The 68,431-nt window shown below is 38.6% G+C and overlaps 2 protein-coding genes across 3 annotated transcripts; one reads left to right on the forward strand and one right to left on the reverse strand.

Annotated features, from left to right (window-relative positions):
* The first annotated feature begins 27,609 nt into the window (after positions 1-27,609).
* LOC127098676 (alpha-L-fucosidase 1) lies at positions 27,610-30,208 on the forward strand. The gene is made up of 3 exons (XM_051037334.1): positions 27,610-28,277; positions 28,438-28,677; positions 29,367-30,208. Exons 1-3 carry the CDS (start codon positions 27,730-27,732, stop codon positions 30,055-30,057), a joined length of 1,479 nt encoding a protein of 492 aa, XP_050893291.1. The 5' UTR covers positions 27,610-27,729; the 3' UTR covers positions 30,058-30,208.
* A 179-nt stretch (positions 30,209-30,387) lies between these two features.
* On the reverse strand, positions 30,388-35,189 carry LOC127098675 (DEAD-box ATP-dependent RNA helicase 7). Of its 2 annotated transcripts, none has more exons than XM_051037333.1 (14): positions 34,650-35,189; positions 33,475-33,609; positions 33,246-33,386; positions 33,011-33,122; positions 32,847-32,917; positions 32,604-32,758; positions 32,391-32,502; positions 32,167-32,268; positions 32,020-32,080; positions 31,672-31,840; positions 31,504-31,600; positions 31,315-31,409; positions 31,073-31,206; positions 30,388-30,973 (listed from the first exon to the last, which is right to left on the reverse strand). In XM_051037333.1, the coding sequence occupies exons 1-14, from the start codon at positions 34,941-34,943 to the stop codon at positions 30,762-30,764; spliced, it is 1,890 nt and encodes a 629-aa protein (XP_050893290.1). In that variant the 5' UTR covers positions 34,944-35,189; the 3' UTR covers positions 30,388-30,761. The 2 variants fall into 2 exon arrangements, with proteins under 2 accessions (XP_050893290.1, XP_050893289.1); XM_051037332.1 differs by having other exon boundaries at positions 34,655-34,897.
* Between the last annotated feature and the right edge of the window lie 33,242 nt (positions 35,190-68,431).

Genomic DNA, 68,431 nt, shown 5'->3' on the forward strand with positions numbered 1-68,431 from the left:
GCTAACTGGTAATCTTGGAAAGTGAAGCATCTGAGCTCTGGATCGTAAAACTGGAGTAGTGTCTGCAGAGGCACTGGATCCACTACCATCTTCAACAGTGTCAGAATATCTCCATGCCGGCCAACAAACCCCTTCTGGTTACCACTGGTCATAAGGTTGCTCAACTCAATCAGAGACGTCAAAGGTTCACGGTGAAAGCTGTAGGAACAAGTCTTCCGCTTCAACTCTGGGACTGTTGCCATTTCTATCAGCGAACAAGCTCTGGAATGTACCTGAGAAATGATATGCATGCAGGGATTAGTTCTTTTCTTTTCTTCTTTTTTTTCCCCTTTTTTTTTGATTTTTTTTTTTTATATATTTTTCTCAATGCGTTTCTTTTGAAAAATAAATATGCTATGATGCACATGATGCAGACACGGCTGGCTGATTGTGCAATCTCTGATCACTAGGTCGAAGCTTCAGTCAAAACCAAAACATAAATCCAACTTAAGGTCAACCGAGAACTGTTGTCTGAACTAGAGTCACCAACAGAACCAAGTCACCAACAGAACCAAGTCACCAACGGTACCTGTAATGAATAACCCTTCCCCACTCACGGGTGTAGTCTAGGCCAGGGTAAAGCTTGAGAGAAACGCAGCATAAATAACCTTTCGCAGAATACTGTCATATACACACCCGAAGTATGTAACGACAGCATCCCACCAGGGTCTGAACTGCTCGTGATATCAATGTTCCGCTAAGTGGCGCCATACCACCCGCTTCCCATGAATCACTCTATTCCTAAGTATCCTAGATTGCACTCATGGTCTGGGTATTGGACCTTTTACCTCAACTGACTCTTCCCCCCCACACAGAGAGAAACAAACAACCAGCCAGGTGAACAGATGAATAAATGCAAACATTAATGCAAACATAAATGCAAACAATAGACAATGAATGCAAACAGTAAATAATGAATGCAATAAAGACAAAAACAGCACAAAGCAACCAAAACCCTAACCTAGAGAGCGCTAGGAGAGACTCGCTTAGGGAAGATGGACCAGCATAGGTCAACTTCTCTATATCCCCAGCAGAGTCGCCAGCTGTCGCATCGCGCGAAAAACCGGCGGGAAAAGAAGAACAACAGAGCCGCCACCGTGCGTTATTTATCCCAAAAGAGGGGAAGGAAACGCTCAGAGTAAACCTGGGAAAGAACATGGTCTCGCGACCAAAGGGAAAGGGTTCGGGAGTCGGTTATGCGAAGGGAAGGTATTAGCACCCCTACGCATCCGTAGTACTCTACGGGATCCACGCACACTAGAAAGGAAAATGGTTGCTAAAACACTGCTCAAACACACACACACACTGGCTGAAAGAAACGAAAGAGACTGACTGAAACTGGACTCGGCAGGATGTCGCATCCTGGGCCTACTTAGTCTATCAGGCATAGACATCAGAGTCAAAGTAGTTCGGACTGGGGAAACAACACATGCTCGCTAGGATGTCGCATCCTATGCATACGTATCTTCTCGGACGAGAGAAGAATCAGAGCATTCGTAGCTCGGCTGACACGCACACAAACAAAACAAGACACAGGCAAACGTGGAGCCCGACTGCCAATCACTGGACTTATGTCAGCATCCGAACCTAAAACACACGCACACTGGAACCCAAATGTCAATCGATGGACTTACATCAGCTTCCAAGCACACAACAACACAATAAGTTAATGGGGAGTCAGGGACTCCGCCTATAACTGTCAAATACACACAAACAGACAGACAACAAATGCTAAGGAGTCACGGACTCGAGCCTAGCAAAGGTCAGACAACACACACAAAAGAAAGAAAAGGCGCCCGGAGAGATCAGCTCAATCTCCTGCCTACATACTCCATCTGGTATGGAGATCAGGGCGATGTAGTTCCCCTACGCCGGGATAAAGGACTAGCCTAACCAGATAACAGAGGGAGACACAACTAGGGAGACTACGACTCGAGCCTAGATGTTATCATGCAAATCAACCCTAAGTTAAGGTTTCTAGCTAAATGGCACAAGGGCCAACCTATCCTAAGCATGGCTCACACAGGAAGCAAGCCACACACACTTAACTTGCACAGGAAGCAAGCCAAGCAAAACCTAACTTGCACAGGAAGCAAGTATAAACTAATCCTAACTTGCACAGGAAGCAAGTCAAACTATCCTAACTTGCACAGGAAGCAAGTCAAACTATCCTAACTTGCACAGGAAGCAAGTCAAACTATCCTAACTTGCACAGGAAGCAAGTCAAACAATCCTACAAGCACAGATAGCACACGCTATACACAAACAAGTGGCTCAAACAAGGGTTAGGTTTTAGTCAAGGGGTCATATCAACCTCAACAAACAAACCTCTGGAACTGGGTGAATGTGCTCTTAACCTTGCCATTGAGAGACTAAGGTGAAGCAGATGAAAGGATGAAGTGAGGATGAGACCTCACAGCTCTTATCCCTGGCCTGGGAGAGCTCAAGACAAGAATGTGTGGGTTCAGAAAGTGGGAACCCTTCTACACATTTAAGACTGACTCAACTGTACAGTTGTACAAGATCTTGGGTTTGTATCTGCAATGCATCAACACAGTGGTGTGAGCAAAGCAGATGACACACTGAATAGTGGGGGATAGATTGCATATCCCTACCTTCCACCAATTGCCTCTTCACTTAGGAGGACTTTGACTCTATGCAAGGACAAAGGTAAACAATCACAAACATTGCCTCTTAAGGAGGACTTCAGACAGTTGCCTGGCCAAGTAACAGGCCAGGTCTTCCAGACTACATGAAGTAAAAGAGACATACCTCAATGCAAATTGCTTATACAAGCAAAGCAAAGCAAAAAGTTCACAAGGAACTAAGCAACTAAAGCACCTGAAACAGTCAAGCAGATGTTAGTATGCAACTTCAAACAAAACAAACAGAAACCAACAGTCAATTGGAGGCACATGGATGTGCAAGGCACAAGGCTTATGGCATGTGAGCCAAGCCACCTACAAAACAAACAAGGTTAGACAATGATATTTGAGCAAGCTCAATCAAAAAGAATTGGTCACAATGGCCATTTGTTGGTCAACCTGAAATCACAAGCTCAAAGGTGAGTATCAGGACCACTAGGACAAGCCTAGGGTCAAAAATGAATGAGAAAGTCCAAACAGCAAGGGGTAAGTATCCAAAATCATGTTCAAACAATTAGGAAACAAAACCAATTGGGTTCACACTCATATCAATCACTATCATCATTTCATGAACCATTTAGGTCAAAGCATGGCATTCAGAAGCTCATAGAAGTCAACAGCAAGACTTGCATCAAAAGCAATCTAAACATTTTCCAAAAATCATCAAATAAATCATGACCAATCCTAACGCATAGCATGGTATGCATGTCAAATTTCATCTTATTTGGACAAGTGGAAGGCAGTCAATGAAAATCAGAAAGTCAAAGCAATTTTGAACATACTCAAAGAAGTCAACAAGCATGGGTCAACTTCAAGAAATCATATCAAATTGAAAACAGATGATAAATGAATGAGATTAACACCAATGCCAAGTTTGAGATGTCTAGTTATCACATATCAAATTTCATGTCCATCTAATAAAGTATGAGAATTTCACAAATGAAACGGGAACATGTGTCACACAAAGTCAACATTTGACTAGGCAGGGAAGAAAAATCTCAAACAAATGGAAAATTGTTCAAATAAATCCAAGAAAATTCACAAGTCAACTAGACATACAAGAGTAAGTTCATGCAAAATTTGGGGTCATTTGGATGTAAGGAAGCATGTGAACAAAATTAGGGAAAATGCATGATCATGGTATGGCACCAAATGTAACACATGACTTCAAAAAATCATAACCAGCAAACCACAAATGGGAAATCCACAAACTTTATACCAAAATGAAGGTGAACATGTCTAGTTTAAGCACAAAAAATTTGAGAGCCATTGGATACATTCTCATCATTTCACAATTGATTTGGCAAGGTATACAAAATTTGGTCACATGTCACAAACCCTAGAGCCATTTAATATCCACCCAAGCAAAAAATTAATAAAATTCCTGATAAAATAGAGGACATGCTTGTGAACATGATGAAAAAAGTTTCATAATTTTTGGATGAATAATGAATCAAATATGAATTATGGAAGTGGAGGAACAATTGGATGAAAACATGAACAAAAGCAATGGTCAACAAGGGTCAGCATGGCAATTTTGTAATTATGTATACCACTTAATAAAACACAGCGTTTTGGCAAGGGAAATGGAATAATGTGATTGGTTCTGGGGCGCGGGTACAGTAACAAGGCATGGAGGTTCAAAATTTCTGGGCAAAATCTCCCTAGGGTTTGAATGAACAGTGCTTCATCCCTAATTTGAGCTTTCACAATTTTCTCCAGAATTTAAAATTGGCCATACCAATGTGTTCATCAATCATCATACAATAACATTCAAGCATTGATTTTCAATAATTCGAGCTAGGCAAAGAGCAATGAATGAGACAAGCTTGGATCATCAATGTTCATTTCAAGACATCTTCATAATAACTCAAACATTTCCAAAACTAAGGCCATCATTAAACTCAGCAATGAAAGACCTATTCAAAACATGTGTCAATTTAAAAAAGGGTGGAAGTTGAAAAACTCACCAATTTGGAAGAGCAGTTATGTTGCTGATGCTTTTGATGGAATTGAAGTGAAATAAATGAAGTTCCACTTATGCCTTGATGAGGGAGGGAGATGCTTTGGCTTGTGTAGATTGAAATGAACTCACACTTGGATTGCCATGAGAGATGCTTCTTTAAAACAATGCAAGAACCAATGCTTCCAAGTGTGAAAAATGTGATTGCAATGGTTCACAATGTTGCCTTGATGAGGCTAATGTGTTTGTGCTATGTGGTTGATGACTATCTCAAGCCAGGCCAGGTCAGGTTTTTGTTCTGCTTGAGTTTCCCTTTTGACAGGTTGGAAGAATGCAAGTGGTTTTCTTGCTGCAGGGTGTTTCAGCACAAAATGCAAAGCTCAGGTTTTTTTCTCTTGTAAAATGCCAAATGAGGTCTTTTGATGTGCAGTCAGGCAAGGTTCCCTTGCTGTTGGATGCTTGGCTGCAGTAATCCTCATGTGACAGTACAAATTGCCATGGAGGTATGGCGAAAACAGTTGCCAAGTGAAAAATGAATGAATCCTCTCTGGTTTTTTTGCTGCAATATGACAAAAGCAATGAAGGTTACTGCTGGTTCACAATGCTGAGTGGAATGTGAAAAGTTGGTATTGTTGGCTAGTTCATGTTATGCTGGTCGTGGCAAGGCAATTGTGATTCAAAAGATGACAGCAGGTGAGGTTTTGGGTTGTATCCAAGTCAAGCCATGCTGTTGGGTACTGCTCTATGGTATGGCAGGTTTGGTTGCTTTGCCTTGGGACAGGAGAAATGAGATGCAAGATGAGGGTGAGTGCAGTTGGGATGACTTAGGCCTCTTGGTTGGTCTGTTGGTTGTTCATCATGGTGAGAGGATTGTGAAGGCGAGGCAAGTTAAGTTCAAGTGTTTTTTTTTGTTTTGGACAGAAGGAGTGATATGCCAAAGCAGCAAGGTGAGTTGGAGTTAGCAGTTTTTTTTGACAGGGGTTTGTGGTCTTGTTAGAGGAATGGCCAAGGGTGTTTGTGGTCTTGTTGTGTTGGATGCTACTTGCTAGGGGAATGGCCAAAGCAGTTAGCAGTTTTTTAGAGGAATGGCCAAGGTTTTCTATCTCTTGCTGCAGTATTATGTTGTGACAGGTTTATGGTTGTGTTAGGCCCTTTGCCTTTTTTGCTTTGGTGCTGTTTTGTGATGCTGCAGGGTTTTGTGTTTTTGAGTTTTACAGCCGATTGGGAAAATGCCAAGCAAGGTGTGTTTGTATGGATGAGTGAAAAAATGTGTTTGTGATCTGCTGCAAGTAATGACTGCTCATGTCAGAAAATGAGGCCTTTTTTCTGCTGCTTGTGGTGCTGTTAGTGAGGTTTTGTCATGATAGAAAAAGTGAGGAAAAGGCATGCTGCTTTATGTTGCCTGTGGTTTAGAAATGAAATTGCAATTTTTCCCAAAATGTCAAATGAGAGAGACTATACTCTTGCTGTTGGATCACTGCTAGCAGTGTTCTCCATGACAGAAAAATGTGTTGGATCGCATCTACTGTTTTTTTCTATATTGCAAATGGCCAAAAAATGGTTTTTTGAGTATGAGTCCATTTGGTTTTTGTGTGATGGCTGTTTTACATGACAGAAAACAGGATGGTGGACTGCTGCTAGGTTGTTGGTGTTTTTAATCAGAATGCCTTTTTCTATTTGCTTTGGCCAGATGGTTTTGCCCTGCTGCCTTGCTGCTACTGTCCTCAAAAGGACAGAAAATACCTCACTAAAAAGACTGTTGTTGAATCCTGCTTTTGGTGGCAAGGCAATGTCCTTCAGTTATGGTTTTTCATGCTGCTATTGCTGTTCTCCATGACAGAAAAATCCTGAATTCTGCTGCATTAAATATGGCATGGTATGGTTATTCTTAATTGCACAGCAGGGTGAGGTTTTTAGAGAGTGAGTGGTATGCAATTGGTTATGTGGCTGTGTTATGTGTGTGTCCAAAACAGAGAATGATGGCCCAAAAATTCTGCTATGTGAGAGTAGTACAAGGCAAGGTTGCAAGAGGTATGGTTCATGAATTGGACATGTCCTTTTGCCAAAATTCAAGTGAGCAAGCATGGCTATGTGTACTTGTTGGTGTATGGCTGCACAATGAGGCTCACCATGACAGAAAAAATGGTCAAGAATGCTGCATAATGATGCTGGTACAAAGCATGGTTGTGGAAAGCAAGGACAAGCATGGTGCATTTGTACCTTTCTTACAATTCAAGTAACCAAGTATAGATTCACATGTGCTGCATAATTTAACTTTGCAAACACACTTAAAATGATATTTATGAGCTGTCCCAATTGGCCAAATGCTGAAAAAATGTTTGAGTCAAAAAGTCAACTCTTGGTCAAACTTACATTTAAATGAAAAAGGTCAAAATATGCCATTTTGATTGGTGAAGTTTTGGCTCATGAAATTTATATTTTTGGAAAGAGGATGAAAAATGTGGTTTGTAGGAAAAAACCCCACCAAATTTGGCCAAACGGTTTGGGAGATATGGCCTTCTGAAGTTCAAGATTTTCTGAAATCGATTCGATCATAACTTGCCAACCACACATGGGAATTGAGAGTTCTATGACTTTTTGGAAATGGGAGAACAAGATCTTCAACTTTCATGTTGGGCAAAAATTCATTTGAGGCTTGTATCACAATGTAAGTTTGAGGATCAAAACTTTCCATTTATGGTAAGTTTCAGTTACAGGCCCAGTTTCTACTTTTGGAAATTTTTGATCTGGCTTCAAATTCTTCCATGATGGTGTTTGGCATGATGTATGATGACTATTTGAACATGAATGAACTCCCACAAACCAATTCCAATCATCAAATCTCTGATTAAATGGACAGTTGACCAACAGTTGACTATTAGGGTTTTTGTCTGATTATGCATTGGCTGATGAATTCCAAACCCTAATTCCTTGAGAATTTGACTTCAAATGATGTCCCAAGTTGTATGAACTCTTGATTATTGACCATGGTGCCCAAATTCCACAAGAATGACCACCATCCACTGCTTTGACTGACAGTTGACTTTTCTAGGGTTTTTGACTGTCTGTGTATGAACTGCTGACCTCTGAGCCCTCAACCCTTGACCAAAATACTTCAAATAGATCCCCAAGTCATGTGAACTTGTTGGACAAACCCCAAGGCCTTGACTTAATGAAAAAACAACTTTGCCTGATTGGTTGACTGACCAGGAGATTAGTTTGACCTAATTCTTTGATTGCTTGCACTTGAGGCAACTGGGAACAATGCAAATGCTATGCAATGGATCATGATATGCTATGACCTAATATGAAAATGTATGTATAATGGTAGGTGCAAATTTGAGGTGCTACAACCGATATCAAAGAAAGCAAGGCCATTTACCGATGGCGACTTCAAAATAAATTTGATATTTACCGATATCAAAGAAAGCGTGGCCATTTACCGATGGCGGCTTCAAAACAGATTTGATATTTACCGATATCAAAGAAAGCGGGGGCCATTTACCGATGGCGGCTTCAAAACCAATTTGATATTTACCGATATCAAAGAAAGCGAGGCCATTTACCGATGGCGGCTTCAAAATAAAAATGATATTTACCGATATCAAAGAAAGCGAGGTCATTTACTGATGGCGGCTTCAAAACAGATTTGATATTGACCGATATCAAAGAAAGCAAGGCCATTTACCGATGGCGGCTTCACTGGGGAAGGAACTCGATGTTTACCGACATCGAACAAAGATGTTTAAAAGTGAAACAAGACCAGACATTTACCGATGACTGGGAAGGAACTCGATGTTTACCGACATCAAACAATGATGTGTATAAGTGAAACAAGACCAGACATTTACCAATGACTGGGAAGGAACTCGATGTTTACCGACATCGAACAATGATGTTTATAAATGAAACAAGACCAGACATTTACCGATGACTGGGAAGGAACTCGATGTTTACCGACATCGAACAGAGATGCTTACAAACACCAAGCAAAGAATACATTTATGAACGAAACCATTTACCGATGGCGAAAATGAAATACTCGATATTTACGGATAGCGAATCTGATGGGGAATCTTAAACGACAAGACCATTTACCGATGGTTAACAAGTGGCTGATGTTTACCGACATCGAACAATGATGTTTATAAATGAAACAAGACCAGACATTTACCGATGACTGGGAAGGAACTCGATGTTTACCGACATCGAACAAAGATGCTTACAGACACCAAGGAAAGAATACATTTATGAACGAAACCATTTACCGATGGAGAAAATGAAATACTCGATATTTACGGATAGCGAATCTGCTGGGGAATCTTAAACCTCAAGACCATTTACCGATGGTTAACAAGTGGCTGATGTTTACCGACATCGAACAATGATGTTTACCGACACCAAAAAAAGGAAAGGACACACACGGGTGTTGACAGAACGATGTTTTTGTAGACACCATGAGAGACATGCCATTTACTGATGGCCCACGATTGGAATTCGACGTTTATCGACATTGAAAGATGATGTTCGCCGACATCAAAGAAAAGCACAGACATTTACGGGGATCAACACGACACTTACCGGTATCGCAAGGATGATATTTACATATGTCAAAATAAGGCGGACACTTACTGGTGACTAAATCGGAAGAGAATCAAGCTTTCCTTTCACGGACTGGTGAGAAAATAAATCTCACTGGGGTTATCGATTCTGAACGTTGCCAAGAGCAACTGCTGCAAATGTGCTACGCTGATGTTGAAAAATGATTTGTCTCTTCCGGAGATATGATCCAATCTGGTTTAATACATGTATGCATATGTTTGAGTTTTCCATGGTGTAATGCTCCATACTGAATGGAAATGCTACACGATTTGAGAATGCGAATGCAAATGATGATTACTACATGCAAGATGCAAATGGAGGAAAACTCCTGCTGGGAAAGCAAATGATCACTTTACTGAGCACACAATTTCTGATTCGATCTTCCAACTCTATGGGGACATACAACAATTCTGCTGAGGATACTTACTTATCTGACATTCTCTGAACGGTAGAGAAACCAACTCGACTGGGGAGTCACTTGTTGGGAAAACACCAACCTCTCGACCATGCTGGGGAAACAAATTCTGAACTCGACTTAGACGACCCAACTTCTTACACGACTGGACAGCATTGAGACAACAGGGTCTTCTTTCAAACAAACTTTGGCTCATCTGCTCTAGCCATTAATCAAAGATAGTAACCTGCAAAACGGCAGGACATACATGCCCCAGGGGATCGTATGGACAAAATATACTCAAGTGTACTTGACTTTCAAAATGATTTTCAGATGTTTTATCTTTCCGCACGTCATTGTCTAGCCTTCATGTTTTTTAGATGCAATGTTTATTAAAAATTCAGACGTTTTTTAAAAACAAAACAGTAGAATAAAAAAACAAGAGAGCAATTTGACTGAATAACGACTTTTATTGATTGAGAATGACCTACAAAGGCAAATACATCAGGAAGCAATTCCTAGGAAGAGGTAATTGCGCCAAAAGAGAAAATAAACTATCCTATTGGCAATGTGAACACGACATTCCACTATTTTCCAATTCTGTTATGACTCATAGATCTTCAATTTCCCCAAATTCTTTGCTTTCTGAGAAGAGTGATTGGACCAATCATATCCTTCAAGATGGTAGACACTGAAACGCGATGAAGTACAGATAACTCAAACTGTAGTCTTCGCTTTAATCCCTCTTTTGCTTGGACCGCCTTTTCAGGTTTTCAATCCACCGGGATACCCATTTTTGCCTAAGCCGCCTTTGCAGGTTTTCGACTTACCGAGTGTACATATTATTTTTTATTCTTTATCCCTAACTTTTGCTCAAACCTTTTTCTTTTCTTTTTCTCTTGGTTCGCCGAGATGCCCTTTTTTGCCTGGACTTTTTTTTTTGTTTTTTTGTTTTTTTTGTCCAGCGGGTCAGTTTATGCGAAGTATTTTTTTGACTACATCTGAGTTCATAGGAGACGGAAAATCTTCACCATCCATAGTTGTAAGCATCAAGGCTCCCCCAGAAAAGACCTTTTTAACAACATATGGACCTTCATAATTCGGAGTCCACTTGCCCTTGTTATCTGTACCGGGAGGAAGGATCCTTTTCAAAACTAAGTCACCTATCTGATAGCTTCGAGGACGCACTTTCTGATCAAAGGCCTTCTTCATCCTTCTCTGATATAGGTGTCCATGGCACACAGCTGCTAATTGCTTTTCCTCAATTAGATTTAACTCATCAAACCTGGCTCGAACCCACTCAGCCTCATCAAGTTTTACATCCATCATCACCCTCAAAGAAGGGATTTCAACTTCTACTGGCAAGACTGCCTCCATGCCATACACAAGTGAAAACGGAGTTGCCCCGGTTGACGTACGCACTGAGGTACGATACCCATGCAAAGCGAAAGGCAACATCTCATGCCAATCCTTGTACGTCACAACCATCTTTTGCGCAATCTTCTTAATGTTCTTGTTTGCCGCCTCTACAACACCATTCATCTTTGGTCTATAAGGAGAAGAATTGTGGTGTTCGATCTTAAAGTCTTTGCAAAGCTCTTTCATCATCTTGTTATTGAGATTCGAACCATTATCAGTAATGATTCTCTCAGGAACCCCATAACGACAGATAATTTCTTTCTTAATGAATCGAGCAACCACTTGTCTGGTAACATTGGCATAGGAAGCTGCTTCCACCCACTTGGTAAAGTAATCAATCGCGACTAGGATGAAGCGATGTCCATTAGAAGCAGTAGGTTCGATCTTTCCAATCATATCGATGCCCCACATCGCGAATGGCCAAGGGGAATTCATAATATTCAGAGGGTTTGGTGGCACATGCACTTTATCTGCATAGATCTGACATTTGTGGCACTTCCGAGCGTATTTGCAACAATCAGATTCCATGGTTATCCAGTAATAATCGGCTCTTAACAACTTCTTGGCCATTGCGTGACCACCAGCATGGGTACCGAAAGATCCCTCATGTACTTCTTGCATTAACAGGTCTGCTTCGTGTCTAGCCACGCATCTGAGCAGAACCATGTCAAAGTTCCTCTTGTACAACACATCATCCTTGGTTAAGTAAAAACTTTCAGCTAGCCTTCTTAGTGTCTTCTTGTCATTCTTTGACGCTCCTTCAGGATACTCTTGGCTTTTGAGGAAATTCTTAATATCATAAAACCACGACTTCTCATCAATAACAGACTCTGCTGCAAACACATACGCAGGCCTCTCGAGTCGATTCACAGCAACGTGTGGCACATGATTCTGCCAATGAACTTTAATCATGGAAGACAATGTGGCTAAGGCATCAGCCATTTGATTTTCATCTCGGGACACATGATACAACTTTACTGTCTTGAAGAAAGTCAGGATCCTTCTGGTGTAATCTCTATAAGGAATCAAATGCGGTTGATGAGTATTCCAGTCTCCATTGAGTTGGTTAATCACTAGAGCAGAATCTCCATAAATGTCTATAGTTTTGATCCTTAGATCTATGGCTTCCTCAATCCCCATGATAGAGGCCTCGTACTCAGCTTCGTTGTTGGTTACTTCAAAAGTCAATCTGGCAGAAAAAGGTATGTGCGCACCTTTAGGATTAATGAGTACTGCCCCAACACCATTTCCATTCACATTTACCGCCCCATCAAACATCAGTGTTCACTTGTCATCGGGATCCGGTCCTTCCTCGACAAGAGGCTCTTCACAATCTTTCATATTTAAGTACACGATATCTTCATCGGGGAATTTAAACATCATCGGCTGATAGTCATCAATTGGTTGCTCGGCAAGGTAATCAGACAGAATACTACCCTTAATGGCCTTTTGCGACGTGTACTGGATATCATACTTTGTCAAAATCATCTGCCAAAGAGCCACTCGTCCGGTGAGAGTCGACTTTTCAAAGATGTACTTTACTGGGTCCATCTTAGAAATCAACAAGGTAGTATGGTTCAACATATACTGTCTTAGTCGGTGAGCAGCCCATGCCAAAGCGCAGCAAGTTTTCTCGAGCAGCGAATATCTTGTTTCACAGTCGGTAAACCTTTTGCTAAGGTAGTATATTGCATGCTTTTTTCGACCAGACTCGTCATGCTGTCCCAATACACACCCCATCAAATTCTCTGTTACTGAAAGGTACATTATCAGAGGCCTCCCAGAAACTGGAGGTATAAGAATTGGAGGTTTCTGCAAATATTCTTTTATCTTATCAAAAGCTTTTTGACAATCATCATTCCACCTGATTGCTTGATCTTTTCTTAGCAATTTAAATATTGGTTCGCACGTAGCTGTTAGGTGAGATATGAACCGCGCGATGTAGTTCAGCCTCCCTAAAAACCCACGAACCTGCTTTTCCGTTCTTGGTTCAGGCATTTCTTGAATAGCTTTTACTTTCGCTGGATCAACCTCAATCCCTTTCTCACTGACAATGAAACCTAACAGCTTTCCAGATCTCACTCCAAATGTACACTTGTTTGGATTCAGCCTCAGTTTGAACCTTCTCAATCTTTCAAACAACTTTTGCAAGTTTACCAAGTGTTCCTCTTCTGTCTGAGACTTTTCAATCATATCATCCACGTACACTTCAATTTCTTTGTGCATCATGTCATGAAAGAGAGTCGTCATAGCTCTTTGGTAGGTAGCACCGACGTTCTTCAACCCAAATGGCATTACCTTATAATAAAACGTGCCCTAAGGTGTAATGAATGTCATCTTCTCCATGTCTTCTGGCGCCATCTTGATCTGATTATAGCCAGAAAATCCATCCATGAAAGAGAAAACCGAGGACTGAGCAGTGTTATCGACCAATACATCAATGTGAGGTAACGGGAAGTCATCCTTCGGACTGGCTCTGTTTAAATCTCGGTAATCGACACACATCCTGACTTTACCATCCTTCTTCGGCACGGGTACGATGTTGGCCACCCAAGGGGGATAATTAGTAACTGCTAGAAAACCTGCATCCAACTATTTCTGAACCTCCTCTTTGATCTTGACAGCCATATCAGGACTAGTTCTGCGAAGCTTCTGCTTTACCGAAGGACAATCTTCTCTGAGAGGTAGCCTGTGCACCACAATATCTGTATCCAAACCAGGCATATCTTGATACGACCATACGAATACATCCACATATTCTTGCAGCATTTCAATCAGTCCTCTCTTGACCTTTTCCTCTAAAGCAGCCCCTATCTTGATCTCTTTCTTTGCGTCCTCAGTACCAAGGTTAATGACTTCCAACTCTTCCTGATGAGGTTGAATGACCCTTTCCTCCTGTTTCAATAGTCTGGCCAATTCTTTAGGGAGTTCACAATCTTCTTCACTCTCCTCTTCGGCTTGGTAAATGGGATTATCGAAGTCATACTGAGCCATAACAAAACTATTTTTAATGGAATCCGCAAGATCAATTCTGCACGAACGGTGTTTCATGCTTTATTTTAGAAAGGAGTTCAAGGAAGTCACAAAAAAAGAAAAACATTGCCATTTTTATTGTTTTGAAAATGAAAGTAAAAAAACAGAAAGGCAGTGAGCACAAATTTGATTGCAAAATGTCCTTTATTGATGATAATCATTGAAAATTCAAAACATGATGTGACCCTACAATGAACCACTACGCCTTGGTCAGAGCGTAGGGTTTTCATGCAAAATGCAAAACAAAATAAAATTACTCGGTCTGAAGAGTAACTTGGACTATTTCTTCAGCAGTCCAATTGTTGATCTTCTCCCCTGGAGCACACGGGTGCACCCAACTATCCATATCACAATCACTGCCACCATCTTCATTGTCTGTTGCAAAGACATCCCCGTGATTCATCAATCCAGCACTAGTGAAAGTACACGGCCCTTTCTGATTCTGGACACCCTCTTCAAGAACACCTGTAATGATGCAAGAATGATATGTGTATGATGTGTATGCTATGTTTTATCATGGATAAACCTGAAAAATGATATGCATATGCGGGTTAACTTTTTTTTCTTTTTTTATGCATTATTTTTTTTTGAAAATAAACATGCTATGATGCAAAATGATGTGATACAATGCAGTGACATAGAAATCAGGATTGCTGTATTTGCTTGAACATCTGTCAGGTTGCACTGTCTGAAGAGAAAACCACTGAAGAACATATAAGAGATCAAAGTTCTGCTCCAACAAGAATACCATAAAAACCGGGTTGGTTGGAGGTTAAGGTTTCCTGAATTTAGCCCGCCCCTCACTGGTAGGTTCTAAGAACATAAGTTCATCAGCTTCCTTCAATCGAGAATAATACATTTACCACTGAAGGTTTGGCATTATTACGGGATAAAAGAACTCCACTGACTCCCCTCAACAGAACGTTCTAAAGCAAGTTCCCAGCCTCGGGGTCCTCGGATTGAGCAGCGAGAATGCGCCCACCAGAGCTAACATAAACGCGTCTCGGAGGAGAGGCCTTGGCTAAGTCCTCGGGAAATGGTCACCATAGTCGAGGATTTCTAGAGGAACATCTGTCGTTATGGAACACCCATAGGATAAAATATATCCAAAAGAAACCTCGTCTGGGTGTGGGTCTTCATGAACGACTTAACGTAGCAACATGCCACGCAAGCCTCATGACTATCCACTCTAAGACCTGTGTGTCCGCTCAAGCCTGCGTAGTGGGCTTATCTCTCATAGAACATCCCACCCCAACAAACAAACAAACCAACAGAACCCACAGATACAGCATACATATGTACATGAATGCAATAAGGTAAAGCAGGTAAATAAATAACTGTACAAAAGAAATAAACACCCAATCAACAAGAAACTTACAAAAGCTAGGAGGGACTCACTTAGGGAAACCGGGTCCCCAACAGGGTCGCCAGCTGTCGCAACCTAAAAAAAGAATACGAAAAAAACAACCGGCGAAAGAAAAAAAACAGAAGAGTCGCCACCGTGCGTTATTTATCCCAAAGGAGGGAAAGGAAACGCTCGAAGTAAACCTGGGAAAAGGAAAGGAAAAGACAAGGTCTCGCAACCAAATCTTGGGTTCGGGAGTCGATTATGCGAAGGGAAGGTATTAGCACCCCTACGCATCCGTATTACTCTACGGGATCCACTCTTGTTGTTCTTGTCTAAAGGGGGTGGGTTTATCTAATGTACTATTTACTAAAAAAGGGATCAAAAGAAAATGGCTCGCACGGATGTCGCATCCACTACATACGTATCTCGTCTGAATATGAGAATCAGAGTTTTCGTAGCTCGGCTGCCTATGGGTTAAAGAGAAGTGTGCTCGATAAGACGTCGCGTCTCATGCCTACGTATCTCATCGGAAATGAGAATCAGAGCAAAGCGTAGTTCGGCTGACCTATTTGTTTGTTTTGTGTTTTTTACATGAACGACGTTACTACGCAATCTACCGAATGCTCGACCTTTGGAGACTTACTCACCTGTAGTAGGAGTTAACGTGTTCTTAGGAAAAGAAAAATCAATAAGTTTGTTTGTGTTTTTTAGGAATGCCCATGCAAAAAGGAAGTCCTAGACGAAGGAACTGTGCTACCTTAATTGACATGCAAACGAGAGACTATACGAAGCCTAGCAATCCTATGGGAGAGACGATCACGCCACACAAAACATGTATCAGAAAATAAACACACCAACAAGGGGGCTCAAACATACATGGGTAGGGCTTTAGTCAAGAGGGGTCATATCAACCTCGACAAACAAGCCATGGAAGGGTAATCAAACGGGCTCTTAACCACTGACACTGAACGTCAGGATGAGCATATCAAAAAGGTGATGAGGATAAGACCTCATAGCTCTTAACCCTGGACAGGGTGAGCTCATGACAAAAAGTGGGGATTCTGAAAGATGGAACCCTCTCCACCGACTGACCAGACAAAAGATCTTGGGCTTTTGTTCTGAAGCATCGACACGTAGTGCGAGCATAAAGAACGACACACTGACTAACGGGGGATTGACTACTAATCCCTTTTATCCGTCAATTGCCTCTTCATGGAGGTCTTTAGCACTGATGCCTATTCTTGGAGGTCTTTGGGCATAAAAGTAAACACACAAAAACATTGCCTCCTATCGAGGTGTTCGGGGATCAAGATCTACCACACGGATAAAGATCCGAAGTAACAGCAACTAAAGAAACAAGAAACCCAGAGATCTCTCAAGCTAGCACCATCAAAGAAAGCAAGTCAGCAAAGTAATCAGAATAAATCTCCAAATGGTATCCCACAAATAAAGTGGAATACCAAGCAAGCTATCTCTTCAAGAGTCATGTGAGCCCTCACAAAAACTCAACAAACAAGTTAGAATAACAAGATGGGATGCAATCAAGAGTTGCACCAAATAAAAGAATCGTAATATCAACAGCGTTAGGTAAACAGTGCTCGGATGCAATAGAAAACATGTCACAACAAAACGCAAAACAGGTTAGAGAGCAAGCAGAAAAAACAATTACTGTCATGATCGCTACTGCTTCGCTTAGCGATGTGCTAGTGAAGCTTCACTACATGTTCGCTTAGCGAAGATGCTAGCGAACGCCTGCAGGTTCTGGATTCTTCTTTGATAACAGTCCGATTTCAGTAACCCTAAGCCCTATGGTACACATTTCAGAAATTAAACGATTAAACATTTAAGGCATTGTTCTACACATTCATGCACATCTAAACCCATATGCAAAACCTAACGATACCCACTCTTCCAAACTCACCCATAATTCCTCATACATTTAGAAATTTCAAATTGAAAGCATAAGGTAATAGAAATAGGGCAAACCTGATTGGAGAGATCAATTGAGATTGAACTGCACGGTTGGGTTTGCAGAGCAACGTTAGGGTTTATGTGAGATGGAAGTGAAAAAGTGTGTGAGTCAGAGTGAGAGTGAATTCTTCAGTGTCTGGAGGCTGCCTCAAATTCCCCTTTTTTTCTTCTAGCTTTTGTTCCACTGAATCTTTTTAGAATTTATACTAATTTTTGTGGCTTGGTGGGCTCAGAATGAAGGCAACTCAAGCCCAAAAATTTTCTGTTATATTTTTATTTCTAAAACGCGTGGGCTTCGCCTAGCGAGCATGATAGTTCAGACTCTGGTGGCTCGCTAGGCGAACCATTCTGCTCGCTTAGCGAGCATGGCAGTTCAAGTCATCTCTCCAAATTCGTAACCTGTGCGCTGGACCTTTGCTCCTTCAAGAGTAAAATGTTGAATGATGAATAGACTCCATTTGAATATGTTAGAAGTATCTCAGGTCGTTCCCTGGCCACTTGACCCTCAGTTGACTAACAGTTGACTTATCATTCAGATAGAACCCACAAAGTGATGGTATCCAAACTTCTTGGAGCTCATTCTGATCGACATGATGAAATGCAATATGAAATGTTAAATGACCTAAAAAATGAATGCATGAATGAGGGGGGCAAATTTGAGGTGCTACAGTACCACATGCATGTCGAGTCGGTTTTGAGTATATTGCATAAGTGTTACATTTGTATTGGTTGTTGTTGATGTATTGTTGGATGAGATGTTGTTGCATATGATGTTTATGATAATTGAGATGTGGTTTTTTATGATATTGATGATAGTCGAGGTGTTGTCGTGTATGATGTTAATTATGATTTGAATGTAAGAATGTGATATACTGTTGTGCATGATTATGTAGATGCTCTACTCTATTCTTCATTCTATATCGTTATTATTGAAATGAATTCTCACCCCTTCTGTTTGAATGTTGCCTTTACATGGGCATCGTGCAGATACTCAAGAGTAGTATTATGGAAGTAGGTGGAAGGTAGCTCTTGGATTACTTATTTACTTTGTCGCTTTTACTAGTGGCACCTTACTCTGATCATATAACATCGGGTTGGGTTAAACGCTTATTTTATTCCTTATGTCTGATTATATTGAAGTCATAAGACTAATTTTGTTGTTGAGAATTATTAAGATGTTGAGTTGATTGATTACAACTCTCTTATTTTGTTATTACAATTGAAGTTGAGACTAGATATTATTACTTGTTTTATATTCCATAATTGTGATGATAATTCTGCTACGATGATACTTTAAAATGGAAGTGAGGGTGCGGTGACAAGTTATGAATGTCTTATTATGTGAATATATAATACTAATCAGATGAGATGGATGTCGTGTAAACATCCCAGGTATGATTCAGATAAGTTAGATTTCGTGTAAACATCCTTATTACAAATGTGTGTATTAAAATTTACTATTGAAACCCGTGCTACGGAGCAGGTCATGTGTGCTATGAATGTGTGACACCCTACGTGGTTTTATTTTATATTTAATTTACACGATAAATTATATGCAAGGTTTTTGGTGTTACATTAGTGGTATCAGAGCAGGTCGGTTCGGCCGACAGGGTTGTTTAATTATGTTTGTTCCCTAGTATGCGACATGTGTGTGAGAATATTGTTGATGCTTGTTTTTATTTCATTTTCAAGTTGGGAATGAAACAAGTGGGGGAGAAGAGACTGCTTCTCTTGGATGTTTCAAATGTAGATAGCTTAGACATCATGTTGCTACAATTGAGAGTGAGGTGTTGGCTAGTTCGACTGTTTTGAGAATGTTATGCTTTTCCTGAACCCGAGGAAAGGTCGGATTCGAGGATGATTCTGATTAGCAAAATGGTGTGATCCTTGAGGGAAGACGGTCAGGTGTTTTATTTGTTCACTTCCATGTGAAGGGGGAGGCGATGTTTTTGCTAGAGATAAGCCAGTGGTGCATTGAGCACATGTTCCCTGAGGATGTGTACAATTTGTATTTTGTTGGAACAAGTTGACGTTTTTCTTGGAATGAATTGGTTGGAGTTAAACCAAGTGTTTACCAATTGTTTTGATAAGTTTGTGCAGTGTGCCGCTGATTGCAAGAGCTTAGGCGATGTTAAAGTTGTGTTATTCCTAACACTGAATATGCTATGGATTTGAGATTCTTGTTTGTCGATCAAGTTGGGAAGTCTTTAGGGAAAATGATCAGGTATTGTTAATGTTGTTTCTCAGAGAGTAGAGAGCAATGTGACGACTAGTGTTATGCCAGTGGTGTGTGATTCCTGATGTTTTCCTAAAGATATTTGCGACTTGCCTTCTGATTGTTAGTGAAGAAGAGGGACGCTAGGATGAGGCTATGAGTGATATGACAATTGTATTATAGGCATTGAAAGAGAACCATTTATACGCAAAGTTTTTCCAAGTGCGAGTTATGGTTAAAGGAAGTGAGTTTCTTGGTCATGTGATTCTAGTGGTGGTATAGTTGTGGATCTATCAAAGATAGATGTCGTGTTACAATGGGAGACTCTGAAGTTTGCCACTGAGATTAGAAGTTTTTCTTGGATTGATTGGTTACTACAGGAAGTTCATTAAAGGTTTTTCAAATTTAGAATTGTCATTAACTCATTGACTCGAAAGGGTGAAGCCTATGTTTGGGATGTGCATTGTGAAAAGAGTTTCCAAGAACTCAAGAAGAAGTTGATGTCTACTTCAGTTTTGATTTCTCCAAATCCAAGTGAGTCCTTTGTTGTATATTGTGATGCTTCAAGGATGGGTCTAGGAGGTGTGTTGATGCAGAATGGTCAATTTGTGGCTTATGCTTAGAGACCATTGATATTTCATGAAAGGAATTACCCTACGCATGATCTTGAGTTGACAACAGTGGTATTCGTGTTGAAGATTTGGAGGCACTACCTATTTGGCTCTAAATTCAAAGTGTTTAGTGGTCAAAAGTGTTTGAAATATTTATTTGATGAGAAGAGTCGAATATGAGGCAGAGGAGATGACTTGAACTTCTGACGGGTTATGATGTTGATTTAAGTTACAATCCAGGTAAAGCTAATGTTGTAACTGATGCGATGAGTAAGAAGTCTTTACACAGGTTGATGCTTATGGCTCAAGAGTTAGAACAGATTGAGCAATTCAAAGATGTGAGTTAGTGGATGGAGAAACTCTTAATAGTGTGAAGTTCGGTATGTTGAAGCTGATGATTGGTATCCTTGAAGAGATCATAAAAGGTCAGCGATCTTATTTGAGTTTGATAGATAATCTCACATTAATCAACCAGGGTACCGAATATGATTTCCGAGTTGATGAAATGGTGTGATGATGCTCAGAGATGGAGTTTGTGTTCTGATGTACCCGAACTTAAGAGGAGTATTCTTGAGAAGGGTCACAGAAGTGGATTGGGTATTCATCCTGGTGCTACAAATATGTATCAAGATTTAAAGAAGATGTTTTGGTGTTCAGGAATAAAGAAAGAGGTTGTCGAATTTTTGTATGCTTGTTTGACCTGCCAGAAGTCAAAGATCGAACATCAGAAGTCGTTTGGTCTGATACAACCATTGAATATTCCATAGTGGAAATGGGATAGTATTTCCATGGATTTTATAACAGATTTTTTAACCGAAGAATTCAAAGAGATGCAATTCAATTTGGGTGATTGTGGATAGATTGACCAAATCGGCTCATTTTGTACCGATGATGATCAATTATCCTTTGCAGAAGCTGGATGAATTATATATTGATGAGATTGTGAAGCTGCATGGTAATCCTTCAAGTATTGTGTCAGATAGAGATCCAAGATTTACATCGAGGTTCTGGGATAGTCTGCATGCTACTTTGGGTACTAAGTTGAAGTTGAGTTCTTCTTATCATCCGCAGACGGACGTTCAAATAGAGAGGATTATCCAGTATTTGGAGGACTCGTTGAGGGCTTGTGTGCTAGAACAAAGAGGTACTTGGGATAACTACTCGACGTTGATTGAGTTTACCTACAATAACGATTTCCATTCTAGTATCGGAATTGACCATATGAGGCATTGTACGGTAGGAGTTGTAGAACTTATTTATGTTGGTATGAGCCAAGCGAGAGTGTTATACTCAGACCTAGGATTGTTCACCAGATGACTGAAAAGATCAAGATGATCCAAGAAAAGATGAAAGTGTCGCAGAGTCATCAGAAAAGTTACCATGACAAGAGGAGGAAAACACTTGAGTTCCATGAGGGAGATCACGTGTTTTTGAGAGTTACGTCGGTAACTGGTGTTGGTCGAGCTTTGAAGTCGCAAAAGCTCACGCCATGTTTTGCTGGTCTGTACCATATTTTACAGAGGATAAGAGAGATGGATTATCAGATTGCTTTGACAATGCCACTTGCTAATCTTCATGATGTGTTTCATGTGTCTCAGTTGAGGAGATACATTTTGGATCCATCTCATGTGATCCAGGTGGATGAGGTGCAGGTCAGAGCTAACCTGACTATTGAGGTATCACCCGTGCGGGTAGAGGATCAAGAAGTGAAACAGATGCATGGTAAAGAGATTTCCTTAGTGAAGGTAGTTTGGGATGGACCAGCTAGTGGGAGCATGACTTGGGAGCGTGAGAAGCAGATGAAGGAGTTGTATTCGACTCTGTTTTTCTCAGGTAATTTTCGAGGGCGAAAATTTCTTAAGTGAGGGAGAGTTGTAACACCCTATTTTTTATTAGATATTATATTATATTTTAATTGTTTGAATTATGCATTTTGATGATTTATTTTATGGCTGAGTGTTGGCGGGGTATGTATCCTTGAGTTAAGGGTATAGAGAGATGATACAAGTAAGTAGAATAATTTAGAATTGTTTTGATAATTAAAAATAATGTTTTATTTATTTTTTATATTAATTAGTGAAGATAGAATAAAATTTGGCCAAATATGAGCAATTGAGAAAGTTAGTGGGAGGGAGGAATATGAAGTAATTAAGTTTGGGTCAAGTTGGTGATTTGGAAATGTTTACCCTAAAAATAAAAAGTTAAGAGGAACTTAGGCTTAGGGAGATTTTCACAGTACGTGAAATTGGAGAAAAAGGATCAAAGAGACAATTGGCAAGGTGATCAAGGAAAGAGAGTGAAGGTTTTAACTTAGAAATTTTGCAAGGAATTCAGGTAAGGGAGGAAACTTGTTTCATAGTAAAGGGTATTGTAGAAGGGTGGAATAGAGGAACCCTTAACCTCTTTAGGGTTGTGTATTTTGATTCATAATTTTGAATTAGGATGCTATGGTGATTGTTATATGATGATTATATGATGAATTTTGTGTGCCTTATATGCGTGTATTTTTTCTATTTTGATGATTGAACCTATACCCACCATTGTTACAATTTCGAAGGTTTTAGGCATAATCCTAAAACAATGATTAGATGATTTAATTGTGTTAAAACTGTAAATTAACTTAAGATAATTAGAGTATTACATGGGCTATAATTTTCTGAGCGTTTGGATTTTTACGGAATCGAAATCGGAGGTCTGGAAGGCCTCCAACGATGCAAAACGCAGAAAATTCTGCATTCTATCCATCACGAACGCGCTCAGCGCGGGAGCCTTTGTTCGTGTTTTTCGATCGAAATTGTTTTGGCCATTACTTTTGATCCATAAGTCCAAATTGAGTGTCGTTTAAAGCATTGGATATTTGAAATAGAGGGCTATAACTTTGTCATAGGGATACAATAATTTTAGTGATTATTTTATGGATATTTTTGGGGTTGAAGAAGATGAAAACTGTGCTTGAAATTTTAGAAAAATAACAAATTTTCAGTAATGCCTTTGGGAACGGTTTTGATCATAACTTTCAACTCGTGAATCATTTTGGGTTGAGGTTTAAAGCATTAGAAAGTTGACTCTCAAAGATACAACATAATGGTGATAAGTGAATTGTGTGATTATTATTCCTATGCTTACTGTGTTGGTGGAGTTTTTGTTCATACTTTCGATTAATGAATTATTGACATGTCCTGACGATTTTGGTCATAACTTTTATTCCGTAAGTCCAATTTTGATGTCGTTTGAAGCGTTAGAAATATAAATCACAAACCTATAACATGGTAGTGATTGTTGAGATGTTTTAATAATATTCACAAGCATACTATGTTAATAAATGTATTGGTTTATACCTTTGGTTGATGAATGTTGCATTGTTGTAATATCGTTGTGTGATAATTATGTTGTTATATCGATGATGTTAAGATGTTAACGAGTTGCTACTGTTGTTGATATTATTCACGTGGTAACATGAAATGGTTGTTACATTATGAATGATGTGATGCATAAATGATGAGATGTGTGTGGGGATCCTTTAGGTGAACTTTGTTGTGTTAATGCATGTTATTTGAGAGTCATGCATCTTAGTGTATGGGCTTTGGTTCAATTTTCGTGAGCCTCGATTCTATGATGATGGATCATATGCGAGTAGCTAATTCCTACTGTGTGGGATTAGTGAAGTGTTACCTATGTTGATGGTAATGAGTTTTGGTGAGCCTCGATCCCATTGTGATGGATCGGGTGCGAGTAACTAATTCTTATTATGGGGATTAATGAAGAGTTACCTATGGTGATGATAGCGATTTTGGTGTGCTCCTGTTCCAAGAGGGAATCAATCATATGGTGGGGATCATGGAATGAGATGAACCTGAGTGTTCATATTTGGTACCACATGCATGTCGAGTCAGTGTTGAGTACATTACATAAGTGTTGCATTTGTATTGGTTGTTGTTGATGTATTGTTGGATGAGATGTTGTTGCATGTGATATTTATGATAATTGAGATGTGGATTTGTATGATGTTGATGATAATTGAGATGTTGTCGTGTATGATGTTGATTATGATTTAGATGTAAGAATGTGATATATTGTTGTGCATGATTGTGTAGATATTGTACTTTATTCTTCATTCTATATCTCAATTATTGAAATGAATTCTCATCCCTTCTGTTTAAATGTTGTCTTTTACATGGGCATTATAAAGATACTCAAGAGTAGTATTGCGGAAGTAAGTGGAAGGTAGCTCTTGGATTACTTCTTTATTTTTTCGCTTTTACTAGTGGTACCTTGCTCTGATCATGTAACATCGGGTTGGGTTAAACGCTTATTTTATTCCTTATGTCTGATTATGTTGAAGTCATAAGACTAATTTTGTTGTTGAGAATTATTAAGATGTTGAGTTGATTGATTGCAACTCTCTTATTTTGTTATTACAATTGAAGTTGAGACTAGATGTTATTACTTGCTTTATCTTCCATAATTGTGATGATAATTCTGCTACGATGATACTTTAAAGTGGAAGTGAGTGTGCGGTGACAAGTTATGAATGTCTTATTATGTGAATATATAATACCGATCAGATGAGATGGATGTCGTGTAAATATCCCAGGTATGATTCAAATAAGTTGCATGTCGTGTGAACATCCATATTACAAATATGTGTATTGAAATTTACTATTGAAACCCGTGTTACGGAGCAGGTCATGTGTGTTATGAATGTGCGATGCCCTACGTGGTTTTATTTTATATTTAATTTACGCGATAAATCATGTGCGGGGTTTTGGGTGTTACATACTCCCCAACAAAATGGTTTGGCTGAAAGGTTTAATCAAACCATTTTGAAAAGAGTTAGATGCATGTTGACTAGTGTTGGGTTAAAGAAGGTGTTTTGGGCAGAGGCTGTTTCGACACAACATATATGATAAACAAATGTCCTTCAACTATGTTAGATATGAAGACACCTAAAGAAGTTTGGCCGAGACATCCACCAGATCACTACAAACTTAGAGTATTTGGATGCATAACCTATGCTTATATTAGGCAAGACAATGTCGAACCTAGAGCTTTGAGATACATGTTCATGGGATGCCCTGAAGAAGTCAAAGCTTATAGACTATGGTGCATAGAGCCATGTCACAAGAGGTTTATCACCAGGCGAGATGTAGTTTTCAATGAAGTTGAGATGGCTTTCAAGAAAATTGATGGTGTTAGTCGAAGTGCACAGATATCTGAAGAAGAGCTAGAACAAGAAGAGATCCATGTTGAGGTGGAGCATGTCGATGCTGAATTGCGTATCCCAGATCAAGTCGAAGAAGAAGCACAAGATGTTGAAGATAATGAGGAAGTTGAGGAAACTGTCGATGACTACCTGTTGGCAAGATATTGGCCGAGAAGAGTCAAGAAACCACCTCAAAGACTTGGGTATGCATATCTCGTAGTGTATGCCTTAATCTCTGCAAGTGAGGTTCTAGATGAAGAACCTATAGAATATAAGGAAGTTATGAGGAGTCGAAATAAGACTGAATGGCTAAAGGTCATGGATGATGAGATGGAGTCTCTTCATGATAACCACACTTGGAAACTGATCAAGAAACCTGATGGAGTTAGGTTAGTCAAAATCAACATCGTCGCATAAGATCATCATGCTTTTCACTGATACATAACACCAATATATGACCACATGAACATTAACCCAATAAATTTCACATACAAAGACATACGGAAATCAACTTCAAAATCAGAACACAACAATCATATTCATCACATCATATGAATTAAGTTTCACACAAATCTTCCTCAAACACATCGAACATCAACAACAGTGAAAGGATGAGAAAAACCTAGAGAAGGGTGAGGATCCATCTCTATCCTTCATGCATTTAACACCAATATTAGAGTAATCCCCCCCGGTAATTATCAAATAAATCATATAAGTTCACCAACAAATAAAAAGAATTAAATAAGTAATTGAAAATTTGGGGTGTTACATCATTTCTAGTAAACACGCTAAGGCAAATTCTGGAATCACAACTCTAAGACCATCCAAAGCTTTATCGAAAATCAAGTTTTATACCACATATCCCACAGTCTCTCAATATATGATCATGTATCACCCAAGATTGGACCCTAGAAGCCACAAACGCGTACGAGGCAACCTCTACTACAAAGTACAAGCCCAATCCCCGAACTCTAATAAATAAAGAAGTCACCCTCCATTGAAAGTCTCCAAAGAAAGGACCTCCATCAACCACAATGTCTTCAATTGCCCTTCGCAACTCTTTTATCAAATCAAATAGATGCTTTCTCCATATGATTAGGTTGACACATTATAAGGCCAAAAAAGAGTTTGGCGATACTCATGCAAGAACAAAGAAGAAGCTCACTATAAGTATGTCTTATTTGTGATAAAAGATGCATGAGCTCAACAACCTTGACCGCTCTCTTCATGGACAACCCCTCGATAAAGCCTTCATCTCGACTAGTAGCCCCTCAAAGCAACTTCATCCCCAACATCGGGCTCCCAATGTTTGAAGAAAACAACTCCCTGTGAAATTTACTATCATCACACAAAGGGCGGAAGATCTAAGTTTTTTGAATATTCAATTCGAGACATAATCCTTGACCGATCTCCCGAATAATGTTAAGGATTTTAGCCACCTACTCTAAATCCTCTATGATGGTCCCATCAAAATAAAGTTTTTTTTTATCAAGTAGCCTAATCATTAGAATTAATCATTTTAAAAGTGAATAAATGAGATGTCACGGGTTCGAACCCGCGCCCCTATATCTGATATTTTTACGCAGCTAATAGTTGTATTGGCGTAATAAGACTAAAATAATGTTTTAATATATTTACTTAAATAAAAAATATATTTAACTTATATACTTTGTTTAATCAACTCAGATTAATATTATAATTTACTATTTACATTCATCATTTACAACATTAACCAATTCAAATAAAAAATAATTAATTGAAATGAGTATCAAATTCGACTCAAACCATGCCAAAAGCTATCGACTCCTACTACTAAATGACAACAATTAAGCAATATTCCAAATGATACTATCATAGTAAGTGACGAAGTTTCCACTTATAACTCGACACAAAATATTCTGTTTTCCTTTAATTTCTCCTAATTACACATGTTTCAACCAACCCTTTCAAATACTACTAGTACTAATTTAAACTATATGACATATTTAAAAGTGAAGAAGTAATCAATCATGTGATTGATACTGTAATATTTTATTTACCATGTGACATGGGTTTACACACCCCCACATGCAAGTGAATGCCACTCATAGAAGCAATATTTTATTTTGTCCTCGTGGAAAGTGAACAGAAACCTAAACATGTGAACAATTGTAAAGTTGTCATGCATTATGATCATGACACAACACAACACACATGATAGTGTTATTTTTTCTTATTTATCACACTGTTCCTTCAATCCTTAAAAAAAACCAAACCAAACAAGAACAACCTTGATTCAAAACCATCATGCCTAAACTATGTTGTTCTTTTTTCTTATTTATGACACTATTCCTCCAACTAAACAAACCATGCAGTTCTTCACTAGAACAACTACCAACTCCACCATTACCAATTCTCCCACTCCCAACCTACTCACAGCTAAAATGGCAGCAAAGAGAAATCATAATGTTCCTTCATTTCGGTGTCAACACATTCAGTGACAGCGAGTGGGGCACAGGCCATGAAAATCCATCAATATTCAATCCAACTGGTCTCAACACAACCCAATGGGCTAGTGTGGCTGAAGAAGCAGGAATTTCATTGATGATATTAACTGCAAAACATCATGATGGATTTTGTCTATGGCCTTCTAAGTACACCAAACATTCTGTCATTAGTAGCACTTGGCAAAACGGTAAAGGTGATGTTGTTCAAGAGTTTGTGAATGCAGCTACTCATAAAGGAATTGATGTTGGGATCTATCTTTCACCTTGGGATAGACATGATTCTAGATATGGTCATGATTTGCTTTACAATGAATATTACTTAGGTCAATTGCAAGAGCTTCTTAAAAAGTGAGTTCCAAAGTTCTCTTGTGTATATCAATCTAAATATGTATGCCGTTAAAACTGCGTGCAGGACGATGAGTTGACTGTAGTTCTGCACGTAGTTTTGACTGCATATAACGCGGGTCCATACATTTTGGAAATTAACATTATGTTGTATATTTTTTAGATATGAAAATGTAAGGGAAATTTGGTTTGATGGAGCAAAAGATCCAAAGGCAAAAAATGTGTCATACTATTTTTCAGATTGGTTTTCAATGGTGAAGGAGTTGCAAAGTTCTATCAATATTTTCTCAGATGCTGGAACTGATGTTAGATGGGTAGGAAATGAAAATGGGATGGCAGGGGACACGTGTTGGTCTACCATTAATCGAAGTTCTCTTGCAATTGGAAGTCCAGGCATAGAGCAGTAAGTGCTGTTTTTTCTCTTTCTTTTTTGAGTAAAAGCATGCCAAAAAAGTTGTTGGTTTTATAGTTTTCCACTTACGCTGAATCCATGGTGATTGTATAGCTAGAATGATAATGGTAGGGAATGTGAAGGTTGAGTGGTGGTTAAAACTTTTCTTTATTAGAAAGAAAGATGAGAAAGTGCTTGCTCTCACTCCACTCAAAAAAGGAAAAAGAGTAAAGAAATGGTATTCTTTTGTGAGCCATACTCCTTTCCCAATCAAAAGTAGGTACTAAATCTAAAGCAAGAATTTTGTGGCTTCCCAAACTTCTTATCATAATTCATGCTCCGTCCTGTCACTTATATAATCGAATTTGACTTTTTTTTATTCATTCAATAATCAATGTATCTGGTCTATATAACAATCAGATATATCTATTATTGATCAGATCACTGATCACCTACCATTTATATTCACGCTATGTCCAGTTAATGGTTTGAGGTAGTGTGTTAAGAGTCTCAAATCAGACAATACATAGCATAAAAATGTGTTTATAGACTTTACACGTCGGTTTTGTAGAGATTAGTTAAGACAAATTATGATTCTAGTTCAAATCGACAATTGTGATTCATTCCACCTACCATACTTATGATTTCTTTAACTATATATTAGAGTTAATAATTAGTTGATTATTGCTTAAACAATGCAGATATCTGAACACTGGTGATCCAAGAGGTACAGATTGGCTACCAGCCGAATGCGATGTTTCAATTCGTCCAGGATGGTTTTGGCATAAATCAGAATCACCAAAGAAACTAAGTGAGCTACTTGATATTTATTACACATCGGTTGGTAGAAATTGCGTGTTAATTCTCAATGTACCACCTAACACAACCGGTCTTATATCGGACAATGATGCGCATAGATTAAAAGAATTTAGAACTGCAATCAATACAATTTTTCACAAGAACATAGCTGAAGGTTGTTATGTTAAAGTTAGTAGCCAAAGAGGAGGAAACGAGGGAGGGTTTGGACCAGAAAACATGTTGGATAGTGACCATTTGGGGTCATACTGGACCCCGCGGGAAGATAATAAGATAAAGGATGATCATTGGGTTGAAATTTGGGGCAATGATGGAGGTTTAAGGTTTAATGTCATTGGAATACAAGAAGCAATTGGATTTGGTCAAAGGATTAAGAAGTATGAGATTTATGTGGATGGTAAATTGTTAATCCAAGGGACAACAATTGGTTACAAGAGGCTTCATAGGCTTGATGGAGATGTTGTGCATGCTCATGTTGTGAGGATTAGATTCATAGAGGTTAGAGGTGTTCCTCTTATTTCTTCTATTGGCTTGTATTTTGATCCTTTTTGGTATTCGAGGTTTAATGCGACATGAAGAAGATAATCGAATGTGGAAAAAAGTGGTTAATTCGGTTAATTCAATTCACAGTTAAAATTGTGGTTTATTCAACTATATGAGTTTACTACATTTATGTGGATGGTTAATGTCTTATCCGCAAGTTCATCAATGGTTGATCCATTTTCTACCTCTCTAATCTTCTTACAAATATACAATTGCTAAAAAAATTCATAGCAAATTATTTATTGTTTATTTGTGTTCTAGCTGAGTTCATCAATGAACCTTCATGTTCTTGGGCCACTAGTTAAAACTTGAGAAGAAAGTAATACACTATCACAACTAGGTGTACTAGAAAAAGAAAGGATATAAAAATAAATAAATAAAAAAAATATTCCTTTCTTCACCATCCTCATTCATATAAATAATCTAACCATGTATGAATAAAAAAAATCAACCCTATACCCCTTTGTTTGAAGTAAAATATTACACCTAAAACATATTATGTTAATGGATTGTGGAGACACATTGAGCTCATCTGAACATGAATTCTCCAAAGCCACTGAACTTGAATCACAAGTCATAACTAACTAAGCATCATGAACAAAGTGAACATCCCTTTCAGCTTCACCATATCCCTCAGTGTCGGTGTCATCTCAGTGTCCGACACAGACACGGACACATACAGTTATGCACCGTTGAAGCCTCATGCAGTTATGCTCCCCCCATATCGAACATAGACTTCACCATCTTTTCCCACCCCAGTTACCACGACCTCTACCACCACCGTTCGCAAACCTATCACTTGAAAATCTACCATTCCTTCCGCCACCACCAATTCTCCCACCACGACCATTGCCATCTCCAAATCTGCCACCTCTTGATTGATCTCTCTGTTGCAGACGTGGCAAAGCGTTTAACACCTCTAAACTTATATCTGAGGCGTTTTTCTTACCTGAAGTACAAATATTATCGAGTTTAAACTATGACCAAAATAAAAACGCAGTGTCTAACCATATTCTTTACTAGCGATGATTCATGAAAAACTATCTACCAGCAAGATATGTATCTAAATCTTCAGCTAATACATCAAAAACAACACCATTTCCATCTGCAGTTATAGTAAGACTTTTCACAGCCTCAACCTTCTCTTCCGGCAAAAACCTCCTCAACATTTTGTATGCAAAACTGACAACAACCAACGAAAGAATATGTTAAACAAGTCCAAAGAGTTCACACAATTGACACTTGAATAGAATTGTACTTTGTAACCAAAGTTGTTTGTAAAGTTCTTACGTTGGGGTAAAGATAGGTCTCCCGGTATCAAGAAGTAATGTAACATAGTTCTCCATAGAAGTTAATAGAGATCTTTTCTTGATCTCTGTATAACCCTACACATTCAATCATAAACCTCATATGATTTGATACTTTAAAAAATAGCAAGAAAAAAACGAATGGAGAAAATGAGGAAGAAGATTGACTCACAACAGCCTTCGCAAGAGCCTTTGCAAGTAAATCAACGACGGATAAACCAGAGTTATTTAAAAGATCCTCGGCAGCAGACTTGAACGCAGGAATCACACTGTGTTTTCGACATAATTTTAAGAGCTAAACAAAGCATTACACACCATATATAGGCAAATAAAAACAAACCTATCAGACACTTGAGTTATCATTTCTGCAGCTTCTGCACCAATAGCTTTGGCAATATCATTAGCCTGAGGGGCAGATACATGTTCGAATTTAACACCCGACTCTCTCTCTATTTTAGATATATTCGACCTCCTTGGATCATATAGCATTACAGAAACTCCAGTGTTACCTGCAAATATAAAACCAAACCGTTGTATAACGTAGGGGTGTTCATGGTTCATGAACGCTCACTTCAACGAAAAAACAGTTAACTGCTAAAGTGGTTTCAGTTCAGTTTAAAACCCGTTAAGAACAAATTTGTATTCATAAACCAATTTATAATCAGTTTTTTATTTATAAAAAGAATACCTGCTCTTCCCGTGCGCCCGGAACGATGGATATAGGCTTCAACATCCCTTGGAGGTTCACACTAAAAAAAGTACAATTATCATAATGCAATGTTGAGATGAATATAGTAATGATCCGTAGTATTGTATGTATATGCATCAAAAGTACCTGAATAATTAACTGAACATCATTAATATCCAAACCCCGCGCAGCCACGTTAGTCGCAACTAATGTCATGAATTTCCCAGACCTAAAGCCAGACAAAGTAACCTGCAAGTGACATGACACAATTAAGAGAGAAGAAAACACAGGCGCGGCACTGACTCTCATCGAAATAAAATAAATCGAAAAAAATAAACAGACCAGATGATAAAAATTCACCAATAGCTCACCTCACGCTGTGCTTGCTGTATGTCGCCGTGGAGTGCTTTTGCTCCAGGCAACAACTCTGCGAGCTGAGAAGCCGACTCCTTTGTCTCCGTGAATATAATTGTTCGACCTCCACTATATCATAACAGTATACCGAAACAATCACGATTTAAATTCAACAGGAAGATAGATTTATCTAATCTGAATATAATCGAAAATCGAATCATTAAAGTCACCTGCTGTAAAAGAGAATAATGTCTGGGATAAGCTGGGACCTGGCAGAGCCAGTACAAGGAAGAATAATATGCCTAACACTGGTACTGGCCTTCATTTTCGTATCGCCAACAAGATCTGCAGTTTCCTTATCTGGCTTAAGAAATTTTTTAGCAATCTGGTAAAAGTATAAATACGATACCGTCAAAAGACTCGTCATATAAATCGAATCAGCATAAAGAAGAAATTATCACTTAGAAACATACATGCTTAACCCAGTCTGGCAAAGTCGCGCTGAAAAGAAGCGTCTGAACTTTACCTACATTTTTAACCTTACCTGCGAAAATACGGAATAGATTGTTCAACAGCGAGTTCAAGACACAAATTGCTGCAAATTGAGAACACAAAAATAGATAAATGAAAAACACACCAAGGATCAGTTCAACATCTTCAAAAAAACCCATCCTCAGCATCTCATCTGCTTCATCGAGGACACGAAACTTTAGCTGGCTCAGGTCAATCTTCCCCCGCTCTATATGATCCTACATCAGTACATTCAACAAGAAAACAAATAAGTTTTTTCCACTCTACCCTTGCAAGAATTGATATTCATATCAAGAAACAAGAAAAAACTACATATATCCAACTAGTATTACGATAATTACCTTTACGCGGCCCGGTGTACCAATGACAATATCGACTCCTTTCTTAAGCTTAATCTCTTGAGCTTGATAAGAAGCTCCTCCATATAAACAACAAGAAGTCAATCCCATTGCCGCGCCATAAACTTCAAAATCAGCATTCACCTAATGCACAACACTCCACACACAGTAAGGAACAGAATAACATCCAGACAGCAACGCAAACACAAGTACAAATAGAGCCTGTACCTACCTGACAGGCCAATTCCCTAGTAGGTAAAAGCACAAGAACACTCGGTGGCCTCCCATCGCCAGTCTTTCTTGATGCTTTTGCAGGACCGTTTGTTATAGATTCTATTATTGGCAATACAAAGGCAAGAGTTTTACCCTGCAGTTTCCCAAAAGTACATGATTTAGATTTTTGTCTGTTTGGATTGACTTATTTGAAGTTATGTTATAGCATAAAAGCCTATGAAGCATGGACACAGAAACACGATACTAACTCTGACACGTCGAGACCGATAATAATTTGAAAAACTCAATAAATTAAATGTAAAGTGTTTTTCAGACACAGACACAAACATACATAGACATTTTTTCAAAAGTGTTGGTGCTACAGAGATAAAAACTTGTGATATTGTTTAGGAGAGATTATGGAAACTGTTTATGACATTTCCATAAGCTATTTTCAACTTTTTTTCTATAAGCTCTTTAGGTTAACTTATGAAATCGATTCAACTTTATCATATTTTTCATTATAGAAATAATCTTATACATAAGTAGTTCTATGATATAAGTGATTAATGAAGTTATTTAACAACTATGTAACCACAAATAATCACATTCCTCTTAAGAAAGACTACTTAATTATGAGCTTACAAATACAATACACAACACAAAATGAACTGAATCACACACAACTTAAACACTTCTAGAACAAATAAGCACGAAACAATAACACAAACATGAATGACTAACTGACACCAGACACACTTTCAATGTAAAGGGTTGGCATCATGGTTTTAAATTGCAGTCCGCAGCTGTAATTACGGCCGTAATATTGTTAATGTGGTAGTCTCCGCAACCGCATTGGACCACAATTGCGGTGTGATTTAAAATTTAAAATCACGCGTTCTTTTACATTAGGACCTGCATCAAACAACTTCGCCTAGGTTTCTTCAAAGATTTTCATCTAAACTCAATCTAGAATCCTAAAACTCAATTTACTTCTGAAAATCTTAACATTAAGTGTCTTTTAAAGGTGTATTTCAAACTCTTCTCAATCAAAATTTACACGGTCACAATGTGCATCGCAACAACTGCAATGAGCGCAATCGCAACACCTGCAACCGAATCCACGGCCTCAATTTAAAAACCACGGTCAGCACTACATAGATTAAAGAAAAGAAATTGAAAAGAGAAAGACACCTGACCAGTGCGAGCTCTACCAACCAAATCAAAACCATGAAGAATTGTATCAAAAGTCATTGCCTGAATAGGAAACAACGACTCAATTCCCTTTTCCTTTAACTTTTCTCTCAATGGCTCCGATATCTTAAATTGCGAAACCGCATTGTGATCCTCCACCTTCTTTTCCATCACTAGAGACTCTATAGATTTAGCTTTTTTCTTCCTCTTGTTCTTTTCTTTATCCTCTCTGGAACCTTTAGGCTCTACCAGTTCCAAACTATTCTCATTCTCATCCCCATTGGTGGTCGTCATTGTCGCTAACTCCGAAGCCTTGTGTTTCTCCTTGTCCTTGTTCTACCGTGAAACCCCATTTTCGTATGGATCGAAAAGGTTCAAATGGGTAACAAGATTGGATCTTTTGTTGTTCTTCTTGGCAGTGATGGAATCATCTGGTTCGTGGTAGTGGTAGTGTGAGTTGTTGAAGATGGAGAAGAAAGAGGAGTAAGCAGCGTCGAGGTTTTCGGTTCTCTGATTTCTTGCTGTGGAAACATTCTTCAAATAAAACAGATTCTCTTTTTATGCTAACTTTTTTATTCACATTTTCAGAATTTTTTTTAAAGTAATAAAAAAAATCGAAAATAACAAATAATTCAAAAAAAATATCAAAATAACCACTTTTAAAAAAAATGCGCTAGATGAATTGGCGCATCCTCTAAATATGAAGAGGAGGCGTCAATAGCATTGAGCTCCTCATGAGGACGCGTCAATGTTATTGGCGCATGCATTAGGCCTCATGAATAGGCGCTAATGCCTCTAGCGTCTTAGTGTTGCTTGCGGTGTGGACGTCAATACCTCTGGCGCCAGCACTCCATGTATTTTATATATATATATATATATATATATATATATATATATATATATATATATATATATATATATATATATATATATATATATATATATATATATATATATATATATATATATATATATATATATATATATATATATATATATATATATATATATATATATTATTTTGTTTATTTATTAAATAAAAAAGAATAATGTAACAAAATAAATTTATTCATGTGGTAATAATTGGTTACATTGGACTGACAATAAACTAATGACCGGCCCGATCATAATGTCCCCATGTTCCACACCCAGGTGCATTTGTTTGTCTCCGAGGTCTCTCACGATTTTCTTGAGGCGTTTGAGGTCTTTGCGTGCTGACCTGATCAAACAATGGTTGATGGGAAGGTCCGGCGGAAGTTCCAGCGGTATTTGACAGATGTGTCATCATTTGTTCCCAATATCCGGAGAGGCTCTACTCAACGGCGCTTCCGTAATGGAGTTCGGTGTCCATGTCATCGTAGTTAGGTCGTTGGGGTTGGGTGGATTGGGGACGGTATAGTTGCCCAAATTGGGTCATTGAATCATTTTTGAAACGAATCAATGGTTCCTAGGGCGTACTATAGTTAAACAATGGTTGGGTGTTATGGTGATGAGATGTTGGTGGTCCTTGGTGGGGGGCTACGATGATGTGACCCATATGAATCATCTGGGCTATAGACAGTTGTGGTTGCGGGGTTTGATTCTTCTTTTTGTGTTTGGGTGGGTGATATGAATGAATTGCGACGTTGGATGGTTAGTTGTTGGGTGGATGGCATGAATGGGTCGCGAGGTTGGGTGTTTGGTTGTTATGTGTAGGTGGTAGGTTGATGTTGTAAGGTTGGTTGTTGAGTTTGGGTGGGTTGACATTCGTGCTGGATGGGGAATTGTTATGGGACGTACGATGACGAAGCAAGTTGGCGTGAATCCATCAAATACTGCGGCTCAGATACAAATTGTTAAGTTGTTACCGATCTAAACCATGTCATATATTGTTGAGTCGGTCTTGCACCATGAATGATTGGTTCGTTTAAGATGTGTTGTCGTCGATTCCTCCATTAACGACACATCTCTTTTGCAAAGTCTCTCCAGTCAGAATAATCCCATTGTGCATCAACCCTTTTTTGATGCCAAATCCCAAACACGTGGGAGGTTCTGGAATTTGTTGTAGCATACCTAACTGCAGTTTGACCCGGTCACTCTGGTGCATTTCCACCGTAGTGAATCGGACAATCGGTGTCTTCGTTGTCCAAACTGCAGCATCGTCATGGTTCACATCATGATCAAGACCCAAATATGGCCTCCAAATAAACTGTAAAACAATACGAAACGATTAGATGAAAAATAATTTGATAAGTATTTTTAAATTAAAATATAGTTGTGTAGGAGTAATACATCGTCATGTCCAATGTGGTCCAATAGATTGCGATAGACTACAATAGCGTGTTTGGGACACCTATTGTAGTTCATCCCCCTTACTGACCGCCTTAGATAAAAAAAAAGTGAAAATTATTATTTACTGTTAATTATAATATAAAATATAATTAACTAAATGGTAAAGTGTTAGACTTACTTAATTGCAAACTGGAACACAAATACGTTCTTGTTTATCGGGGCGAGTGACGACATTCTTGATCAACCCCAAGCTTGTAGCAAATACCCACATGAAAAAAAAGTACAGGTATTCTTTTTTACGGTTTTACACATTGCACTATATAGATGGGTCAACACAGCTGAACCCCAACTATACGTGTTTACCTTATTAATGTTGCGTAACAAAGGTAAATACATAATATTTACTGAATTACCGGTACTTTCTGGAAACAAAAAAATTACCAAATAAAATCATAATATAACACCGAGCTTTAATTATTTTCTCATACTCGGTTGAATCTTCGGACAATACTATACTGGCATAATATTGTTTAAGGTATTTTAAATTTATACCTTGCCCTCTTGCTTGACCGGATGACCCTCCCTCAATTTCGCCGTCTAACAAAGGGGCACCCAATAATTCATTACAGATAGAGTTGTCTTGGTTAACTCTACCATTCACGGCCTTTCCATCTATACGGAGACCCAACAACATGTACACGTCCTTAAGTGTGACAGTACACTTACCAGTCGGAAGCTGAAATGTGTGGGTCTCGGGTCTCCACCGCTCCAACAAAGCAAGAATAAACTTGTAGTCCACCGAGTAGAAAACAATGTTAAGGAGATTTCCAAATCCACATCCTCTAATATATGGTTCTATTAAAGGATCATGGGGTACATATTCATGTACACGACATCTAAAACGCTTCGGATCCTAATAACAAATAGGTAAGAAATGCAATAAGAAGAAGAAGAAATACATAATACAAACATAGATAACAAAGGTATACGACTTAAAAACGAAATAAGTAAAAAGAGAGCGATAACATACAAATGTCGAGATATTCTCGAGTGTTCCTCTGTGTTCATATCACCCATAGTTAATAGAGACATAATTTGATGTTGCAGAGCTTGAGTGCGGTAGAGAAATAATGTGGCAAAGAAAGATTATAGATGAGTAGTGATGGAGATGATTTGATATTGTGATATGAAAGGCTTTTTATAGATGAATGAGATAGTAGGTTTGCAACCTACTAAGCATGGATTGGTTGCATGAAATGACAAGTAATGACAAGTAGACTAGGCAGAGTAGCCTTTGTCTTAGGCGCATGCATGTGAAGAATCATATGCAAGGAAGAGACGCCCTTCTTCTTGGCGCCTAGGTTTAAGTCAATGGAAGGGGCCCCCTTCCTCTTGGCGCCTTGGTGTATTCGAATTGAAGGGGAGCCCTTCCTCTTGGCGTCCAAGTTGCTTTATGGCACCTAGGAAATGGGTGCCTTTTAGGAATATCAGGGCACAAAGATTCTTTGCTTCAGAGATTCCCTGGGCACATGTGTGTTCTTGTCATTCTTGTCACTACATGCATGGTCAAGTCTGTACAGACGAACCAAGTGTTCAATGTTTACGCTATTTAGGTTGGGCAGATGAACAACTTAGCAATGCATTCAAATTCAGTAAAGAAAAGAAAGTTAGATTTTTAAAAAATGTCTTCCACACAACATTACATAATCAATTCCCATATCGAATGTGAAATATTTGATCATCAGTTATTCGGTTTTTGTTTTTAAAACATAGAGGTAACTCGGTTTACAATAAATTGACGATCAAAATTTTCACATCTGAAATAAAGAATAGAAAAGAAATTGCAGTGCAGTAATTTGGGCCAAATCATCTATAAAAATCTGATTTGGTTTGCAGAAAACCAGGTGAAGTTTTATCAGAAGAAGATTCGAGATGATGATGATGTTCAACACATGTTTGTCAGTCACGAACAATCTGGTTACAACGATATAGCGTTGTATATATTACCACATCAACAACAAGTGTCTCAGTTCATTGATCAGTCACAAGTGTTTTGTGAGATTAATGACGAACAAGCTGAGGTGAATGCTCCAAATGACGAAGAAGAAGAAGCTGAGATCATGGTTGGTTCAATGGTGAACACGGATGATGAAGAGGAGCCAATACGAGAAAGTCATGTATATTGTCCACCCCAACACATGACAAGGTTGAATTTGGGTTCTGATGAACCTTCATAAGATATATGGTACAATCCTTATGTGCAAATGCAGGGATCTTTGAAACAAGGAGACACATTTCGCATAAAAGAGGAATGTGTAAAGGCCATTAAGAAATTACACATGCAACTATCAGCTGATTTCAGAGTTGATAGAACTAACACATTGAGGTATAAAATTTATTGTCCGAATGAGCACTGCCTTTTTAAGTTGTCAACTTCGTACTGGAAGAGGAGCGAGTCTTGGGAGATTGGATCAATGGGTCCAGATCACACATGCATGCTGACAAACCCAATGCAGGATCATCGTAAATTAAGCTCTCAGCTAATATGCGATGAAATATTGTCTGTCATTGACGACAATCCGTCGTTAAAGGTGAGTACAATAATCTTGCATATTAGGGCAGAGTACGAGTATACTCCATCATATAGGAAGACATGGATAGCTAGGACAAAGGCTGTTGAAAAAGTGTTTGGCAATTGGGAGGAGTCTTACAAACAACTTCTAAAATACTTGTTGGCTCTAAAACAATATGCTCCCGGGACTATTGCCAAGTTGGAAACATTGCCCGCGTATACACCAGACGGGACGTGTGCTGTTGGAAATGGAATATTTCACAGTCTCTTTTGGGCGTATCAACCATGCATCATAGGTTTTTCTTTCTGTAAACCAATTATACAAATTGATGGTACATGGTTGTACGGGAAATACAAAGGAACGTTACTGATGGCAATGGCACAAGATGGGAACAACAACATTTTTCCAATCGCTTTTGCCCTAGTTGAAGGGGAGACTGTTGAAGGATGGAGTTTTTTCCTAAGAAATCTCTGATTGCACGTTGAACCTCAGCCTAACTTATGTTTGATCTCCGACAAACACCCTTCAATCATCAGTGCATATAATAACATTGATAATGGCTGGCAAAATCCTCCTTCGATGCATGTGTTCTGTATTAGACATATTGCTCAGAATTTCATGCGGGAAATCAAAGGTAAGACCTTGCGGAAGAAGGTTGTCAATGCAGGTTACGCATTATCAGAACCTTCTTTCAAACACTACCGTGAAGAAATAAGATTGTCAAACGAAGATGCAGTATGGTGGATCGATAGTATTCCATTGGAGATGTGGACTGGGGCATACGACAATGGTCAACGTTGGGTCCACATGACAACAAATCTTATGGAATCACTGAACTCTGTCTTCAAAGACATTTGTAACCTACCTATAACTGCTTTGGTCCAGGAAACATATTTCAGGCTAGGGGCGATGTTTGAAACCAGATGCTCAAAATGGAGTTCAGTGTTGCAATTTGGGCAGTTGTTCATTAATGCTTCAATGAAATTCATTAGACATGAAGTTGCCAAAGCAAACACACACGTGGTTATGGTCTTTGGCTGCACTAAAGGTTGGTATAGTGTTATCGAGTCCATGGATCACAATGAGGGCATGCCGATGGGACAGTACAAAGTCGAACTAGATAGAGGTTGATGCGACTGTGAAAAGTTCCAAGTCTTTCGTACCCCCTGCTCCCATGTAATTGTGGCATGCTCAAAGGTTCGAAGGGATCCATCATACTTGCTATCTGAAGTTTGCAAAGTCATCAGCCTTTCAAATATTTATAAAATTAGTTTTTCCGTAGTGGTAAAAGAGGATTATTGGTCAGAATATCAAGGGAACATCATCTGGTACAACGAAGTTATGCGAAGGAAGAAAAAGGGTCGCCCAAACAACACCCGGATTCGAACCGAAATGGATACGACGAACAAAATGGTTAGACTATGTAGTTCATTTCGTCAGTCAGGTCACAATCGTAATAACTGTCCTAGTGTTGGAACGAGCACAACCAGATAAATTCATATGTACCTCTATTGCAATATATGAAAAACTAAATTTATTTCGTATTAGACGTCTGTGACGAAAGTACCATTACTTCAACAGTAACACAAATAACTATAACAACTAGAATACAAGAACTATGCGACTGCAACCATCAAAACAATTTTGAACATGTAATGCATCATCCTACGAGCGTCTTGGTCGGTCTTAATATCCATCCATTTGCACACTTCTCTGTTTTGGTTGAACGTGGACACAAGCCATTGTATTCTTCTAATCCTTTCACTCTCTCCAATTTCTCCCTCTAACCAACTGTACAACGTCCCATTAAGACGTTCAAATGTATTTGTGTTCCAAAGTCGAATCTGTACCGAAGCCGCAACGACGGAAAATATTACATCAACATTTCGTTTCTGAATGTATGCAGACATTGTTAAAATAGAGAAACTTGAAGGTGAGTGGGGTTGAACTAGAGAAAATATGATATTAGGAGATAATGTTGTGTGAAAAATATTGCATCTAAGGCATGGCATTTATACAAAGTGGACATAAAATGTATGCGCCAAGAGTGTTGGCGCCCACATGACATGACATGCAGGCACCAGAGACATTGGCGCCCACACCACAAGCAACACTAAGGCGCCAGGAGCATTTGCGCCTCCTCGTAAGGGTCAATGCATGCGCCAATAGCATTGGCGCCTCTTCATGAGGAGCCCAATGCATGTGTCAATGCTATTGGGGCCTCCTTTTCATGCTTAAGGGATGCGCCAATTCATCTGGCGCATCCTCTTTTAAAAGTGGTTATTTTGATTTTTTTTGAATTATTTGTTATTTTCGTTTTTTTTTAAATGGTTATGTAAAAAAAATATTCACATTTTCATTAACTAAAATATTTGTATGAAAAATAAATAAATAAATATTTAGTAGGGAAAAGTTCAATTTTTTTCAATTAGACGTTTAATTTATAATTTTTAACATTGTAACGTAGTAAAAGTCCTATTTTTCTTCCACACAAATAAATTAAATAAATTTCACTACAAACTCAATATTATTAATTTAATTTTTTGAAATCATAAAATCAAAGGGGAAATAAAAGAGAGCATACTAGAAATAGATATTTTATTTCATTTGGATTTTGTTATGACGGAATAAGTGGAATTTTTCGTTTCAATCAAATATGAGAAAAAAATATCGTGGTGAGTGGTAGAATATAAATAAACAAATAAATAATTATAAACAAATAAATATCATGGTGAGTGTCTACATAATTGTTGTACGAATTATAAGAATGGTGATTTTTAATGTGAAGAGGGAGAGATGGAAAGAGTGAGAGAATAATAATTGAGAGTGAAAATGGTAAATTTTTATTATTGAGATGCCTAAAAGGTATATATACATTTACATAGAGTGACGTACAAGTAACAAACACAAAACCAGAAAAACCTATTGTTGTAACAAGTTACAACTCTGAAGTAACTGATTACAGACAAAATTATAACAGGTGTAACCGGTTATAGACAGAGTGTAACCAATTATCAAACAATTTTGTTTCAGTTGTAATCGATTACATACAAAGTGTAATCGGTTACCAAATGATTATGTTTCAGCAGTAACCGATTACAACCTCGTAGTAACCGGTTACAGACACTTTAATTATACTTTTCACTCAACACACCACCTTAATTCATGTACTCCAAGTTTTTCATGCCTATATGCTTCTTCGATCTCTTGAATACTACAATTAACACTCCTCATGTCAGCAAATCGACCATTTGGTCTTTACTTCTACAATATCCCAACCTTAATCTTCCTTCATGTCGCATTACGCGAAAAACCGGCGGGAAAACAAGAACAACAGAGCCGCCACCATGCGTTATTTATCCCAAAAGAGGGAAAGGAAACGCTCGAAGTAAACCTAGAAAAGACATGGTCTCGCGACCAAAGAGAATGGGATCGGGAGTCGGTTATGCGAAGGGAAGGTATTAGCACCCCTACGCATCCGTCGTACTCGACGGGATCCACGCACAAAAGGAAGGATAAAGGTTGCTAAACACTGCTCAAAAACATCACACACTGGCTGAAAGAGACACAGAAACGACAAAAGAAACTAACTCGGCAGGATATCGCATCCTGGGCCTACGTAGTCTATCAGGCATAGACATCAGAGTCGACGTAGTTCGGACAGGGGGAAACGTGCTCGCTAGGATGTCGCATCCTATGCATACGTATCTTCTCGGACTAGAGAAGAATCAGAGCACTCGTAGCTCGGCTAACGCACGCTAAACAAAACCACACAGGAAACCGACTGCCAATCGCTGGACTTACGTCAGACTCCACACAAGCAGGCAAACATGGAAACCGAATGTCAATCGCTGGACTTACATCAGACTCCGAACCAAACACACCCACACTGGAAACCAAATGCCAATCGCTGGACTTACATCGGACTCCAAGCACACAACAAGAGGATATGGAATGCCAATCGCTGGTCTTACATCCATCTCCTAACACACACAAGAGACAAAAGCAAAAAGGGCGCCCGGAGAGATCAGCTCATCTCCTGCCTACGTACCTCATCTGGTATGAGGATCAGGGCGACATAGTTCCCCTACGCAGGGACAAAGGACTAGCCTAACCAGATACAAAGGGAGACACAACTAGGGAGACTATGACTCGAGCCTAGAAGTTATCATGCATATCATCCCTAAGTTAAGGTTGCTATCTAACTTGCACAGGGAGCAAGCTATCCTAAACGGCACAAGCAAAGCAATCATACAGAAGCACAAAGCAAGCATACACACTATATACAAATAGAGGGGCTCAAACAAGGCTAGGCTTTAGTCAAGGGGTCATGTCAACCTCGACAAACAAGCCACTGTAACAGGGTGATGTTAGCTCTTAACCCTAACATTGAGAGTTAGGGTGAAGCAGATGAAATGGGAAGTGAGGGGTGTGCCTCACAGCTCTTATCCCTGGCCTGGGAGAGCTTCAGACAAACGAAGGTGTGGGAGTTCAGAAAGTTGGAACTCTTCTATCCACATGACTGACACAACAAAGATCTTGGGCTATTATCCACAATGCATCAACACAAGGTGTGTGAGCAAAGTGGATGACTCACTGATTAGCAGGAGATGGACTACACATCTCTTGTATCTGCCAATGCCTCTTCACTTAGGAGGTCTTTTGATATGTACAGGGGACAAAGATAAACAAACACAAGCATTGCCTCTTAAGGAGGACTTCAGACAGGTGCCTGCCCAAGTAACCGGACAGGTCTTCCAGACTACATGAAGTCAGAGAAATTATACCTCAATGCTCAAGCTATCAAGCAAAGCAAAAGCAAGTTCACAATGAACTATAGCAACTAATGTACCTGAAAACAATCTAACTCAGTCAGTATACAACTCAAAAAGTCAAACAGACAGACTAGTGGTCAACAATCAACAGTACACAATTAAACAGACAAGCATCAATGCACCAAGGCAAAGCACAAGCTCAACTCAAAGGAGATAAATCACCTACAAAACAACTCAATGTTAATCAACATCAATCAAATATCAATCCAAATGAGCAAATGAATCAATCTCCTCAAGGCCATATGCTTCTTGTCCTGAAAACAAAACTCAAACATAAGCACAAACCACTAGGACAAGGCCTAGGGTCAAAGAGGGAGAAATAATTCAAAACAGAACATGAAAATTGACAAGAATCAAGATTAATCAATTAAGAACATCATCCAAGCAGTCTCATGTCATTATCATCAACCAATTTCATTTCACAAATCAATCATGGCAAGGCATGCAAGTTGAAAGCTCATTGAAGCAAACAGAATGAACCAATCCACATCAACTCAAAAATGATTCTATAAATCTCAAGAAAAATCATGGCTAAACAGAAAACATCACATGATCATCACACCAAAATTCAAGGCATTTGGACAAGTTTAAGCATGGCAATTAAATTCATCAAGTCAAGGTATGCACAAACAAGCTCAATTAGGACACAATTTCATGCATCAAGTTCACACAAGCCTAAAACAGAATCCATACATGATAAATGTCTCAAACCAAAACCACAACAAACTTCAAGGTGTCTAGAACACATGTGCAAAATTCCAAGTTCATATGATAAACATCAAGCATTTCACAAATCATCTAAATTCATGACTCTCAAAAGGTCCACAAATGGTCAACCAGCAAAGAAAATCCCAAACAAATCAGAAATGCATCCAAAAATTCCACAAACATCCATGATCAATCCTAACATCCAGAAGTAGCATCATGCAAAAATTCACATCAATTGGCAATTAATTGGCATGGTAAAGAAAATCCACAAGTTGAGCAAGGAAAGGTGTGACACACATTGTCACACCTACATTAACCAGATCATAACTCAACAACCAGAAATGAGAAAAATGCAAACTCTATACCAAAATGTCCATTAGGATGTCTATTTTAAGCACACAAAATTTCACAATCATTGGAGCAACACTCATCATTTCATGAAGCAAATGGCAAGGTAGGTGCAAGATAGCATACATGTGAACAATCCCTAATCCAAAATAAATTCCAACCGTGCACAATTTGTGAAAAAATCATCAAAAAATAGTAGACATGATAAGGAACAAAGTGCAAAAAACCTCACATCAATTGGATTAATATTCATGGAGATATGAATTTTTGAATGAATGGAAAAAATAAAAATCACATGGAAAGCATAGCATGAATATGAATGGAATAAGGAACTAAAATGCCAAGGCCTGGTTTGAAATGTCCCTCAGCTGGAACCGAAGTATGTGCGGATTTGAACCTGGCGCGTTTCCTAGTGAAACGCACCGTTTCACTAAGTCTACTTGGCAGCGCAAATAAACAACATCCAATCAAAACGCCAGGTAGTCTCCAGCGTGGACCAATGCATGGCTTTAAACAAGAAATTTCATGCAAAACGCGCGCTCATGGATTAAACAAGGTCTGGGAAACGAAAACCTAAGAAGTTCATCATGTTCATACGATTTTTCCAGGTCAAGAACAAACATCCACCAAAATTCAAATCCAGCATATCATTACACTCGTCTTTCAACATACAACATCAATCTAAGCTCAATTTATCCTAATTCTCATTAACATGCACAGATCGAGCAAGAGAAGATTCACATGTCAATCTTATATTCAACCTAACTCACTCACTTCTTGATGAAAATTAACGATTCAAAGCTCAGTGCACTCAGTGTTCCAAGATCTATAACATGCATATCATGATTTCAAGAATTATAAGATTCGAATCCTAACCTTCAAAGAGATGCAAAACTGGATTTGTAGTTTTCAGGCCTTGTAATGTCCAAACAGTTGCTCTCCAATGCTTATGTGAATGAATGAATGAATGTTGATAGCTTAATTATGCTTGATAGTGCTGAATCCTTCAACTGCCATTGATATGCATATGCTTCAACAGTTCCAAAATCTGCTCGAAAATGATGAATTCTTGCTTCCAAAAGGTTCAATTATGCTTGTGGATCAATGATTGATCAAGAGCAAAGCAATGTTTGTGAAGAATTTGGATGCAAAAGTGAGAGAAAAAATGAAGAGATTTTGCAAAATGGATCTAGATCTGAGATTTTGATGTGTTAATCACAAAACAGTTAGAATTATGTTATATATATGTGCTGCTAATGATGCTCTTAATCATGATTAAGCCAAGTGCAATTGGAATTAGCTAAAACCAAGTGTTATGCAAATTTGCAATTCACCTCACATGCATGAAATGTAATACTACAGTACACGATTTTTGTGCCAAATCCACTTGAAATGTTGTTTCTAGCCAAATGCACATGATTGGAAGTGAAAACAATGCATAGTTTTTGAATTTGGAATTTCCCTCCAAAATTCAAATGAAAATGCCAAAAATTGTGTGATCAAAATGCATGGTATGTGATGCATGTTTTGGATAGTACATGTCAAAACAAGAATTTTGCAAAAAGAACCACTTCATTTGGCCTTTTGGTTCCAAAGTTATGCACTTGTGAAGTTCAAATTTGCTTGACAATGATTGATCCATATCTTGCCAACCACACATGGGAAATTCATGTTCTTGGACTTTTTAGAAAGGTGAGAGCAAGATCTTCAACTTTCATGTTGGACAAAATTTCATTTGAAGCTTTCTTGATGATGTAAACTTGAGGAGAAAACCTTTCCATTTTTGGCAATTTCAAATTACAGGTCACTTACTATTTTTGGAAACTTTTCGTCTGACCTCAAATTCTTCATTGTTGATGTTTGCAATGTCAAATGAGACTTGTATGGACATGAATGAGGCCTCTCTAACCATCTCCTACTTTCAAATCCATGATTGAACTGACAGTTGACCTTGGTTGACTTTCTAGGGTTTCAGATGAATTGCATCTTGACTGATGATCTCTGAACATCCAATCTTTGGCCAAACCTCTTCAAAATGACCCCAAGGTCACATGAATACATTTAACCAACCCTAGGGCTTTGCTTCCATAGAAAATGCACTTGCTTGCTTGCTCAGCTGAATCTCCTGACCAGTCTGACTGATGACATGCAATGAACTATGTAATGAACAATGCAATGTTAATGACCTAAAATGAAAATGTATGTACAAATGGGAGGTGCAAATTTGAGGTGCTACACTTCACTAACAAGCTCTTTCAAGTAGTAAAATCTCATCTCAATGTGTTTTCTTCTCCCATGTGCAATGAGATTCTTAGCAAGGTTTATAACAGAAATATTGTCAACCATGAGCGTTACAGCTTCACCCTTATCACTGCAGTGCTCCTTCAACAAATTCATCAACCATATAACTTGGCACACACGTATAACGAAGCTGCAATATACTCGATCTGACAAGAAGAGAGGGCCACTACTGGTTCCTTCTTCAAACACCATGAACTTAGTTTTTTTAAACATAAAGATGTATCTGGCTATGGATTTTCTGTCATCTTTATCTTTACATCAGTTGAAATCGGTATATCCAAGTAAATTGTAATTTCTGACCTTTTCTGTTGGGGGAAACAAAACTTTTCATCCAATAGAACCTTTGATGTATCTTAGGATCCTCTTGACTGCTGCCAAGTGAGACACATTCGGTCTCTCCATGAATCTTCTCACAATTCTGACATTGAAAGCAAAATATAGTCTCGTATTACACAAGTACCATAAAGATCCAATCATCCTCCGATACTTAGTTGGATTAACATCTTGCTCATGCTCATTCTTTGACATTTGCATCCTTGGTCCAGTAGGAGTAATGGCAACATTACAATGTTCCATTTTGAATTTCTTCAAAATTTCAAGAGCATGTCTTCTTTGGTGCATGACCAGTCTCTTCTTGGACTTGTGAAACTTAATTCCAAGGAAGTATGTCATGGGGCCTAGGTTGATCATCTCAAATTCCTTCATAAGCTCAGTCTTGAACTTATAAATGCAACCTTCATTGTTGCTCGTAATCAACAAATCGTCCATGTAGAGACAAATAATTAGCATCCCTTATTTTCATCCCTCTTCAAATGCACACCATGTTTGGATACACATTTGTTAAAGCCTATCTCTTTTAAGAAACCATGTGTCCTTTTGTTCCAAGCTCTTGGAGTTTGATTCAATCCGTACAAAGCCTTCTTCAATCTATAGAACTTTGATTTCTGGTTTTTCATAACGAAACGAGGGGGTTGCTCCGTAAATACCTCCTCTTCTGACGAACCGTTCAAAATGCAGATTTGACGTCTGTTTGATAAATGGATCAATTGTTTTTGTTTGGAATCCCAACAACCAATCATATGTCTCAATTATTGCTACTAGTGTGAATTCTTCCTAAAATTGTATTCTCTCATTTTTCAAAAATCCTTTAACTACCAATCTAGTTTATGCTTCACAGCCCCTTCTTTGAGATATGCTTTGACCTTGTACATCCATTTCACACCTATAGGCTTTTTTCTTGAGGCAAATCAACTAGCTCACAAGTTTGGTTCTTCTCAATTGATTCCAACTCCTCTTTCATATCACAAATCCATTTCGGATCCCTCAAAGCCTCATTCGTTTAAACAGGTTCAGATTCATCCATGAGTGAAAATGGACAAAGTCATCATCATCATTAACTTCGTTATCCTAGAATAGATCACAACCTTGGGGTCTTGCAGGAAAATCTTTTTCCTTATTGATCTTCTCACATTTTCTTCAATTAAGGCTTCAACGACAGTTGTTTATGCACTTTCAAACATTGTAGGAACAACATTTTCATTGTTGTAACCGGTTACAGCCTGTTGGTAACCATTTACAAGTTGTCGCAACTCCTTTATCTCGTCAAAAATGATGTCCCTGCTGATCACGGTCCTTCTGTTTGCAATATCATACAACTTGTAACCATCGGTAGAGTCATACCCTACAAGTATCATTTACTCTCCCTTGTCATCTAGCTTATTTCTATGTTAATCTGACACATGCCGATATGCCACCGAACCAAACACTCTCAAGTGACTCATGTCCGATTTAAATCAGGATCATGATTCCTCCGATGTGATCTTTTCAAGTTTCTTTGTTGTGCACCTATTCAGAAAATAAGTGGTTGTGAAGACAACTTCTCCCCAAAATTCTTTTGGCAAGTTATTTCCGTTTAGCATGATCTTTACCATGTTCATGATAGAGCGATTCTTCCTTTCGGTAACCTCATTTTTTGTGGTGTATAAGGCGGAACTACCTTATATAGAATGCCCTCTTGATCACAAAACTTCCTAAAATCATTTGAGACAAATTCGCCACCATCCACTATCTGTTTTTAGAACTTTGATTTTATGATTGTTTCCTTTCAACCATGAACTTGAACTACTTGAACACCTCAAGTACCTCATCTTTCTTTTAATTAGGTATGTCCATAGTTTTCTACTATGATCATCAATAAATATGATGAAATATATATTGCCACTAATAGAATCAACTTGCTTCGATCCATACACATCCAAATACACCATCTCAAGATGACACTTGGTTCTAAAACCTACATCTTTGCTGAATTTTCCCCTGTGTTGCTTCGCTTGCACACATTCTTCACAAATTCATGTCGGTATGTTGATCAATGGCAGCCCCGTTACCATCCTTTTCTTTTTCAAGGCGTTCAGATCTTAGAAATTAAGATGTCCAAGCCTATAATGTCATATCTACTCTTCTCTATTAGTCGTTGTAGCAAGACACTTATGTTCCATAACCTTCAATATAACCTTGAAGGTTATATTTGGAGCCATATGAGCCTTTAGGACCAAAACCCAGTTTGCGTCCATAACGTGTAGCGTCTTGTTCTCCATATGAATCTTGTAACCCTTCTTAAGTAATTGACTAATTTAAAAGCTTACACTTGATTCCGAAAATATATAACATATCCTGTATTAAAGAATTTTTACCATCTTTTATCTTGATCGTTACGTCATTGATCCCTTCCGTCGCTAGAGTGGTATCATCTACGAACTATACCTTGTTCTTCATGGCATAATTGAATGTAAAAAATCAATCTTTTCTTCTTGTCATGTGCTTTTAAAATATGAAGTCTAGATGCCATTAATCGCTGCATTGTACAATCTCTTTCGTAATAACCATGGCATTTTCTTCTGCTGGTAACTAGTTACAGCGAATAGGTAACCGATTACAGCCTTCTCTAGAAGCTTGTTGTAACCTCTTACAATTGCCTTGTAACGATTTAGTACTACTGCTTTCTCCTTCACTGATCATCACCAAGAGTGTGTTCTTATCATCATAATGCTCTGTGATTGTTTCTCCACGCGCCTTTAATTGGTTTGCTAATCTTGCGACTCCCGACATGAATTCACTAATTGTTTCTTTTTATTCAATTTGAAATAACTCCAACTGCCTCTTGTGAGTTTGTAACCTCACCAAATTTTCCTGATCAGCTAATGCATAACTTTTCACAAAGATTTTCCTAGCTTTCTTTGACGTTTTGCAATCACCAACCTTCTCAAAATTATATGTATCAATACATTGATGAATCAAATACATCGCCTTGTAATCTTTTATCTTCTTTTCCTTATGCATAGTCCTATTTGTTACACCTTCTACAAGTGGAATAACTATGTTCTTGATGGCTTCAAGAACATCTTGATAACCAAACAACACCTTTATCTACTTGCACCGCTTATCGTAATTCTTCGTATTGAGAATTGGGAGATTCACAGGGATTCATTCATTGGAAATGAAAATCATTTTTGCACTTTAAGTGTTTGATGGATAGAACCAGACTCTTGATGCCAAATGTTGGAACAAGAAACCATAATAGTGGTGATTTTCAATGTGGTGAGGGAGAGAGGGAGAGAATGCGAGAGTGTAATAATTGAGGGTGAAAATGGTGAACTTTTATTATTGAGATGCCTAAGGGGTATATATACATTTACATAAAGTGAAGTACAAGTAACAAATACAAAAATAGAAAAACCTACAGTTCTAACCGATTGCAGCCCCGAAGTAACCGAGTATAAGTCAAATTACAATAGGTGTAATCGATTACAACAACCAGTTACCAAACAATTCTATTTCAGTTTTAATCGATTATAGCCCTATAATAACCGATTACAGATACTTGAATAACACTTTTCACTCAACAAAAATAGATACAACTTCCCATCAAAAGTTAAAGAACAAGTTATTTTGAAGAACCTACCTTAAACTTGCTAGTATAGTTCCTTCAAAATAGGGACGATATCCCACTAAAAGTTTTAGAAGAAATTGATTTGAAGAACCTACCTTGAACTTGGTAATATAATTCTTTTGCTAGCTTCTATTTTTTTAGGATTACGAATTAAAACTATTTGTAATTAACAATTAGATTTACATCCTCCAAATCATTGGTCGCAGAAATTAAAAAAAAACAAAAAAAAGCATAATGATTCTGAATTTTTTAAAAATATGGTAGTTCATATTGCATCATTTTTTTGTATTTGTAGTGAGGGCCAGAGGATCATATGGGACAATTGCTTATAGGCAGCGTGCCAAAGTAATAGCTGCTACAATGAGGGCTTGTGCGAGGGGAGATGACATCGATGACTCGCATGTTCGAGCGGGAAAAGTAGCTTTGTCTGATTCTCATAGGAGGAAGATGGCGGTCGAGCAATTTCGCACACCCTGCAGTATCCGACGTAGAGGATCTAGAGATGATGGATGGATTATAGATCTTGATGATGAGCCAATTGCTGAGGATATCCATGGAGCAACTGAGGATGTAGAGGGTCAGGATGACAGAGGCAATGCTGGTTGAGACAGAGGTGCCCCATCATTATGAGGCAGAGGCTCTGGATGATACAGAGGTTACTCATCAGGTGGATATAAAGGCATATGTTATGAGTGTAACAAGGTTACTCCTCCGGTTGATACAGAGGTTATTGCTTTGTCTTCGACGGATTCGTCTGTAGACACAAATGAAAGGTTTCTTGGAGGGCCCAGTGATCGTTTCATGCTCATTGGATATGTCGATCATGTGGCATTCAGCTTATGACAGGGGGGGGTATATATATGTTATGTTGAACTTGTTTTTATTTATTATTGATACATTAAAATTAATTGATGATTTTTACTATGTTTGTTACAGGACTGACTGCCGCTAAAGGTGCCCATCCACGAGGGGAAACTGAAGAAGTTCTTAGATGCCCCAATGCCTTAGGAGGTCATGGAGATTGTTGAAGATTGTGGTCTCCTTAGCTTGGTGGAATGTTCACTGACCATGCTCGGCAGTCATCTATTGACAACCTTTCTTGAGTGACGGCATGTGGAGACATCTCCATTCCATCTTCTGTTTGGTGAGACGACAATCACCTTGGATGATGTATCGTCTTTGTTCCATCTTCCCCTGTCAGGTAGTTTCTTCACCACTCCTATCATTATCTAGTAGTGAACATGTATTACTGCTATACAGGACTTGGGAGTTACTGATGAGCAGATGATAGAGAAGTTTAAGTCTAACAAGGGTGCTTATTTTCGTCTATCTTGGACCCATGATAGGCATGGTGATCTGGTACATCAGTTTATGCATGAGTAAGCCGCTAGAGTATACATGATATATCTTGTAGGATGTATTATCTGTTGGTATAAGCCCTATAGGCCAATATTTTTGGTACTTGTATCGAATTATTTATTAATAAAAGGTTTTTTCTTTATTATGTTTGTTTAATAAAGTCCCTAGAATAGCTAGTCCGTTTAATGTATACAGTGTGATTTAATCATGAGATCCCATTAAACATAAGGGCATTATTCTTAAAGTATATGTAGTCGAGCTTTGTTGTGAAGTGGGATAAACTAAAGCATTAAGACTATTATGTATATAGATTGATGATTACATCTCATGGATCATGGATAAGAAGTTATCAAGTCTTAAACATAAGTATGAATATTAGGAGTAATATTTATACTGGATTTACCCGTTATGAGAAGACTACATAGGATGTTATGCAAAGTGTCATAAGTTATTCTCATGGTGATAGTGGTGTATACCACCCTTCGACCTAAAACCACTATGGACCCTAGATGTAGAGTCGAGTGTTTTATTGTTGATCAAACGTTATCCGTAACTGGATGACCATAAAGACAGTTGATGGGTACTCCATGAAGCATGATGAGGGACATGGGTGACCTAGATGGAATTTTCCCATCCTGCATAACAAGGTAAATGTCTAAGGTCCCAATATTGAACAAGACAAGGATGACACGGTCTATGCCTTGTGTTCAATATAGACATAAGGGAAAAAGGGTAATTGTACACACAAGTATTATCATAAAAAGGGATTTGTCATATCAGATGACATTTTTGTGTCTTGCATAATAATGATTGTTGCTAGATACCGCTCACTGTTTATTATGTTAAATACGTGATTTAATGTAATTCCAATATCGTGAAAACCTACAGGGTCACACATAAAAGGACGGATTGATGAGAGATAGAGTAAATAAGGAACATCGTAAGGTATGGTGCACTTAAATGAATTGTAGAACATCGTAAGGTACGGTGCACTTAAGTAGAATACGAAATATGGTAAGGTACCACGTGCTTAAGTGATTTTCAATATACCATAAGATATGGGCCATATACACTTAAGTGGGATTTTTAGCTTATAGCCCACACAAGTGGTTCTATAAATAGAACCCTTGTGCAGAAGCATTTAACTTGATGAAATTTTCTCTCTCTCTCTCTCTCTCTCTCTCTCTCTATCTATCTATCTATCTATCTATCTATCTATCTATCTATCTATCTATCTATCTATCTATCTATCTATCTATCTATCTATCTATCTATCTATCTATCTATCTATCTATCTATCTATCTATCTATCTATCTATCTCTATCTTTATCTCTCTCTATCTATCTATCTATCTATCTATCTCTCTCTCTCTCAATCAATCAAAGCCTTCATTTGTAGTAGCTAGCACTGAGACTGAAGGAATCCGTTCGTATGAATTGAGTAGAGGCATTGTCATCATTCACCACTCGTGATCACTCCTTAGATCTGCATCAAAGGTTTCAAATTTTCCTTCAGTGGTATCAGAGCCACTTACGAAACCATGCATCTGATAGTTATTTATTTTCTATATTTTTTGTATTAATACGATTAAAAGGCAGAATGACTTAGATAATAAACAAGTAGTTAAATTTGGCATAATGTGTGTACGATTTGGATGTTTGATGTTGACTATGCTTCGCATTCCGACGCTACTATGGTGAAGCAGTGATACATCGATCGTCCATAGGTTACACAAATGAGATAGGTCAATTTATATATATGATATAAGTAATTCTGATGCAAAATATGGTATATATGATATATGGTTTCTATTTCGTTCATTCAAACACTTAATGATTGTTATTCCTTTGAGCGATCAATTGTCATTTGCTTTGGAATCAGACATTAGTATGGTGAAGCAATGACGTGTTGATCAATCATACTGAATTATCAATCGAGGTGTGTTTGACGGTATGAAATTGATGGATTAGGGTTCATGACGGTACAAGGGTTATGCTGTCAAAGAGTTATGCGATTAGGGTTGTGACTGCACAAGAGTTATCAAGTGATGAGATGCAAAAAACGACATCGATTTCAAATGAATTATTCATTAAAATTTTGTGGAACCACCCTCCGCTGACCGGGCAACGGAACCACCATCTAACTCTGCGTAGTGTGATCAATCGCCGAAATTTAACTTGGTTTATTTAATTAACTGGATTTAAATTAATAATAATAATGTGTTTATTATTATTGTGTTGTGGTGATCAGTTATGGACTTAGTTTTCCTTTATTTTGGTTTTGGGATTTTAAAATATGGCATGCGTGTCGTGCCTCTCTTTTAATCTCTTAATGTAACTTATTTTCTCATCTCACTATCTTGTATGTAAAACGAGTTTCTTTTATGTAATATAAGGTTATGAAGAAAGAGAATAATACAATATCAAAGGAGGACAACCTTGAAGATCTTGCTTGAAGAAGCTTAGATCGTTATTAGGTTAGCTTAGGTTCTCTCATTGGCTTGGGAGAACAATTGCACTAGGGGTCATAATTGTTTCATTTTGTATGTATGTTGATGCATGTGAATGTATGTTGATGCATATGAGAGACGATTTATATGATAAATAAGCAGGTGAGATCAAAATAATTGCAAATTCCCTTAAATTAAATATTAAGTTTATGCTTTCCAAATTTTAGCACGCATCAAGACTAGTATCGAATGATGTAGGTTTCGCCTACGCGAGGTGCATGTCCTATATTAGTAAGGTGCGATGGGATAATTGTAATATCCAATTACTAAAACAATGGGTCAAACTTAACTAAACAAATTATAATAAGATTATATACGTTTAGAAGCAAGAGTTGGAAATGATCCATATGATGGATTGGAATAAGGAGTTATTCACCCAACTAAAATATTCGAGAGTTGTATTAGATACAATTGGAAGAAGTTCCTACCTAAATAACCTAGTTTTGTGTAATTCGCCTACGTGGTCTTAAAACAAAGTGAAATGTGGATCTCGACCCACTAGAAAATCTTCCAACAGGATTTTCTGAATCAAATGGTGAGGGTCGTTTGTTTTGAGTAAAATAGTGGGAGCATATTTAATTAAAGGCCTAATTGAATATGTTATTTTAATGATACTTATATTTTCATATTTTTCATGTAGATTACCATGAACAAACACCTCTAACAACATTTTACGATCAATCCTTGATAAGGAAAACTTGTCTAGGACAAATTTTCTGGATTGGCACCGAAATCTGAGGATTGTTCTCAAGCATGATAAAAAGTTGTATGTCTTGGAAGAACTTGTTTCTGAAGAGGAACCTCCTAGTTTTGCACCTAAGGCAGAAATAGATGCTTATAAGAAGAATGTCAATGATTCCAATGAAGTTGCTTGCCTCATGCTAGCTACCATGCACTCGGAGTTGTAAAAGCAACACGAGAACATGGCAACGTTCGATATGATCAAACACCTGAAGATGCTCTACCAAGAGCAGGCAAGGCATGAAAGGTTTGAAGTTTCAAAAGACCTTTTTCAAGGCAAGTTAGTTGAAGGAGCCCCTATAGGTCCACATGTTCTCAAGATGATTGGGTATGTGGAGAACCTTGAGAGGTTAGGTTTTCCCCTCGGAAAGGAACTTGCAACTGATTTGATCTTGCAATCGTTTCCAGAGAGCTTGAGTCAATTTGTCCTTAATTTCAACATGAATGATATGGACAAAACTCTTCCTGAACTACTAGGCATGTTAAGAACTGCTAAGCAGAATCTGAAGTCAAAGGGGAAGTCCATTTTGATGATCGGAAATGGAAAGAAGCAGAACAAAAGGCCCACCAAGCAGGGTGGTAAAGGGAAAAACAAGAAAGTTGTCAAACCCAAACCCAATGCTCCTGCTTTGAAGCCTATTGGAGGTATAGAAAAGGATGACACTTGCTACCATTGCGGTAAGACAGGACACTATAAGAGAAACTTCCCAAAGTACCTGGAAGATAAGAAGAATGAAGTAGAAACTTCAACTTCAGGTATTTTTGTTATTAAAATTAATCTATCTACTTCTGCATCATGGGTATTAGATGTTGGATGTGGTTCTCACATTTGTACCAATGTGCAGGGGCTAAAAAGGAGTAGAGATTTGACAAAAGGTGAAGTTGACCTACGAGTTGGCAATGGAGCAAAGTGTAGGTGCTTAATTGGCTGCATTATATGGTAAAACACTAGCCGGTTACTAATGTCTTGACTGATGTCATGACATGGTATGTATATGTGACTACATTGTAGGTTAGAATATCTAACTGTACTCTGATGTCTTGACTGATGTCATGACACACTTGAGTAGTTACTGCAGGATTAGCTAACACAGGATTTATTGAATGTCAAACTGGATGCTGTGACATTCATACCTGTCAGCAGATACTAACGAATAGAACAGCTGGTGTTCTGTTAGAACTTAGTATTTATTTCCAGTCTGGCTATCAAGGAAAGACCAGACCTGGCATAAGGCCTACTGACTGAATGTCAAACTGGATGTTATGACATTCATCATTGACAGCAGCTACTGAACATTAGACAAAGTGGTGTTCTGCTATACTTCAGCATGTTACTTAGTTTGTTCTTCAAGAGAATAACAAAACTAACTTAAGGCCAAATGTGTAAATGTTAAATTGGACACTTTGACATTTATTAATGTAAGTTGTTACTATAGTATGGTCATTTTGATCATGTACAGGTCAGCAAAATTGTACAGTCTGCTTTCTGGAAAAATAGACTCAGCATATGGACCTTGATGTCAAGCTGAATGTCGTGACATTCATTCCTGACAGCATATGCTACATTGTAGGTTGTTCAGTTTTCTGTTTCAGCTTTTTCTTAGGCTATTCTTCAGGAAGTCAACAACTTAGAGAAAATACAGGAAATCAACAACCAAGCTACAGTTAATGAACCTAACAAATATCCTATTTGTTAGTAACCTAAATGTTGAATTTATGGGAACTCGCGTGACCTTAAATTCAGGAGAATACAGGTGCAAAAGCCCAGGTACTACAATATAAAAGGAAGGCGTTCCTTCATTCAGTTTCGGGGATTTTTGAGGCGTGAAGATTAAGTGTGTCCACCATACTTCACTGCTGTATTTTTGTGAGTCTTGTATTAGACGTATCTTGTAAGCCAAGTCATTATCAAGTAGATGATTGTTGTGGCATAGGGTGTTCATTGAGTTGTAAGTGTTGTGTCGCTCAAAGCTTTTAAGCGTGAGTGCTGTGTATCTTGATTAAAGCTGTGAAGCACAATCAAGAGTTGTTTGAAGTGTGACTTCAACTTGTCTTTAATATTGATTAAAGGTAGTAATCACTGAGGTGATTGAGGGGGAGTGAGTAGGAACTCTGATCTTAGTGTAAGATTGAAATTGCATTGGGTAGGGATTAAGTGATAAGTTGTAAACGGGTGAGTTTAGCTTTGAATTGATACTACTAATAGTGGATTTCCTCCCTGGCTTGGTAGCCCCCAGATGTAGGTCATGTTGGACTGAACTGGGTAAACAATTACTTGTGTTATTTACTGCACTTACGTTTAAGTTCTGCATAATTCATGTCTGTGCAGAATTGGATGTCATAACAACCCGTGTGACATCTAAAGTCTGATAACTAGAATTTCAATTGGCATCAGAGCAGGCACCCTGCCTGTGATTTTCTGGGTGAGATCTAGGGAAGTTACTTTCTAGTACCATGGACAAGGATATAGGACACTCAAATAGACCACCCATGTTGGATGGCTCTAATTATGATGACTGGAAGCCTCGTATGATAGCCTTCTTAAGGTCTCTAGATAGCAAAGTCTGGAGAGCTGTCAACAAAGGATAGGAACATCCAATGAGGACAGGTGAAGATGGAGTCAGTGTGCAGATTCCTGAAGAAGAGTGGGACAAGGAGCAAGAGGCATTAACTCTTGGAAATTCCAAGGCCTTGAATGCATTGTTCAATGGAATCAGTAAGAACATCTTCAGGCTGGTGCACCACTGTAAACTAGCTAAGGAAGTTTGGGATACCCTCAAGGTAACTCATGAAGGTACTTCCAAGGTGAAGATGTCCAAACTTCAGATGCTGACCACCAAGTTTGAAAATCTGAGGATGAGACTATTCATGACTTTCACATGAATATTCTTGAAATTGCAAACACCTCTGGTGGACTAGGTGAGAAAATGGCTGAAGAGAAACTTGTAAGAAAGATTCTTAGGTCCTTGCCTAAGAGATTTGCTATGAAGGTCACAGCCATAGAGGAGGCGCAGGACATCTGCAATATGAAGGTGGATGGGCTCATTGGTTCTCTCCAAACCTTTGAAATGGGCTTGTGTGAGAATGCTGAAAAGAAGAACAAAAGCATAGCTTTTGTAACTAATGCTGAAGAAGAGTCAGAAGCAGGATATACTGAAGGTGATGAAAGTATATCAGAAGCTTTAGCCATGCTTGGGAGACAGTTCAACAAGTTCGTGAAGAAGATTGATCAAAGAGGGAGACCTAATGTCAAGAACATCCCGTCTGACATCAGGAAAAGATCAACTTCTGAAGAAAAGTTCAACCAAGGCAAGGGAATCCAGTGTCATGGTTGTGAAGGGTATGGACACGTCAGAGCTGAATGTCCTACTTATCTCAAGATGCAAAAGAAGGGGCTAACTATCACATGGTCTGAAGGAGATTCTGAAAGTGAATCTGAAGGAGAATCTGCGAAGCATGTCACTGCACTAACCAGTGTTTGTGCCTCTGATGATGACTCAAGTGCAGATGAACTGACCTTTGATGAACTTGCTGCAGCCTATAAGAAGTTGTGTACCACCAGTGCAGAAGTCCGTGCGCAAGGAGAAAAGCAGAAGAAAATCATCCAGGAACTGGAAGATGAGAGACAGAAGCATCTGACAGCCATAGAGGGTCTAAATGGTGAGATAACCTTGCTGACCTCCAAGCTGAACCAGATGACTAAATCTATCAGAATGATGAACAAGGGAACTGACACCCTGGAAGAAATTCTAAAGGTGGGACAGAAGTCTGGAACCAAATCTGGCCTAGGATTTGGGAAAAGATCCTCAGCTGAACACAAACGCCCAAAGGCTAAAGTTCAGAAGTCCAAGCGGAAGTCAAAGCCAATGTCTCAACATCGGGGAACTAGGATGAATGATCATCAGAAGAGGAAATACCAGGAGTGGAGGTGTCACCACTGTGGTAGGCTTGGACATATCAAAGCCTTCTGCTACTGGATTCATGGTTTTCCTAACCAAGCCTCGCATGTCAGACCTAAGCATAAGACATACAAGCGCTATGTCCCCATCCAGAGGCAACTATGGTATGCTAGGTTAGCACACACAGCTCTAAGGGCTTCTACCAGAGAAGACTGGTACTTTGACAGTGGATGCTCAAGACATATGACTGGTATGGAAAATCTATTGGTGGATATTCAACCTCACACTACCAGCTATGTGACCTTTGGTGATGGTGCCAAAGGAAAAATAAAAGGTGTGGGCAAGTTGGACTGCTCTGGAGTTCCAAACCTGAATAATATACTGTTAGTGAGAGGACTAACTGCAAATCTCATCAGCATAAGCCAGCTGTGTGATCAAGGATTCTATGTTCAGTTTACTAAGGAGCTGTGCATTGTGACAAATAGTGACAATCAGGAAGTTATGAGAGGAACCAGGTCCAAAGATAACTGTTATCTGTGGGAACCTAAAGTCTCTAACTTTTCCACAAGATGCTCATCAGCCAAGGAAGAACAGGAGGTGAAGCTGTGGCATAGACGACTTGGACATCTCCACTTACGGGGGATGAAGAAGATTATATCCAAGGAAGCAGTCAGAGGAATCCCAAAGCTGCTCATTGATGAAGGTAGAGTCTGTGGAGAATGCCAGGTGGGCAAGCAAACCAAGATGTCACATCCAAAGCTGGGACATCCTACAATTTCCAGAGTTCTAGAACTGTTGCATATGGACTTAATGGGACCTACGCAGGTTGAAAGTCTTGGTGGGAAGAGATATGCCTACGTGGTGGTTGATGACCATTCCAGATACACGTGGATAAGTTTCATCAGAGAGAAGTCAGATACATTTGATGTCTTCAAAGACCTGTGCATCAGACTTCAAAGGGAAAAGGACAGTTGTGTGGTCCGGATTAGGAGTGATCATGGTACGGAGTTCAAGAATTCCAAGTTTGATGAGTTTTGCTCGTCTGAAGGAATAAGTCATGAATTCTCCTCCCCTATAACTCCCCAGCAGAATGGGATAGTTGAAATAAAAAATAGAACTATTCAAGAATCTGCCAGAGCAATGATTCATGCAAAGAAGCTCCCCATGCACTTTTGGGCTGAAGCAATGAATACCGCGTGCTATGTTCACAACAGAGTCACCTTGAGAAAAGGAACCTCCTCCACTCTGTATGAAATATGGAAAGGCAGAAAACCCACTGTGAAGTACTTTCATATCTTTGGAAGTAAATGCTACATTCTCACAGATCGTGAACAGAGAAGGAAGCTAGATCCCAAAAGTGATGAGGGTATATTTCTGGGATACTCCACTAACAGTAGAGCCTACAGAGTGTTCAACTACATGACCAATGTCCTGATGGAATCCATAAATGTTATTGTGGACGATAAAGAGGAAGGAACCTATGTCATGGAGGATGTTGAAACATTCCTTGACAGTTCAACTGACAGTCCAGTCAAGTCTGAAGAAGTAGAGGAACCCTCTCCTGAATGTGAAGCAGATGCAACCACCAAAGTGCCATCTATCAGAATTCAGAAAGACCACCCTAAGGATCTTATCATAGGGGATCCTAATAGTGCTGTGACTACCAGGTCACGGGGAATAAGCTCAAATTCCTGCTTTGTATCCAAGGTTGAACCAAAGAATGTGAAAGAAGCCCTGACTGACGAATACTGGATCATTGCCATGCAAGAGGAACTTGAGAAGTTCAAAAGGAATGAAGTATGGGAGCTAGTTCCAAGACCTGAAGGGACCAACATCATTGGTACCAAGTGGATCTACAAAAACAAATCTGATGAGAAAGGAGTAATTACTAGGAATAAAGCAAGACTAGTAGCTCAAGGATACACTCAAGTTGAAGGGGTAGATTTTGATGAGACATTTGCTCCTATGGCTAGGCTTGAGTCCATCAGATTGCTGTTAGGGTTAGCATGCATCCTGAAGTTTAAACTATTCCAAATGGATGTGAAGAGTGCATTCTTGAATGGCTACTTGAATGAAGAAGTCTTTGTGGAACAACCTAAAGGGTTCTGTGATCCTAACCAACCTAAACATGTATACAAGTTGAGGAAAGCCTTGTATGGGTTGAAACAAGCACCTAGAGCATGGTATGAAAGGTTGACCGAATTTCTGACCTCAAATGGATACAGAAAAGGTGGAATAGATAAGACCTTATTTGTGAAGGATGAAGACGACAAAATCATGATAGCTCAAATCTATGTGGATGATATAGTCTTTGGTGGAGTGTCAGAACAAATGGTTCAACAATTTGTTCACCAGATGCAATCCGAGTTTGAAATGAGTCTAGTTGGAGAACTGACCTATTTCCTTGGAATGCAAGTAAACCAAATGGAGGACTCTATGTTTCTCTCCCAAAGTAAGTATGCCAAGAACATAGTTAAGAAGTTTGGTATGGATAATGCTAGGCACAAGAGGACTCCTGCGCCTACTCATCTGAAGTTAACCAAAGATGAAGGAGGGCATGGTGTTGACCAATGCTTGTATAGAAGCATGATAGGAATCCTACTTTACCTAACTGCAAGTAGACCTGACATTTCTTATGCAGTTGGAGTATGTGCTAGATACCAAGCAGAGCCTAAGGTGAGCCACTTGAATCAAGTCAAAAGGATTCTCAAGTACATCAATGGGACTTGTGACTATGGGATGCTGTATTCACATGGGTCTGAGCCTGTCCTATCTGGGTACTGTGATGCTGACTGGGCTGGGAGTGCTGATGACAGAAAAAGCACATCAGGTGGATGTTTCTTCTTAGGAGACAATCTCATATCTTGGTTCAGCAAGAAGCAGAATTGTGTTTCTCTGTCCACTGCAGAGGTTGAATACATACCTGCTGGAAGCAGTTGCTCCCAACTGGTTTGGATGAAACAGATGCTTACTGAGTACAATGTCACTCAAAATGTCATGACATTGTTCTGTGATAATCTCAGTGCCATCAATATCTCCAAGAATCCCATCCAACACAGCAGGACCAAACATATTGACATTAGGCACCACTTCATCAGAGATCTGGTGGAAGACAAGGTGATCACTTTGGAACATGTAGCCACAGACCTTCAACTGGCTGACATATTTACAAAGGCTCTGGATGCTACTCAGTTTGAAAACTTAAGGAGAAAACTGGGAATATGTCTCTCTGAGACCTTATAGCAACCACTGATGTGTGGGATGTATTGTTTAATATCTCTGCCTATTAAACAATTGGTGCTATGCTCTGATTGGTCAACAGATCATAGCTATGCTACGTACAACAAGTGTGGCTACAAGAGGGTAAAAAGACACCCTACCGTGAGAAGGCCAATGTACCTGCAGGAGTTCAAGGATGATGTTCATGCAGGAGTGGTTCTGGATGTCAGAAACAAAATCATGGCATCTGATATGGTGGTACCTACTGTAAAGCAGAAGTGGGTGATTACTTGATCAAAGCTGTGAAGTAAGATCAAGTGGATGCTAACTTGGTTGAAACTGTGAAGTAAAACCAAGTCTGTAACTCTGTCATTGTTCTCTGGTTATGTTGTTGGCTTTGGCAACATTTTTGACAAAAAAGGGGGAGTAATAACCACCCCTGACAAACAGAGTGGGTCTCTACAACAGACTCTCATGACAGATTCCCTCCCATGCAGTTGCTGTGTGTTGAAGTTTAGATTTTAACTTCTGTATGTGTGCTGCTTTGTGAAGTTTTTTCTTTAACTTCCATGTGTGTGAGTGTGCTGCCACTCTGAGTGTATTAGCTAGGCCTAATTCCTGCTAGGTGTGTGATTCCGCTGCTATGAACTCTGTTATGGGGATCAAAGTGTTTTAGCCAAAAATTTGCCAAAGGGGGAGTTTCTAGGTGCTTAATTGGCTGCATTATATGGTAAAACACTAGCTGGTTACTAATGTCTTGACTGATATCATGACATGGTATGTATATGTGACTACATTGTAGGTTAGAATATCTAACTGTACTCTGATGTCTTGACTGATGTCATGACACACTTGAGTAGTTACTGCAGGATTAGCTAACACAGGATTTATTGAATGTCAAACTGGATGCTATGACATTCATACCTGTCAGCAGATACTAATGAATAGAACAGCTGGTGTTCTGTTAGAACTTAGTATTTATTTCCAGTCTGGCTATCAAGGGAAGACCAGACCTGGCATAAGGCCTACTGACTGAATGTCAAACTGGATGTTATGACATTCATCATTGACAGCAGCTACTAAACATTAGACAGAGTGGTGTTCTGTTATACTTCAGCATGTTACTTAGTCTGTTCTTCAAGAGAATAACAGAACTAACTTAAGGCCAAATGTGTAAACGTTAAATTGGACACTTTGACATTTATTAATGTAAGTTGTTACTGTAGTATGGTCATTTTGATCATGTACAGGTCAGCAAAATTGTACAGTCTGTTTTCTGGAAAAACAGACTCAGCATATGGACCTTGATGTCAAGCTGAATGTCGTGACATTCATTCCTGACAGCATATGCTACATTGTAGGTTGTTCAGTTTTCTGTTTCAGCTTTTTCTTAGGCTATTCTTCAGGAAGTCAACAGCTTAGAGAAAATACAGGAAATCAACAACCAAGCTACAGTTAATGAACCTAACAAATATCCTATTTGTTAGTAACCTAAATGTTGAATTTATGGGAACTCGTGTGACCTTAAATTCAGGAGAATACAGGTGCAAAAGCCCAGGTACTGCAATATAAAAGGAAGGCGTTCCTTCATTCAGTTTCGGGGATTTTTGAGGCGTGAAGATTAAGTGTGTCCACCATACTTAACTGCTGTATTTTTGTGAGTCTTGTATTAGACGTATCTTGTAAGCCAAGTCATTATCAAGTACATGATTGCTGTGGCATAGGGTGTTCATTGAGTTGTAAGTGTTGTGTCGCTCAAAGCTTTTAAGCGTGAGTGCTGTGTATCTTGATTAAAGCTGTGAAGCACAATCAAGAGTTGTTTGAAGTGTGACTTCAACTTGTCTTTAATATTGATTAAAGGTAGTAATCACTGAGGTGATTGAGGGGGAGTGAGTAGGAACTCTGATCTTAGTGTAAGATTGAAATTGCATTGGGTAGGGATTAAGTGATAAGTTGTAAACGGGTGAGTTTAGCTTTGAATTGATACTACTAATAGTGGATTTCCTCCCTGGCTTGGTAGCCCCCAGATGTAGGTCATGTTGGACTGAACTGGGTAAACAATTACTTGTGTTATTTACTGCACTTACGTTTAAGTTCTGCATAATTCCTGTCTGTGCAGAATTGGATGTCATAACAACCCGTGTGACATCTAAAGTCTGATAACTAGAATTTCACAAAGGTTGTTGCTTTAGCCGTAGGAACTTATGTATTGACTTTACCTAGTGGTTTAATAATTCAATTAGAGAACTATTATTATGTACCTGCAATTAGCAGGAATATTATTTTTGTTTCTTGTTTGGACAAGTTTGGTTTTTCATTCATAATAAAGAACAATTGTTGCTCCATTTATTTGAATGATATATTCTATGCTACTGCACAAATGAATAATGGACTATATACCTTTGATCTTGAAATGCCTATTTATAACATTAATACTAAAATGATGAAACCTAATGAGTTAAATCCAACTTACCTTTGGCATTGCCGATTAGGCCACATAAATGAGAAACACATTTCCAAACTCCATAAAGATGAACTCTTTGACTCTTTTGATTATGAATCATACGAGACATGCAGATCTTGTTTAATTGGAAAGATGACAAAGTCTCCATTCATGGGAAAAGGTGAAAGAGCTAATAATCTTTTGGCCCTCATACATATTGATGTATGTGGACCACTGAACATACCAGCCATAGGAGGTTTTCAGTACTTCATCACGTTTATTGATGATTTCGGTAGATATGTTTATATGTATTTGATGAAACACAAATCAGAGTCCTTTGAAAAGTTCTAGGAATTCAAGAATGAAGTACAAAACCAACTAGGTAAGAATATTAAAACTCTTCGATCAGATCGATGTGGTGAATATTTAAGCATAGAGTTTGATGACCATCTGAAAGAGTGTGATCTTTTATCTCAACTTACTCCTCCTGGAACACCCCAATGGAACGGTGTATCTGAGAGAAGAAAGCAAACCTTGGTAGACATGGTCCGATCCATGATGAGTCACGTCGATCTTCCAAACTCCTTTTGGGGACATGCACTATTGACAACAACTTACACATTTAACCGTGTTCCATCCAAAAAGGTTGAGAAGACACCATATGATATATGGAGTGATAAGAAACCACATATGTCTTACATGAAGATTTGGGGTTGCGAAGTTTATGTGAAACGACAAATTTCAATTAAGTTTGAGCCAAAATCTGACAAAGGCTTATTTGTGGGGTATCCTAAAGAAACAAATGGGTATTACTTATACAATCCTTCTGAGGGAAAAGTGTTTATCGCTCGAACTGGAGTTTTCCTAGAAACGGATTTTATTTCCAAAGGAATCAGTGAAAGGAAAGTATAGCTTGAAGAAATTCAAGAATCACAAAGCATTGATACACCTATGGAGGAATTAGAGCAGGAAACACAAGTAGTTGTGGAAGAGCAGCATGCTCAAGTAGAACAAGACCAGCGTAGGTTAAGCATGATATATAACCTACCTGAGAGATATGAATATCTCATAACTAATCAAGGTGATGTATTACTCATAGATCAAGATGAGCTTGTGACCTACCAAGAGGCCATAACTGGTCTTGAGTGTGAGAAGTGGCTAGAAGCCATGAAATCTGAAATGGATTCCATGTGCACAAACCAGGTTTGGACCTTGATAGAGTCTCATGTAGGAGTTAACCTTATAGGATGCAGGTGGGTCTTCAAAAAGAAGACTGACATGGATGGTAAGGTATATACCTTTAAGGCAAGACTAGTTGCAAAAGTATACAAACAAATTCATGAGGTTGACTATGATGGAACCTTTTCACCAGTTGCAATGCTTAAATATGTTTGGATTTTACTTGCTATCGTTGCATATCATGATTATGGAATATGGCAGATGGATGTCAAAACTGCTTTCCTTAATGAGAGTCTTCTTGAGGATGTGTATATGACACAACCTGAAGTATTTGACATACCAGAAGAAGCCCAAAAGATATGCAAGGTACAAAGATCAATCTACGGGTTGAAGCAAGCTTCCAAAAGCTGGAATCTTCATTTTGATGAAACAGTAAAACAATATGGATTCGTCAAGAATGAAGATGAGCCTTGTGTCTACAAGAAGGTTAGTAGGAGCATGATCGTCTTCCTGGTATTATATGTAGATGACATATTGCTCATTGGAAACGATTTCCCTACCCTGCAACAAGTAAAGACTTGGTTGTGGAAATGTTTTTCTATGAAGGACCTAGGTGAAGCAGCCTATATATTAGGAATTAGGATCTATAGAGATAGATCACAAAACTGCTTAGCCTAAGTCAGAGTACATACATAGACAAAGTGTTGAGACGCTTTAATATGCATGATTCCAGAAAAGTATTCATACCTATGCAACATGGTCGGTGTCTATCAAAACACATCCCCTTCAACTAAGGAAGAAAGGGATCGCATGAATAAGATTCCATATGCATCTGCAATAGGATCTATCATGTATGTCATGTTATGTACTCGACCAGATGTCTCGTATGCTTTAAGTGCAACGAGTAGGTACCAATATGATCTCGATGATGCTCATTGGATAGTTGTCAAGAATATCCTTAAGTATTTGAGAAGGACTAAGGACTCATTCTTGATATATGGAGGTCAGGAAGAGCTTGTTGTAATTGGATATACCGATGCTAGCTTCCAGACAGATAAGGATGACTTTAGATCGCAATTTGGTTATGTGTTCTGCTTAAACGGTGGTGCTGTGAGGTGGAAAAGTTCAAAGCAAGATACAATTGTTGATTCTACAACCGAGGTCAAGTACATTGTTGCCTCAAGTGCAACGAAGGAAGCTGTTTGGATCAAAAGTTCATTAGTGAACTTGGCATAGTTCCTAGCATTGTGGATCCTATTGATCTCTATTGTGATAACAATGGTGCTATTGCACAAGCTAAGGAGCCTAGATCTCACCAACGATCCAAACACATACGTAGGCGTTATCACCTCATTTGAGAGATAATATATAGATGAGATGTGAAAATATGCAGAGTACCTACACTTGACAATATTGATGATCCACTGACAAAGCCTCTTGCGCAGTA

This window comes from Lathyrus oleraceus, chromosome 6 (genome assembly GCF_024323335.1).
Source record: "Lathyrus oleraceus cultivar Zhongwan6 chromosome 6, CAAS_Psat_ZW6_1.0, whole genome shotgun sequence".
NCBI lineage: Eukaryota > Viridiplantae > Streptophyta > Magnoliopsida > Fabales > Fabaceae > Lathyrus > Lathyrus oleraceus.

What these genes read in the sequence shown, in the direction of transcription:
- LOC127098676 (XM_051037334.1), top strand. Translation starts at nt 27,730, where the DNA reads ATGCCTAAACTATGTTGTTCTTTTTTCTTATTTATGACACTATTCCTC. An exon ending in TTGCAAGAGCTTCTTAAAAA is followed by an intron (nt 28,278 to 28,437) that starts GTGAGTTCCAAA and finishes TATATTTTTTAG; the next exon opens with ATATGAAAATGTAAGGGAAA. An exon ending in GGAAGTCCAGGCATAGAGCA is followed by an intron (nt 28,678 to 29,366) that starts GTAAGTGCTGTT and finishes TAAACAATGCAG; the next exon opens with ATATCTGAACACTGGTGATC.
- LOC127098675 (XM_051037333.1), bottom strand. Translation starts at nt 34,943, where the DNA reads ATGACGACCACCAATGGGGATGAGAATGAGAATAGTTTGGAACTGGTA. An exon ending in ATTATTCTCTTTTACAGCAG is followed by an intron (nt 32,503 to 32,603) that starts GTGACTTTAATG and finishes GTTATGATATAG; the next exon opens with TGGAGGTCGAACAATTATAT. An exon ending in ATAACTCAAGTGTCTGATAG is followed by an intron (nt 31,601 to 31,671) that starts GTTTGTTTTTAT and finishes TCGAAAACACAG; the next exon opens with TGTGATTCCTGCGTTCAAGT.